This window comes from Coenobita brevimanus, chromosome 63 (assembly GCF_032717465.1).
Source record: "Coenobita brevimanus isolate Jiangsu-jjx chromosome 63, ASM3271746v2, whole genome shotgun sequence".
Classification (NCBI taxonomy): Eukaryota; Metazoa; Arthropoda; class Malacostraca; order Decapoda; family Coenobitidae; genus Coenobita; species Coenobita brevimanus.
The window spans coordinates 180,001-232,500 of NC_137016.1; the positions used below are offsets into that span (position 1 = coordinate 180,001).

At 42.5% G+C, this 52,500-nt stretch overlaps 2 protein-coding genes across 2 annotated transcripts; one reads left to right on the plus strand and one right to left on the minus strand.

The window, feature by feature from the left end:
- Nucleotides 1-14,322: 14,322 nt before the first annotated feature.
- Nucleotides 14,323-34,702, plus strand: LOC145404259 (uncharacterized). Its single transcript, XM_080275780.1, has 14 exons — nucleotides 14,323-14,375; nucleotides 15,256-15,909; nucleotides 18,060-18,167; nucleotides 20,202-20,288; nucleotides 22,035-22,180; nucleotides 24,168-24,277; nucleotides 25,080-25,213; nucleotides 27,522-27,619; nucleotides 28,445-28,592; nucleotides 29,293-29,384; nucleotides 29,809-29,942; nucleotides 30,842-31,048; nucleotides 32,587-32,754; nucleotides 34,625-34,702. Exons 1-14 carry the CDS (start codon nucleotides 14,373-14,375, stop codon nucleotides 34,681-34,683), a joined length of 2,148 nt encoding a protein of 715 aa, XP_080131906.1. The 5' UTR covers nucleotides 14,323-14,372; the 3' UTR covers nucleotides 34,684-34,702.
- Nucleotides 34,703-38,968: 4,266 nt separating this feature from the next.
- On the minus strand, nucleotides 38,969-48,830 carry LOC145404260 (uncharacterized). Its single transcript, XM_080275781.1, has 8 exons — nucleotides 48,751-48,830; nucleotides 47,768-47,900; nucleotides 45,615-45,918; nucleotides 43,910-44,127; nucleotides 42,462-42,642; nucleotides 41,333-41,432; nucleotides 40,096-40,225; nucleotides 38,969-39,064 (listed from the first exon to the last, which is right to left on the minus strand). Exons 1-8 carry the CDS (start codon nucleotides 48,828-48,830, stop codon nucleotides 38,969-38,971), a joined length of 1,242 nt encoding a protein of 413 aa, XP_080131907.1.
- Nucleotides 48,831-52,500: the final 3,670 nt, after the last annotated feature.

The following is a 52,500-nucleotide window of genomic DNA, read 5'->3' on the forward strand; positions in this document are numbered from 1 at the left end:
AGGGATTAAGCTTAGGGGAGGCGTGTGTGTGTGTGTGTGTGTGTGTGTGTGTGTGTGTGTGTGTGTGTGTGTGTGTGTGTGTGTGTGTGTGTGTGTGTGTGTGTGTGTGTGTGTGAGAGAGAGAGAGAGAGTTACCACAGGGCAATAATCTTAAATATCTCTGACTCTCGCACCACAAACTAACAATATAAAGTACTGCATGACGCTGCTGTTTACTGCTGTCACCGCTGTTGCTCACTGCTGTCACTGCTGTTTAATTTAGTGCTGAATGCTTTGCCAACCTTTTGACTCACCGCCTAGACAGCAAAAAGACAGGGCAGTGCGTACAAGATATATCACTATACTCCTTTCACTCTTACTTGGCCTAAAATTGCCACCCCTCCGTCTTGAACGCTAAGTTATAACAGGAGATCAACGCTACAACACGGTGCCTGTCACGAAGAAGTGCTATGTAAAGGGCAGCAAGAACAGGGCAGTGCATACAAGATATATCACTATACTCTTTTCACTCTAACCTGGCCTAAAATTGCCATCTCTCCATCCTGAACGCTGAGTTGTAACAGGACATTAACACCACAATCCGGTGCCTGTCACGAAGAAGTGCTGTGTAATGGATGTAGAGCCGTGCAGTACCGCCGACTTCTTCCATCACAAACTTCGTGAAATAAACCACTAAAGGACAAGAATCTGGGCCAAGTTAGAGTAAAAAGAGTACATGAGTTAGAACTAGCTCTATATGTATAAGGTTTGGGGGAACTTTACGCTACCAGTTCTCTCTCTCTCTCTCTCTCTCTCTTTATTTTTCCAGAGCATCTTCACCAATTCACGGCATATATAACTCTCCATGCACAAGTGATCTCCCTAATACCTGTTCCTTGGCGATTTATTGTTGGATACGGCTGGCTAATATCCTTTTTCACGCTATGTATGCAGAGGTGGCAATATTAAAATGACTTACGCAACACAGGAAAGGACAGTAAGGTGTTGTTAGCAAAATAAGTCGCTTAGGAAAAGGTGTTAGGGAGCTTCCTTAACCGGCGGGAAAACGGGCCCATGACTATCACAAACCATTTTATTTTAGTACCTTAAATTGCAAGTTCCGTGCTACAAAGAAGTTGAAAATATCTGTCTATCTATCTATTGCCAGACGCCTTAAACCCGTAAGGGGTGGCCACAAACAAATCGCCTCCATGTCGCCCTGTCCTCCGACATTTCACTGCCCTGCTCCCAGCTCACATCCCCCTCTCCTATATATATATATATATATATATACCTCTCCACTCCATCCCTCCATCTCATCCTTGGCCTCCCCCTCCCTCTGCCCCCCTGCACCTCACTCACATACACTCTCCTCGTTAGTCTCTCGCTCTCCATCCTCTCCACACAGCAAAACCACCTCAGTGTATTTCTCCTAACGCTTCCTATCACACTCACAGGCACACCACAACGCTCCTTCACTTCCTCATTTGTCTATCTGTCTCTCCACGTGACTCCACATGCTCCTCTCAAATAACTCATTTCCACTGCACTCACTCATGACTTGTGTGCTTCCAACAAGGCCCAAGTACTTGCTAAACAGTATTAGGCTTTATGATGGAGAGATGGCAATGTATGGCCAAGTTAGAGGGGAGAAAAGAGGAGAGAGAGAGAGAGAGAGAGAGAGAGAGAGAAAGAGAGAGAGGGTATTATCGAATTAGCAGTAGTAGCTGAGACAATCCCAGGCTCATCTGAATGTGAACTCAGTGGCCTGCAGGCTGAAGTTGTCCTAATCCTGCAGTTGATCACCCTCCTTTAGGGGGAATAGGAAGGAAGCTGCGGGACGTTTGTATAGCCAGGCAGCTCCACCACCTTGTCATAACCGAGCAGTGGAGCAGCAGGGTTATATCAGTGCCACCACGTGAAGGCAGTGTAGCAGCAGGGTTATATCAGTGCCGCCACGTGAAGGCAGTGGGGCAGCAGGGGGTTATACCAGTGCCACCACGTGAAGGCAGTGGAGCAGCAGGGTTATATCAGTGCCACCACGTGAAGGCAGTGGGGCAGCAGGGTTATATCAGTGCCACCACGTGAAGGCAGTGGGGCAGCAGGGTTATATCAGTGCCACCACGTGAAGGCAGTGGGGCAGCAGGGTTATATCAGTGCCACCACGTGAAGGCAGTGGGGCAGCAGGGTTATACCAGTGCCACCACGTGAAGACAGTGAGGCAGCAGGGTTATACCAGTGCCACCACGTGAAGGCAGTGGGGCAGCAGGAGTTATACCAGTGCCACCACGTGAAGGCAGTGGGGCAGCAGGGGGTTGTATCAGTGCCACCACGTGAAGGCGTCCCTCACCAGCAGCACCACAACAAAAATAAATCAATAAAACAGCGTCACGGGTTTAAAGGGATTAAAAACCTACCCAGTTAAACCCGCCAGCCCTTCACTACAGCTTTACCAGATCACCGAGGCACACCGCGCTTTACTATACCTTTTTCACCTTAACCTGGCCCAAATTTTCGTCCTTTTGGGGCTTATTTCATGTACCTGAATGACACAAAAAGAAAATGCTACAGCTCAACACCCCCAGTATAGCACATCTTCGTGACTAGCATCATATATTCTAGTGTTAAGCTATCATTAAACTCAGGATTCAAAACAGAGCCATAGGAATTTTTGGCCAAGTTAGAGTAAAAAGAGTATAGATCTGTTTGGGAAAGAGGACTGAAAGGATTAACTCATTGGTCATCTTAATCCGCATACTGTGGTTTTATATCCATTCCACACACTTCTTCGTGACTAGCATCGTGTTCTGGTGCTATTTCTGGTGTTGACTATACTATACTCTTTTTACTCCAACTTGGCCTAAAATCGCAGGCTTCCCATTTTGAATACTGATCCGTAACAAGAGAACAGCACCAGAACACGATGCTAGTCACGAAGAAGTGTATGGAATGGATGTAGAACCACAGTATTGTCTTATTCTGCCACTGAGCTACGTGAAATAAGCTACCAAAGGACGAAGATTTGGACCAGCTTTACGTGAAAAGAGTATAGTTTAGCTGACATGCTATGGAAAGGATGTAGAGCCATAGCATTGTCTTTTCTCCCAAAGCTACGTGAAATGAACTGTAAAAAGGACGAAATTGGGGGTCACGTTAACATAGCATTGTCTTTTTCTGCCACTGAGCTACGTGAAATGAACTGAAAAAGGGACGAAATTCTGGGTCACGTTAAAGGATGTAGAGCCATAGGATTGTCTTTTTCTGCCACTGAGCTACGTGAAATGAACCGAAAAAAATGAAAGGATGTGGAGCCACAGCATTGTCTTTTTCTGCCACTGAGCTACGTGAAATAAGGTGCAAAAGGACGAGGCGCTGGGCCAAGTAAAGGTGAAGGGCGTATAGCTTATCTATGCATCACCAGTCACCCAAGGAAGGGCAGGAAGGTCACTGCGTACGACTGCCTTCTCATTCTAGGTCTTGGGCTTCCACATTTTCTAGGTATTAGGCTTCCACATTGTTTTTCAAGGCTTCCACATTTTTTTGCAAGGCTTCCACATTGTTTTTCAAGGCTTCCACATTTTTTTGCAAGGCTTCCACATTTTTTTGCAAGGCTTCCACATTGTTTTTCAAGGCTTCCACATTGTTTTCAAGGCTTCCACATTGTTTTTCAAGGCTTCCACATTGTTTTTCAAGGCTTCCACATTGTTTTCAAGGCTTCCACATTTTTTTGCAAGGCTTCCACATTTTTTTTCAAGGCTTCCACATTGTTTTCAAGGCTTCCACATTTATTTTCAAGGCTTCCACATTGTTTTTCAAGGCTTCCACATTGTTTTTCAAGGCTTCCACATTGTTTTCAAGGCTTCCACATTGTTTTGCAAGGCTTCCACATTTTTCTTCTAGGTCTTAGGCTTCCACATTCTTTATTTTTTACGTCTTGGGCTTCCACATTTACACACACACACACACACACACACACACACACACACACACACACACACACACACCAGACTACAGGCATCTTCCATTAAGAAAAAATCTGTACCAGGTAGACATCAAACCTAATCAAATTTTAGCTTACAATCTACCATCTATCTATCTGTCTATCTACCTATCTACAGTATTTATCTATCTATCTATCTATTGCCAGACGCCTTAATCCCGTACGGGGTGGCCACAAAGAAATCGCCTCCAAGTCACCCTGGCCTCTGCCATTTCGCTGCCCTCCCCCCATCTTACACCCCCCTCTCTCATATATCTCCATCCTTGCATCTCATCCTCGGTCTCCCTCCCCCTCTCTCCACCTCATTCACATACACTCTCCTAGTTAGTCTCACTTGCCATCTCAACTTTGAACTACGTACCCCACACCTCCACATACCACCACTTGGGCGCTTGCATCTACGTACCGTCCATACTGAATACAGGACTGGTGTATTGGTATTAGCGGGGGTATTTTCACAGGTCGACTGGTCTTATGCTATATTTGTAAGGTTTTTTTTAACCAAATTACAGAGGGGAGTGTGAGCTGCGGGGAGGGCGGTGAAATGGCGGGGGACAGGGCGACATGGAGGCGATTTGTTTGTGACCACTCCTTGCGGATCAAGGCGTCTGGCAATAAATACACAGATGGATATATGGAATACTTAATCAAACTGTTTATTTCTTCATTCGGACAGCAGACCATGCCTTTACCACTCAGCCACTTTATTTTCACACAGTCTTTATTTTCACACACCTGAGTTTTGCAGCACCGGAAGTATGGCCAAGTGACTGTACAATGGCCGAGAGAGAGAGAGAGAGAGAGAGAGAGAGAGAGAGAGAGAGAGAGAGAGACAGACAGACAGACAGACAGACAGACACATACAGAGTGTGTGTGAGAGAGAGAGAGAGAGAGAGAGAGAGAGAGAGACAGACAGACAGACAGACAGAGACAGAGACAGGCACACACACACATACAGAGAGAGAGAGAGAGAGAGAGAGAGAGAGAGACAAACAGACAGACAGACAGACAGACAGAGACAGAGACAGAGACAGACAGACACACACACATACAGAGTGAGAGAGAGAGAGAGAGAGAGAGAGAGAGAGAGAGAGAGAGAGAGAGAGAGAGAGAGAGAGAGAGAGAGAGAGAGAGAGAGAGAGAGAGAAGGGGGGGGATGGTGCGTGAAGGCAAACGAACGGGGGGATAGTCACCTCTTACCTCCATTTCCGCTAGTCACGAAGAAGTGCTGAAGCGTGGATTTTTCGTCCACTTTGCAACTTAGTTCACGTAGCTCGGTGGCAGAAAAAGACAATGCTACAGCTCTACATCCCTTGCACTTCTTCGTGATTAGCACCATATGCAAGTGATGTTAAGTTTAGTATTTCAGATGGAGAGATGATATATTTAGACACACACACACACACACACACACACACACATACACACACACACAGTATAGTGCCCCGCAGACAAAACACAGCTACAGAGGAAGGGCAGTGCAGCCAACCTTGAGCATAATGTGATGTAAATATTAGGAATACGGTATAACACCAGTATTAATACACCCGCGCTCGCGAAGCAGAAGCGGGTGTTGTATTTCGATCGCAACATTTTCAAAGCACTCCATTCAGTAGTTTTGGCTGCGGAGAAGAGCAAAAACTGAAAAAAAAAATATATATGGGGGGCGCTAGTGCTAGGAAACAAATTTTTATGCTGAAAGAGACCTACAACCATGATCCATCGCTCCTGAAAATGTCACGTCTCTATCTCGAAGCCTTGGAATGGCAGCCTTCTAGATCTCCCCACAGAAAGAAATAATATCTACAATATCAAGGTGAACTCCAAAGACTGTGGAATTCTTAATAATAACAATAATAATAATAATAATAATAATAATAAAATAATAGTAATAATAATAATAATAATAATAATAATAATAATAATAACATCGCTCTTATAAACTCTAACCCTCCATCCCAAGACATCGCCTTTAAGCGGAATATGATAGCCAGCCAGCAAGGAAAATTAAAAAAAAAAAAAAAAGAAACAAAGGCCTGGGGGAGGGTAGGCTAACTAGACAGATTATATTATACAGAGGAATTTGCAGGGAATTTTGAAGGGCAAACACCAACAGTCTTCTCACTTTAACTTGGCCCAGATTTTCGTCCTTTTGCCGTTTATCCGTCCTTTCCATACCGGTAGCACTTCCTCGTGACTAGCATCATATTCTAGTTTTAGTCTATCGTTACAAGGCTCGTATTCTCGTGGGTTAAGGAAGCTCCCTAACACCTCTTCCTTAGCGATTTATTTTTTTTCGGATATGGGTTGTTAATATCTTTTTGTACGTTATTTATGCTGAGTATGGCGATGTTTGAAGGACATGACACAGTTGAGGATGCTAGTGTGGTAAAATAAATCGCTTAGGAAATGGTGTTTGGGAGCTTCTTCAACATGTAGTGTTCTTACGTCTCTCAGGCAAGGTGGTTCTCTCTCTCTCTCTCTCTCTCTCTCTCTCTCTCTCTCTTATATTCACTATCCTAATCACACACACACACACACACACGAGAGAGAGAGAGAGAGAGAGAGAGAGAGAGAGATAGAGATAGATAGATAGATAGAGAGAGAGAGAGAGAGAGAGAGAGAGAGAGAGTGGGAGACACACACACACACACACACACACACACGAGAGAGAGAGAGAGAGAGAGAGAGAGAGAGAGAGAGGGGGAGGGGTTCACCTTAATTGCAATGCAGGTACAGGCTCAGACACACCACCTGAACGCGTTACCAAATTGACCTACCCTACTGCAGGCTGGGATTTCCCTCTCTCTCTCTCTCTCTCTGTTTTGTTTATGTGTGTGTGTGTGTGTGTGTGTGTGTGTGTGTGTGTTTCTGTGTGTGAAATTTCTCTCTCTCTCTCTCTCTCTCTCTCTCTCTCTCTCTCTCTCTCTCTCTGTTTTGTGTGTGTGTGTGTGTGTGTGTGTGTGTGTGTGTAAGTATGCGTGCTTTTCTGTGTGTGTGTGTGTGTGTGTGTGTGTGTGTGTGTGTGTGTGTGTGTGTGTGTGCGTGCGTGCGTGTGTTTCCTATGCACTCTCACTTTAAAACACCTCCCTTAAGCTCAGTACAATTGCCTAATGGCAGAAAAAAAACATAAAGTCAACAGGTCGGATTCACATATTCACATAGATTCACATATTCACATAGATTCACATACTCACACTGATTCACATATTCACATTGATTCACATATTCACACTGATTCACATATGCACATAGATTCACATTTTCACATAGAATTACATTTTCACATGGATTCACATACTCACATTGATTCCCATATTCATATAGATTCACATATTCACATTGATTCACATACTCACTGATTCACACTGACTCACATAGATTCACATATTCACATTGATTCACATATACAGCTTCACATAATTATTCACATAGATTATGAAGTCACATATCCACATAAATTCACTATCTATCTATCTACCTATTGCCAGACGCCATAATCCCGTAAGGGGTGGCCGTTTGACTTTGAGTTATTTGTTTCACGGGGAGGGGCACTAACCCTCCACCAACCCACTTGTTGACACATAGGGAGCACGTATGGATTGGTTATATGGTTACCACCCAGCGTTGTAAATGGTTTCTTGGCTTACAGGAAACCATTTGGCTTATCACTCAATGTAAAGCCACCTGTAAAGGAAAGAAAAGCAATAAGAAGTGACAGGAAAGATGGGAGAAATAGGAAGAGAAGAGGGCAGACACAGAAAAAGAATGATAAAGGCTAAGGAAGAAGTAGGCAGCACTACATCAAGTGAGTGGATGATGGTCGCCACCACCTACCATAAATTCACACAGTCACATATTCCCAGAGCCACAGTCACATATTCATATTCACATAAATTCACATATTCAAGTACACTGACATTCAAAATCACATATTCACACATCCACACAGCATCACATAAATCCACATAGGGTATTCACATAGATTCACATATTCACACATCCACACAGCATCACATAAATCCACATAGGGTATTCACATAGATTCACATATTCACACATCCACATAGCATCACATAAATCCACATAGGGTATTCACACAGATTCACATATTCACAGACAGTTGTACTATTCCTGAAAAATTAAGTCTACGGATATACACACCAAATTTAGCTGACAAGGCCAATATACAACTTTAGCTACAGGTATCCATCTATCTATCTATCTATCTATGTCTATCTATCTATCTATTGCCAGACGTCTGTCTATCTATCTATGTTTATTTATCTATTGCCAGGCGTCTTAATTCCGTAAGGAGTGGCCACAAACAAAACGCCTCCATGTCGCCCTGTCCTCTGCCATTTGACTGCCCTCCCTCCAACTCACACCCTTCTCTGTCATATATCTCTAATCTCCATCCCCTCATCTCATCCTCGGTCTAACCCCCCCGTCCCCTTACTTCACTACGGTATACACACTTCTAGTCAGTCTCTTATATATTCACTCCATCCTTCCATCTCCTTGGTTACTAGACGCCTTTCAATTTAAATTGGCTCAAATTTTTGTCGTTTTGCAGTTTCTTACACGTGGCTAAGTTGCTGAAAGACAATGGTACGGCTCTACATCCTTTCCACAGCACTTCTTCGTGACTAGCACCATATTCTAGTGTTCATCTGATCTTACAGCTCGGCATTCAGGATGAAGAGATGGTAATTTAGGCCAAGCTGAAAAGAATAGAGTATACGGTAGTCCAATCCACCTTCCACTCTGACTACACCTGGCCATCACCTGAGCTGAGAGGCGTTACGGAGCTTTGCAGGGTGTAATTACGGATTATACGGTAGTGCTGCCAGTGGGATTTTCCGAACCGCCGGATTTAACGGATTCAGCATTTCGGAATGTTACATAGGAGAGGCGTTAGTTTAAGTTGGATTAGGGTGGGTTATTTTAGGATTAAACCGGAAGTAGGCTTGATGAAAAAAGCCTGTACTTTACACAGGAAAAATCATCCAATATATTACCATTATGCCGGGAATCGAACCCGTGACTCTTAGGTGAGAGCCAGGCAGCAATCCACTATGCCACGACCTTACTGCCCTCTTCCGTGTTATATAAATCGCTCTAATATCGCCATACTCTGCATAAATAACGTAATTACAAAATGATAATCGACTGAAGATGCTCCGTAACACCTTTTCCTAAGCGATTTATTTTGTTCATTACACCTTACTGCTCTCTTCTGCTACATAAATATTCCAATATCGCCATACTCTGCATAAATAACCTACATAAGGACATTACCCAGCCATATCCCAAAATAAATCGCTAAGGAAGAGGTGTTAGGGAACTTTTTAAACCAACAGCTATACAAGCCTACTTTTTTTTATACTCTGTTCACTTAAATTTGGCAAAACACTGGCATCACTCCCTCTTGAATGCTGAGCTGTAACAAGAGAATGACAATAGAATGTGGTGCTAGTCACGAAGAAGTGCTGTGGGATGCAGAGACGTTGTAGTGTAATATTCTGCCACTGACTACACGAACTGGGCTGGAAATGGTCGAAAATCTTTGCCAAGTCAGAGTGAATGGAGTATAGTAATAAAAAGGTCAAATAATAATAATAATAATAATAGTAATAATAATAATAATAATAATAATAATAATAATAACAATAAATGACTAACAACATGAACAAGAACAGTAAAAAGAAGAAAACCAAATAATAATAATAATAATAATAAAATCGAGCCTAATTATCGGCAGACACTGAAATCCTTAAATCTCTAGGGTTGCACTTCAACTGGATTTTGAGATTTCTTAATAACTCTTCCTTAGCGATTTATTCTGCATATTAAACAGCTACACCTCATTATGCATTTGTGGGTTTATGATTCAAGCTATGTTGCCAATAGCAGTGGTTGTAGTAGTAGTTAGTGGTAGTAGTAGTTGTGGTAGTAGTAGCGGTGGTGGTGGTAATAATAATAATAATAATAGTAGCAGTAGTAGTAGTAGTGGTGATGGTGGTGGTGGTAGTGGTGGTGGTGGTAATGTAGTAGTAGTAGTAGTAGTAGTAGTAGTAGTAGTAGCAGTAGTAGTAGTAGTGGTGGTGGTGGTGGTGGTAGTGTAGTAGTAGTAGTAGTAGCAGTAGTAGTAGCAGTAGTAGTAGTAGTAGTGGTGGTGGTAGTGGTCCCAGGTTCATCTGAAACGTGAACCCGGTGGACTTCAGGCTGAAGCTGTCCTTTTTCGGCATCATCCTATCAAGGGATATGAAACTGCAGGACGTTTGTACAACTGGGCAAGCGAGCTGCCATTCAACATCGGTGCCACCGCAGGAAGGCGTCCCCTTCCACCACCATATCAATACTAAAGCATTATAAATAGCATCCAAGCGGTGCATTAGGCCAGATAAATCGCTTTGGAACGCGTGTTACGAAGCCTCCTAAGCCACCTGAAATACGACTCTATGTAATGTAAGCCAACCTCGTCATGCAAACCCTACCAGCCATGTATACTGGCCAAGCACTGTCTCTCAAGCAACTTTACCTCGATTGCGTCACTGCCACGGTGCTCCATACACTTGACCAGGCTTTGATGCTGGGTACACATTATCTCAAGATGATGTATCTTACAGTTTCACTTATTGCGCCTGAAACACACTTCTTTTGTCAGATATTACACCCATTGACCGTCCAGATTCGTAGCTTTACGCGGATGTGTCACGTACAGATTCCTCCACATTTTGGCACCACCTCACCTTGCTACTGTCCGAGCCTGACTGTCTAGCACTCGTGTTTAGGGTTGCCAAATCCAAAGTTACAAATGCTGCCAAATTTTCCCCTTAATAATTCGCTAGAATACTGCTAAAGGCAAAAAAAAAAAAAAAGGACTTCAGAAAATCGTTAAAAAAGTACTATACCTCAAGAATGTTGCAAGTTTTTTTAATAATCATTTTGTTTCTAGGCAAATATCGTGTAGTTAGGAGCTAAGATATGTTGCTAAATATAAGCGAAAAATCTCTAGTGATCGCGCTAAAAAGCGCTTAGTTGGCAACACTACTCGCGTTGCCGCCGGCTCTTTAAACGGAAAAAGTTTGTACTCTTACCAGACGTACGAATAATATCAGCGTAATATAATTAATTACTGTACATAATACATGACGTTTATTTATCGTAATTCTTTGAAGAAAGAGGTCATTGTCAAAGCCACGTGATAATGAATAACTGTTTCCAGCATGTGAGCATACGGTCCTTTCTATGAATGATTTCGTTTATTTCGGTGAATGCAGTGCCATTACACAGCATGTCTTACTTGCTGTCATGCAACATGTGTGCCCTCATTTCAGTAAAAAATATAAAAAGGCATGTACAGTCCATCAATCATCTAATCCTGCATATTTAAGGGTAGAAATGGTAAAGAAGGCACAAACAAACAGTGGTTGAATGCAATGAAGGGTTGTAGGCTTTTGGAATCCGGGCACTTCAGTCTGGTTTGGGATGGGAGAAGTTGTGGAGGAGGAGTTCGAAAATTTCACGTGGTCTGGGGTATGGGGTGGTTTAGGACACTGTGGTCAAGTTTAATTCGAGATGAGAGGTACTGTGGAGGTGTCAAATTTCCTCTTATTGTGAAGGGCGGGGCCGGGTGGTGCATGTCGCCGAACTTGCGGTATGAATCGAAGCGTTGGTGTCATCGATCCAGGGTACGAGATGATTAAGGTGATTTTATCATGAATCACAGCAGCTACTGGACGCTAGAGTCGGTGTTCTCATCTGATGGAACTGTGCCACTCCCATAACCTGAATATACAGCCGTGATTGCGTGAAATTCAAGAAATTTTAGTTGGTAGGCATGAGTCTCCATGGTATAGCCTATCTCTAAAAGTCCCAGTGAGTCTCCATGGTATAGCCTATCTCTAAAAGTTCCAGTCTGACTGCACTTGGCCAGATACTGAGTTATAAGGAGCTTTAGTGAGCTTTTTCAGTTTAGAACACAATATGCAAGTGTGTTTAAGAGCGTTGCAACACTTGGGTCATGATCAACGTGTTTGTAAGCTGAACATCTTCCATAATTCTAACAAACAGCGAGAAGTAAACATCAATACATTACGCTCTTCTTTATACCACTGTTCCGCGAAGGTCCTGGATTGCATTGCAGGCTTCGTAGCATATCTTCCTCTGCTATTCATTTGCATATTAAACCTTTTTCTCCTCTTATACCTTACTCATGAAACTGTCAACACTAAAAATATAAAAGGAAAATGTCAAGAAGTAACATGCATAATAAATCGCTAAGATAAGGGTGCTAGGAAGCTTACCCCCTGCTTCCTGCCTCTTCCGTTTTTTAACACCTCTTTCCTAGCGATTTATTTTGCAGATTACGCTTTAAAGAGAGGACTCCTGGGCCTCTAACCCTTCAGGGGCCCCAGAAGAGTGAATATTGATCTTAGAAATGTCATGCCACAGGTTAAGGAATACACACACACACACACACACACACACACACACACACACACACTACCCCTAATCTTTTGGCCCGTATGTCCGTCAGTTCCCTAACACCTCTTCCTAAGCGATTTATTTTGCTTATTACACGACTCTGTTACAAAAATCATGCTAATATCGCCATGATCTACATAAATAACATCTATCTGTCCATCTGTCTGTCTGTTTATCTATCTATCTATCTATCCACCTATAGCCAGACGCCTTCATCCCGTAAGGGGTGGCCACAAACAAATCGCATCCAGGTCGCCCTCATGTTCCCTGCCATTTCGCTGCCCTCCTCCAAACACTCTCCCTCTCTCGTATACCTCTCGACTCCATCCCTCCATCTCATCCTCGGTCTCCCCCTCCCTCAGCCTCCACCTTCACCTCACTCATATACACTCTCCTAGCCGTATTAAAAAATAAATCACTTAGGAAAAGGTGTTAGGGAACTTCTTATAGGTCACTGATAAAGCCTACACAAATTACTGACAGGAATATTAATGTTTAGAGAGAGAAAAGACAGGATTCCCAGTTTCGTTTGAAGATAATTGACAACGGATGAAGTACAGTGAAAACCCTATCTCTACCAGTGTGTGTTTCAGATAGCTTCGATTTTTCCCCTATGTATTGATCAAACTTTGGGGAAATGCTTGTGTGACTACACTATGCAAAATTCTCTCTCTCTCTCTCTCTCTCTCTCTCTCTCTCTCTCTCTCTCTCTCTCTCTCTCTCTCTCTCTCTTCAATAAGCAAAATGTATGGCTGTGCAAGAGGTACAGTTGGCATCAAAATACCTGTCGCCCCTCTCTCTCTCTCTCTCTCTCTCTCTCTCTCTCTCTCTCTCTGTCAATGGATGAGGAATGGGAAAGTGAAAGGAAGGAATGAGGAGTGTAGCATCTTGCACAATTTCTATCTGATTCAAACCAAACTTGGTGGAAGGGTTGAAGACAAGGCAGGAATAAAACGACACGATTTAGAAAACAGTCAAAGGTGAAGGTCAGAGGATGACGTCAAAGCCAAGGCTACAAGGCAGGTTGGGTCAAATGGTTCTGATATACTTGAACCAAATTAGCTGGTGGAAATGTCAATGGCCAAGCAAGAACAATCACTCAAAGATAAAGGCTACAAGGTATGGTAAAAGTTTCGCGTGTGAAAACACTTGTGGTCTGATTTGGACTAAATTTTGTGGATGTGTTAAGGATCACGGGACTGACATACTGCTTTCTATAACATCAGAGCAAGGGTTAAGTGTAAGACAGGGTATGGACTTATAACTAGAGCAGGTAATGGGAAAGGCCTATTCCTCTACCACACAAGTATCATCTAGCCAGAAGGGGATGAACATCACTAATTACTCGTAAAGTATGACATTCAGCATTGTTCCAGGATGCAATGGAAGAGATCCAGAGGCCACTAAAATGACTGGCCCAGATGGTGGAGCAGCGAAGAACTTCAACTTCACCCACAGATACCCCCCCAAGTGGGTCCAGCAACCTAACACAGAAGCTGCACAAGCCCTCCCTGAGGGAAAATAAGAATATAAGAAAAGAGCTCGCTTAGCCCATGCTAGGCAGCTCTTGTAAGAACGTTGCTAGATAATCAGAATATGACAAAGATAGTAAAGAAAGCTTTCCCTCTCAACAAAACCTCCAGCGGAAACTAGCAAGAAGGTGGGTTGAAAAACACCAAGCAGTATGGAAAAATGAAAGAATAATTCTTTCCGTATAGGAGCTCCGAAAAATCATGGACCTTTTACTCGTAAGAAGATAGTTTGGAATGTATGAAATCCTTGCAATGTTTTGAGTGCAGAGATATAAGCGCCCTATTGTGGCTTTGGTTTGTGTTTATTTACCAAGATTACGGCCATCGCTTGTGAAATGGAAGGATATTTGTAGTAATTACACAGTTAGATGGTAAGGAAATGTCAGATGCAGCGTAAATGAGCTATGTGTCATAAGAAGTCAATTGGGTCCATCGTTGTGGTGACTGAAAAAGTAAATAATTACAGAGGAAAGTACCCAAAGTGTTTTACGATGTGTTTTACATAATTTGTTCATCCTTATAGACTCACGTATTTTTGCAGTGAGGATATTATTGCGCATTCAGACAACACCTCCAGTTTCTTTAGGTAAGGTTAGGTTTAGGTTAGATAATTTTCAGTCTTCTAAAACACTACGAAGACCGTCAGAAAAATATAACTTTGTCTTCCTGAAAGGTGTTGTCTGAAACGGCAGATTTATCACATTAAGATTGCTTAGGTATATAACGCTCTCACCTCATTTCAGGAACATTGCTGCGTTTAGGTAGAAATTTCGGTTGCATTCATGGTTATGTTAGTTTAGTTACCCCTTAGGCTTGGTTTGGTTGTGAAGTTGGTGAGGTTTTATTGTTAATAATTTCAAAATTAAGTATTTCCCACAATTTTTAAAGCTTAACTTTATCAGGTTCGTATCGTTTAGTTTATAAAGACTCCAACGTGCTTGCATGCGTCAACCTTGATCACCTAATGGCAGCTCTTCATGCTACTCAGTCCTTCCCTTCCTCAAATGTCTGTCTCTCCATGTAACTCCACATGCTCCTCTCGGAGGACTCATTGTGTCTGTTCACTCTTTAGGCGCGATGGATAAGTGGAATGGAAATTATGTTTTTTTAATGTATTGATTAGTTGATTGATTAGATGTTTTATTTTTTTTTTTACAGAGAGAAGTCAGTTGAGGACAAAGACAAGCAAGGTGGTTGAAGTAGAATGAGAATTATTATATATTTTTTAATGTTTTTTCTTTTCCTGCAGAGGGAAGTCACGTGAGGACACCGAGAAACAAGATGGATGACGTAGAGTGGGAAGATATCGATGAAAGTGCCATAGAGGAGTGCATGGTGCTGGCCACACAACTCTACTCTCACCCAGTGCTAGAGGAGAGTAAGCTAACCACAGCATCAAAGCTTAAGAATGGCCCTACAACGTCAGCAGCAAAGAATTGGCACAATAATAATGACAATAATGAAGGATATTTTGAAGGTCCTGGTGTGAGTGGTGTCAGCAATCAAGAATGTTTAGAAGGACCCGGTGGAAATAGGGTAACAAACGGTGTTGCTGACAGTGAGTACCTGGGCAGCAACCTCACAGGAAAAAAGCACACTTTAAAACCAGAAAAACGTAATGGGCCAGTCTCCTTTGGGAAACAGAGATTTCATGATTTGTATGTGTCAAACAGCAGTTTTGGAAAATCGTTAGTGCGAGGGAAATCCAGTCAGAGCCAGAGCAAGATGTACGGACCTCTCACCATGAACGCAGCGGCTGATCAAAACACCACACATATGCCGAGCACATCACACTCTCACCAACAACTGTTCAAGAAAGATGAACAGGAACAAGAGGGATTATTAAAAAAAGCTGAACAAGAACAAACATTGCTTAATGAAAGGATCCAAATAATGCAAGGGGAGGTAAGAATTCCAGTGTAAAAATAGTAACAGCCAATTCCATATACAGTAATCCTTCTGAGATGTTGAGTCTGTAAAGAATTTTCATGATGGTTGTGAATCATTTGTAAGAGTAGGTGGATATCTAAGTGGTTCAGTATCACTATTGGAATGAGACAAGGGTGTGTGATGTCTCCATAGTTGTTTAGGACAGCTACTGTGTAGAGTATCAATATGTGAATGGTGTTATTAGAGTTGAAATTTTAAGTTGTGGAGAGGGGGATGGGAATGAATGGCGAAGAACAGATTACCATTAGGTATCTCAGAACTGATTTACTGAGCTATTGGCTAAAGTATCAATATGTGAATGGTGTTATGGTGAAATCTTAAGTTGTGGAGAGGGGGATTTGAATGAATGGTGAGGTGTATAGAAGCATTGGGTACCATATCTCAAATCTGATGTACTGTTTTGTAGATGATGCTGTGTTCCTTGCTACTAGTGAGTAGGAGCTGTAAAGATTATTGTTCTGAAGAGTTTTGTGGATATAGCCTATGTGGGAATGCCTAGTACTGTAAATAAATAAAGATAGCTACCTGCAAATTGATATTTGCTGAGACAGCCAGTAAATTTCAGTGTAATTAAATTGAGAGACTTGAACTAAAGAGGAAGTTTAAGCACCTAGGTGCAGTAACGGAAGAGAAATATAAGCAGATAAAGAAAGTGGGAAGTAGAATGATCAGGGCAGGAAGATGGCAACAAGTCAGCTCTGGAACTGTCTCCCTCTGTCTGTATTTCCTACTGCCTATGATCTCCAGTCATTCAAACGTAGTGTGTCTAGGCATCTCGAAATGAACAGTTCTTGAATTTGGCTCACTTATCAGATTTTTGTTTTATTTTTTCTTGGAGGGAACAGTTTACAGGCTCCTGGCCTTTGGTTCCTTCTTCCTTGTATTAAAAAAAAAAAAAATAGTAATAATAATGGTAGTAGGCATTCTCTCGGCTTTCAGTTCTGGGGGGGGGTGCGTTTGTGTGATTTTTGGCGATTTACTCAAAAATATTGGTTGTATGGAAACTTCTGAAAACACCATGAGAAAACTCTTGAAATTCTGCATCTAGATATATGCTTAGCCCTTGCATGGTGCAGGCAAAATTTTGCACTAGGATGCTGGAAAGTTATTTTTTCTCTTACACAAGTTTATTCTCTCTGCATTTCGGTACTTTTACTCATCAGTATTGTGTGTTGTTATTGGCTTAACTTATAGTATCAGTATCAACAAAGATGATAGTGTACAATCTTGATCACCATAACCAAATTCCGAGGCAAATAACGTTTTCCTTTGTGCCCGAGTCCAGGCTGCCCTTGTGTCATTTTCTCTGATCATGTCCCACAGACTTATAGAAAACTAATGGTGCACGAGGGGGTTAATGAACACTCTTTCTTTCGTTAATTTCTTGTGGACATGCCATACTGTAATAACAAAAAAGTTAGTAGGAAGAAAAGTACATATAGTGAGGACTGAGTTACTGTGTTGGTGTGCAAGTAGAGTAGTGTGTGCTGAATGCTTTAAACTCATCTTATATATAATTAATCTCTGATGCCTTGCTCCTCATGGGAACCCACAGACAGGAGATGGCTATGACAGAACTGCCCAAGGCTAATTAGCCTTACATACCTCTCTTATTCTCTCAGTCACTCTTACTCCTTCTCTTTCACCAATATTCAGTTCTATGCTCTTTCACACCACATAAGGTCTGTATCTATCAACATTACCTTCAGTCTCACTTTCACAGACTTTTTTTTTAGAACCCTGTCTGTGCATTCATTGTAGCTACTGGTATACTGTAGCTAGGTCCATACCTTCTCAGTGACTCCATTTACCATCATTAGGGTGCTGGAGGGGGATGCCTTCCCATGATGGCACTGATATACCATAACTGGTTGGCTCTGCTGCCTGATTGTACAAGTATCTCCCAGCTCCCACCACTCCCTCCTTCTCCCTTGAAAGGAGGATAGTGAACTATGGGTAAAGCCAACCTCAGTTTAAAGTCCATTGGGTTCATGTCCACATGAACCAGGGGCTAGAACAATAATAACAACAACAACAACAGCTGTACTGCACTGTATTTATGTTCAAGCAGAATGGTTCATAATGACTGCTTTTATCACCATCAGATATCACTGCTGCGGGCAGAACTGAAGCGGAAGGACACAGCCCTGGAAGGTGAGCGTCTGGACCGCTTTGAAGCCATACAAGCAGCAGAGAAAAGGGGCAGGGAAAAGGTACAGTGGTGTTGTTAGTTTGACTCTCCTGCTGTAGAGGAAAGGGGCAGGGAAAAGGTACAGTGGATTATAGCAGGTTCTGTATTCCAGGTGGCAAAGCAGACTTCACAGCACCTCCTCTGGTACTCTTCAAGGAGACAAAGGACTACCTCATAACATTAACAAAAATATACACCTATCTTTGAAGTGATTTACTGACTTTGTAAAGGTGTACAGAAGTGCATTTTTGAATATGAAGAGGATCCATCCATAAACAAGGAAAATATCATATGATTGTTTAAGGGAAAGTTAAGGTTAGGTTAGCATAAAATAGGTTAGGTTATGATAAATTAGGTTGGGCTAAGTTATGAAAATTTAGTTTTGGTTACAGTATATCAGCACAGATGAGGGTAATTTCATGCCAAAAATAACATGCTAAGATGACATCCATCAATCTTTGGTGCTCCACAAGATGGCATCCGTCTGTTTTTGGTGCCATTGGAGATTGTAAACAAAGACCTCTTTTTTAATTGCTTCTCACCACTTTTAAAAGAAATAAGAAAACATCAGAACTTGATAATGCACGCAGAAAATACCTACAGAATCCCATAAAGGGCTTTGGTAAGAAAGAACAGAAGAAAACTAGCAGATAAGGTAGTCTCAGGTGTCCTTGAAGATTACCCCTCATCCTTAGTGATTTATTTTGTGTATTACAACTTAACCCATACCCGCCAGGTGTCAGTCAGGACCGACGCAAAATAGGTTGAGAGACGCTTCTGGGTGTTGGTCGGAACTGCAATTGTTTTCGATCCACAGTTTGAAGTGGTCCCCACTTGATCTCATCACCAGAGGGTCGGGATAAACTCCCGCCACCCAAGGCATGCATACCTCAGTCGTCTCTGTGACTTTGCCAGGTGTAGGGCGATGTTTTCTTACACCTCTCTTCCAATTCCGTTCCAACCTCATGTGGACCTCTTGCCTCATTCACCCCTGCCAAGCCTCTTTCCAAGGATACTAGGAAAGAGCTTATTGATACTGCCATAGGGTGTGCCTTGGATGCAGCTGTGATGTATCTCATAATGGAGAAGTTAACACATTGAGAGTGAATCCAAAGTCCTGGCCACATGCATACGTATGAAGACATCCTGCCTCAAGCGCCGTAATTTAATAATCTTCTCTACATTGTTACTCATCGACGTGACCACCTACAGACCAGGGGATGCTTTTATTCACAAGAAGAAGAGTTGATGAGTAATATGGTCTTTAAATTGTTTTCCTAACTGCTATACTTTCCAAGATACAGTATTATGGTTTGAAATATGGCTAATCTGGGAAATATTTCCGTACTGAGAGAGCAGCAGCGCATAAAGAATGGCGACTAAGATACTCTCTTGTGGTATATATATCATTTTAATATGACATAGTTTGCATTAGTAACATAATAAAAGATGAATTGAGGTGTACTGTGCAGAATAACTCACTAAGAGAGAGGTGTTATGAAATCTACAGAGTTACTTAGAATGCAGCTCTTATTATGATCACTAATCAGCCATACCAGCATCAGAGAAAAGGGACCAGGGACAACGTAGACTGAAGTACAAGTGTTCCTCTACCTGCACATTTAATTTGTTCTGAGAGCTGGTTTGTAAATTTAGAAGGCTGTATAGTATAGTATGTCAAAAGTCACTAATCCCTGAGCCAAATACTGTATGTCTGTGTTTTGTAAGCTGCTTAAGTAGTGATTTGTGTCTCAGAGGCACTGCCAGTAAGTAGTTTTGTAGGGGAGGAGAAATATGGTAGTAAGTAGTAAGTACTGTACTATTTGTAGTGATTCATAGATTTCATTGAAAAGTCAGTTCCATAAAATGCTTTTCAAAAAAGTTTCTATCTCTGAACATTCATAACTTCAGGGATTGTCAGTAGGAGGTCAGCTGTGTTGGTATCAGATTGCCTTCCCATTGTATGCATAGCAACACATTCAGTCCATAGTCTGCAGGGTAAATTCATCTTTACATAAAATTTACATTACATTCAATGTTTTTGTTTGGCCCACAGGCAGAAAAGTTAGTTTTGGAAACTGAGGCAAAAGCAAAGGAGAGTAAGATGTTGGTGGATAAACTACAAGGAGAGCTTCATTTTAAGGTAAGATGCATTTCAGGTTAGCTTATGAAAGCAGACATTCATTTTAAGGTAAACTGCGTGTTAAGGAAAACCTCATTTTAAGATGAAGTAGTAGATGGGAGGCCACCATGGCAGGGCCTGGGGAGCTAGGTTTACGATTGGAGAGTTGAGAGGAAGAACAGAACTGGAATGTATTGGTGTTGTGATGAGGAGTGGTAGATTGAGATGGTTTTGGCATATGAAGAGCATGGAGGATGACAATTGAGGGCAGAAAGTGAGACGTGTGAATGTTGGGGATAGGGTCGTGAGAGGCTGACGGAAAAAAACCTGGGACGGGATCATAGAGTGTGACCTCGAGGATAAGAGACTGAAAAGGGAGGCTGCCAGAGGTCCAGCAGTGTGGAAAGCCATCATTAGGTGACCAAGGTTTATGCATGCAAGCATGTTGAAGCCTGTATAAATGAAAATTAAAACAAAAACATATCTGTAATGCAGTATTCTTCAGTGGGGTCATTTAAGAAACAGCTCAAAGTTGTTCTTTTTTTAGAAACTTATGATCATGTTGATGCTATATACAGTAATGGATGATATAGGATTTAAGTAGGGGCCATTGTTCTGATGCAGTACTACTTATGAATTGAAACCATTTTGTTATTTTGAGGTTTTATATGCTAGTGAATTTTTTGCAGAGCAGGCACTTTCAACAAACAAAAGAGTAACCATCATTATTATTATTATTATAATTGGTAACAACCTGAGGACCGTACACTTTGAAGGGGTCAACGCACTGTGACTTCTTTGACTCTCTTACCACTGAATAAAATCATCTGGTGTTAGCTGGAATGAAATACAGTGTTAGAGTTGCCCTGACCACAAGAACATTAATGGTGACTTTATTAAAACCCTCAGGCTCCAGGACTTACTGTCAGTTGCATAGAATTGTGTGGCATCAGATTGAATATAGAATTGTCCTAGCAATGTGAGGGCTAATATGGCAGTGGCTCATACTGTATTTTACTGAATTGTTAACCACTTCAGTACAATGATGCATTTTCTATTCTCCTGCTCTCTCCAAGTGATTTTAGTCACCCTTTGATAGATATACATTTGGTCTGCATCTTACAGATTTAATTGGTTCCAACAGTTTATTCATAACTCAGGTAGCTCATAAGTCAGAATTCACCAGTACTCAAGGCCAAATATGTAGTCAGTCAAAAAGTACGGTATAGCACAAGTGGGGTTCAATAAGATCAGTCTGTTACCATGTGGAGCTGCATATAATAACAGTACCCAGTACTGATTAGACAGTGTCACAAACAAGAGATATATTGTACAGCATGTCGTTCACATGAAAGCAGGATTACCATTGAAAGTTAAAGTAATTGAGGATTTTCCTTTAGCCATCATCTGTGGTATCAGATTGCTTTGGGCAAAGTGTGCACCATTATATTTTAATCAACTTTATAAATCATTGATGAACACAGGTAGAAGCTGAGAACATAAAAGAATGCCAATAAAGGTGACTATTAGCCTGGACTGGCTGTCTTGGTGGCAGAGAGGATCATCATAATGTGGTGGCACAGATACAACTGGCCAGCTCTGCTGCTCAGTTACAGAAACATCCTTCAGTTTTCTGTCCCTCATAAGATGGTGAACTGCAGGAGAAGGGCAGCTTTAGCCTGCAGTCCACCAGGTACACATCCAAATGAACCAGGGGTCCCAACAGCATCCATAACTGTACTTGTTTATTCTCACGCTTGGTCACAGCGAAGAGAAACAGAAGAGCTGCTCAATCGGTGCCGACAGCTGGAACATAAAAATGATCGGATAAGCACATCTAAAAAGAGAGCCAGAAGTGAGGCTTCTTCACCCACGAAATCACCCAACACTGCACGCACCAAACTGGTATCAAGGTTGGTCTAACTCTTTCGATGTTAAAATACTGGGTCACTCCCTCAACTTTAATACTAAGTTGTCTATCTATCTACCTATAGCCCGACGCCCTAATCCCGCAAAGGGTGGCTGCATACAAAACGCCTCCAAGTCACTCTGTCTCCCACCATTTGACTACTCTGTGGTAGAGTGCGCGTTTCATACACGGGTGAGCCAGGGTTCGCGCCCCGCCAGGGTAATAAATTTTGGGAGTGTTCACCCGACCACATACTGCATTGGCTGACACAAGGGGTGCTGTGGTTGAACCAGTGTCACTTACTATAAAGAATGCTTGCACCCAGTCGGATTGCGCAGGCCAATTATATCCACCCTGGGGGTAGGGGGGTTTCCAAGAATACTCCCCCAGTATCCCTGCTTGTCGTACGAGGCGACTAAAAGGGTTGGTGGTGAGTTAGTGCCCCACCCCGTAAAAAGAACTAACTAAAAAAGCAAATAAAGTGCCTCGGACCCGGACGGACTATACGTTGACGACTAAGAAACGGACCTACTAAGTTGTGGTTGCTTGAAATTTCAGTGATTCTTAGTCATGAGGTGGGAATGAGCCTCCTTGGTTACTAATCAAATCAGCTCTCCAATCTTAGTGCATTTGGCCATCAACTGACCTGAAAATTGTTATACAAGATTTTTATCATATTGGAATAATCACACAGAAGTCCATGCAGTTCTTATGATGTGTCAGGGATTTGTTTGAAAATATTACTGCTGTTTTATTGGAACTTATGCTGTACAGTCGTGCCATTAAGTGATGTCACAAACTGCATTGAAAATCAGTGGAATGTGTGTTATCATCTCTTAACGTGACCATACATTTGGAGAAATTGGTAAATAAGCATTCTAGCTAATGCACACCAAATTTTCATCAAAGTCAGTGTTATAGTCATTTTTGCAACACTGTAATTGGCAGTGATGTCAGTACCATGTTGTATGGCAGGCTGCTGATGTAAGTATAGTTGCTCCCCTACTTACGACCTTTCCTTAGTTGCTCCCCTACTTATGACCTTTCCTTATCCCCTGAATGGAGGGTGGTGAACTGCAGAAATAGGTAGGTTCAACCTGCAATCCTCTGGCTTCACTTTAAGATAAACCTATTGCCACAACAGTAACAAAAATCCATCTGTTTATCTATCTGTCTGTCTGTAGTCAGACACCATGATCTTGTAAGGGATGGCCATTTGTCATTGAGTTAGTTGTTTTATTGGGAGGGACACTAACCCTCCACCAACCCTCTTGCTGACATAGGAAACACGTATGGGTTTGTAATATGGCTACCACCCAGCATTGTAAATGGGTTTCTGGCTTACAGGAATCCTTTAGGCTTGTCATTCAATGTAAAGCCACCTGAAAAAGGAAGAAGAGTAATAAAACGTGACAGAAGAGATGGGAGAAGTAGGAAGAGAGGAGGGCGGACACAGAAAAAGAATAATAAAGATGAAGCAAGAAGTAGACAGCACTACCTCAGGTGGGTGGACTATGGTTGCCACCACCAACAAAAACTTTTCATATTTGGTCATTATACTTCCGTTTGAACAGTTCATAGCACTGTGATGTCAGGACACTATCTGTCTGTCTATTGCTAGATGCCATAACCCTGGATGGAGTGGACACAAATTTCCTCCATGTCACCCTGTCCTCCATCATCAGGCTACCCTCCCTCCAACTCATGCCACTCTCTTTCAAATACCTCTCCACCTCATCTTTGATCTATCCCTCACCATCTTCCTGTCAACCACACGCACACTTTCTTAGTCAGCCTTTCGCCCAGCAATTTTTTCTACTTGGCAAAATCATCTTAAGGTACTTCTGGTAATACTATACAGCACATCCACATGAACACCACAGTGCACCTCAGCTTCCTATTTTGTCTATATGTGTGTCTGTCCAGCTAATTGCACTATACATGAGTACATGCACCTGTCATATAACTCATCTCTGCCATAATATTTGCAGATTTGATTTTGGCAGTGGACCGTCAAAGGTAGTAAATGTTGAAGTTCAAACTGAATCACCTGTAGCACAAACTAGCAGACGAAGCAGACTTCCTGTTGCCGTGTCGAGAGGTTGGTTCAGTTGAAGTATTTTCTTCATTTGCATGTCATTAATTTCTTTATAACATAGGCTATACAGCAACTTACAGTATCATGTATCATGGAGAGCGACACCGTTCTGTGGTAGCACCAGTGTCTTGGCCAAGTAGCCCACCCCCTGATGCCTACACTCCAGATGGGGCAGTTAACGCTGGGATGATAGATGGATGGTAAGATTGATGTTGTTATTGTGGCCTCAGGCTCATCTGAATTTGAACCTGGTGGACTGCAGGCTGAAGTCACCCTTCCTTTGTAGTCCACAATCATCCTTTCAGGGGATAGGAAGGGAGCCGAGGGACATTGGTATAACAGGGCAGATATCCATGCCATGTCATGGAGATGTCCCTCTCCAGCAGCAGGTCAACTCTGGAACTGTCTTCCTCAGTTTTCCATCTGCCTATTATGCTCAGTCTTTTAATCACAGTGTGGCCAAGCATCTTGAATGTATGAGGGATCTGAGTCACTTTTGTTAGTTTTTCATGGAGAGAACAACTTTTATGTGAGCTTGTTATAGTCATCTAATTGACTCAGGCTGATAGATAATGGTAAACATATACAGTACAGTATTTGTGGAAAGTTATGCCTCTGAAGTGGAGTCAGGATTCTGGGGACACGAATGGTGAGTGAATGAACATGTGGTCCATTTACCGGAATGGTCAGGTTTATCTTGCTCATCCTGGAGTGGGAAAAAAGAAGCCAGGATGATGATGTTGTTCATGATGGTGATGATAACGAAAGAGAGAAAGAGGGAGAGAGCATCCCATGTTTCTTTCAGGTCGTGGATGTGGCATGCGACGTACAGCGTTACTTCTGTCCTCTGATCCGGCCGCTACCATGAAATCATCTGAGGGTACCGGTGTCCACTTACCCAGTGAATGGTCACACATTATCTCACAGACTCTTGTGGAGGTTGGTGATGGTGTGGTTGTTGATGGTATGTTCTAACCTGACAAAGATCTTTAACCTTTTCAGCTTAATGGTCAGTTGTTGTCAGATTAAAGGGTTGATTTTACTAGTAACCAAGGAGACTTCTTTCCTATCGCATAACCAAAGGCAAAATATATAGTGGAAGCAGATGCCAAGAGACTCTTAGCCAGAGTGTTCATCTCCATGACTTAGGCCTTTGAACTCATTGTCCTGAGATGCAAGGCCACAGCATCATCCAGGTTGCAGCATTTGTCTCCACAAGATGTTATGTGAAGTGCATAGTTGCAGTGCTTACTGATAATTTTATAACTTAGGCCATTGAGCCTGTAGCAGATAATTCATCCATTATCCTGGGAGACATATCCACTGTGGTATCCAGATTATCATAGTTACTTCCCCTTGGTGTTACACTGCAGTCAGTTTATTTTCATCTGATGGAACTGGGCCACTTCTGTGATTTGAACATTGTCCTGATAATGTGAAGGCATAAAATTCAGTACACCAGAATTCCATCCTTGCCTCTAACAGTCTGCTCATTTCCTTATTTAATCCATGGTAGGAAATAGTGACACTTCTGTGTCCTCTTATTTAGCTTCAGATTTGAAAAGAGTTATTGGAATGTAAAGGAAATAAGTATAGTATTAGTTGGTTGCAAAAGTGGCAGTGTAGAGGAAGGATGCCATTACCAGTGATCAGCTGGCAAGCGTTTATGTGTTAGGTCTCATTGCAAGTATAGATCCTTTTACTTTTTTTTTTTTCTTTCTTTCTTTCTTTTTTTCATTCTCGCAACCTCCAGAGGTGGGTTGGTGGAGGGTTAGTGCCCCTCCCTGTAAAACAAATAACTCAGAGTCAAGTGGCCACCCCTTGCGGGATTGTGGCGTCTGGCAATAGATAGATAGATAGACAAAAGACGGGTTAGCCTTTTTAGGGACCCATTGGTTAAGGTAGTTGTTTACGCCAAAGTGGGCCAACTGCGCTCACCTGGCCATGCATCACTTATTAATATTTGCTTCTTTTTTTTTCTTTTTTAACAGTATTAAGCATTAAGAATAATGACTAACAGTAACATCATCAGCACAGGCATCAGAATAACAGCATAATGATAAACATATCCGTGTCCAATGAAACTTGACATGCTGAGGCTTTTGGGGAGGCCATATATTGTCCCACACAATTCTGGTGTACTCAGGGAGACCGGGAAGAAAATGTTGCATATATCAAGACCCCAGCCACAAAAATTGAGTGAAAATTCAGTGTGTCCAGGCATCTCGAAATGAATGGATCTTGAATTTGGCTCTCTGTTGTATTTTGTTTTTCTCTTGGAAGGAACAGTTTTGCGGGCTCATTGCCTTTGGTTCCTTCTTCCTCACGTTAAAAAAAAAAAAAAAAGAATGTAACTTGAATGACAAAATCATTATCAGTCTCCTCCCAACAGGAGATTTTTGGATGACGAAAATATTGTTATCAGCCTGCCAAAGTATCAGTGAAGGGTAACATCTGTCCAGCCTCTCCAGTACTGAAAGTCTGTCCTAAACTTAATAAATTCATCTGGAGTCAGCCTCTGAAACTCATCTCTCCTCCCTCACACAAAGTTCATTTACACTGTCATGAGAGTTCACGTCAATAATAGTGTTTATAAATGTGTTATTACGCTTTTATTCTTTTAAGGCCAGTTTAGGGAGGATAGGGTAGGCTCTGGGTGGTTATTAGGGGGAAATTAGGACCAGATTCCTTTTTTCCCATTGGCTGCCTTGTTTTTATGTAGTGAAATTTCCTCAGTACAGCACCTAGTGGGGACCAAAATGCTGAATTATAGCAAACATACTGCATGTACGTATGATAACATGGAGAGGCAAAAACATGACAACTATTTTTTTCTTTTAGGTTGAAAGTAAAGGAGTGCAACTAGCTTAAAATCTCAGTGTTGCTGAGTGTAAATGGGAGTGTAGCTTTGTCTAAGTGTTTAACAGACTGCAGGAGAAGGACACATTAGCTTGCAGTTCACACATTCAGTTGAGCCTGGAACCACAGTAACAACAAGAACAGCATCGTGGTGATGTTTCTAATGCCAAAATAATGTAAGTGGATGGAGGACAGAGAATCATCGATTAGTTGGTGGAAGTAGCTCCTGAGAATGATGATGATGATGATGATGATGATGAGGAGGAGGAGGATGGTATTCTTAACAGTTATGTCAACAGAGTGAGGACAGAGGACCATGGACTCAGCTTATAGAGGTAGCTGGTGAGAATGATGATGATGGTATTTGTATCACTTATACTGTCAACAGAGTGAGGGTAGAGGACCATGGACTCAGCTGGTAGAGGCAGCTACTGAGAGACTGCAACATATTCATTCAGTGGTCACGGCATCAGCTGAGGCCAACAGGTATTTGTAAACCGCATTGCAGTCTTGTACAGGATGACCCAAGTAATGTGTGACAAACGTCAGGAGGCAGTTCTCGTGCTAATTTTGAGGAAACTATTCTGTATCAAGAAAGGTACAGTTCTGATCTGTTACATAGTTACAGTTTCTGATAAAACATGTATGGGTGAATTATGAGGGAGATTATTTTGTCCATAATGTGGCTCCATCATGCCTGAAAACTGGACCTATGTTGATATAGCATTTGTACTTAAAAATTAACCCAGGAATAGCCTTCTGAATTTTCTCATTTCCCAGGACACCCTATGTGTACAGTTGCTTCCTGCCTACAGACTCAGTTGGTTCTGAGAGCTGGTTTGTAACACAAAAAGTTTGTACACCAGATCCTTGTTTGACGATGAACCGGTATGCAATGAATCATTTATACGATGACTACCATTAAAGTTATTGCAGTATATGATTGCATTTTTCCCTATATGATCATTATGTTCCCATACAGAGCCTCTGTGTACAGGGCTGCGTCAGACACTGTGTTAAAGAAGAGGTACAGCAGATTGATAACACCGCAGTCAAGATGGATCAAAAACCAGATAATATATACTGTACTGTATTATGAGTTTGTTGGCAGGGACAGGAAGTTAGTTAGGGATATGAAGGTTATACCATACCTGGTGAGGATTGTGTTTCACAGCACATACTGGTACTGTTGATCCGGGGCTTCATGTTTTATGTAAGAGTCATAAATGCACAACCATAAATATTAGTGATATAAGTGTGTGCAGCTGTACCATTTACAAATTGTCATCTACTTTGACGTTCTTATTGCAGATGTGACGGGATACCTGGTGATGCGATGGAGTGGTATGAGAAGAGCATATCTGGTGCGGTAAGAGTGTTGGATGTTGGAAGAGATGTGTGCAAACCAGAGCAAGTACTCCCACTCCTTACTTCTCACCTAACACCACATTGCATCACGGTCAGCATCTCTTACTGTGCTGTCATGGACTTAGGCTCATCTGAATATAAACCTGGTGAACTGTTGACTGAAAATGTACCATGTTATTTAAAATCATTCGTGAGAAACGGATGGTCAGGGCTGCTCCCAGAAATGCTTCCACATCTTAAAGCATCCTTGGGCCAAAGAAGAAGAGACTGTGGAAAACAGATTTGGTATGCAGTATCTGTGGTCTTGATACTGGCATATAGATATTTTTTAAATCATAATCTTTTGACAGTTTTATTCAGGTTTTGCATTAGCCTTTCACTCTGGAGATGTTATTTAGTTTTCAGTAATCCCTAAATACCTGTTGGCTCTCCTAACGTCAGGAAATCATCTAACAACAGCTAGGATAAAATTAGAATAGTAAGTTGCTGTATGGAAGGAGTTATTGTTTTCATGTTGGCATCTGTGTATAGCCAGATGCATTTTTCCCAGAAACGATGGACATAAACAAATTGCCTTCATGTTTCTTGTGTCTGCTGTCAGCCTGACTTTCCTCAAGCTCTCACCACTGTTATTTGTGTACCTCTTCAACCAGTCCCTATACCTCATCCTCCATCTTCCTCTCCTCCTCTTCCCCTGTACCTCATCTGTACACTCCCTCTCTCCCTCCACCTCGCTCACATACACTTACATATATACCTTCAAAGAAGCTGACTGAGCTTTAATCTTTCAGGATTGTGTACTAAATAAAAGAATACGTTGTGAAATTTTGCAAGCAGCAGAAAGAGTGGCGCTAAGGATATCGCACCCCATCGACAAGCAAATGTAAGTAGTCACCGGTAGGGGTGGCAGCCAGTTCCATGTTACTCATTTGAGGGGGTAGGAGGCCGAGGCTTTATCGACACTGAGATCGTATTTAGATTGTGAGAGTGACCCAGTTCCATCAGATGAAGACAGTCTGACTTAGTGTAATTCTTCCACAGGTGTAATGACATGATAGCAACAGTGAGACACTATTCAGGTTGCGAGAGTGGCACAGTTCTGCCAGGTGAAAACAGCCTCTCTTGGAGTTTAATTCTTCCATGGATGTGATCACTTAATATCAACACTTGAGATATTTTTCAAGTTGTGAGAGTTGGCCACCCCATTCGGGATTAAGGCATCTGGCAATAGACAGGTAGATAGATAGAGAGTGGTCCAGTTCCGTGAAGTGATAAAAAGACCATCTATTAGTTTAATCCATCCACAGGTGTGATCACTTGATATCAACACTGAGAGGGTTCTGTGAGTGTATGGAGGGCAGTGAGGAGGTTAAGGCGGTGCTCCGAGTCCTGGCAGTGTTGAGCCATAGTGCACCATTCATAAACCAGCTTTGTTCCTCAGGTAATGACCTTTATTTTAAGGGTTATACCTCTCATTGGCCAAGGATGTTCCATAACATCATCCTTACCAGTATATTTACATCATTCATCAGTCCTTTTTTTTCCACTGATAATTCTTGTATTCATAGAGTCATATTCCCACTGGCAAAACTTCTTAACAATTCCTCCTTACCATTGTGTTTTACTGTCTGTCGGTCAGCTTTGTTCCTCTGGTATTGTCATGCATTCTAGGGGTTTTATTTTCTTTGGCCAAGGAAACTGCCTGAAACTTCACCTTTACCAGTTTATTTTATACATATGGCACATTATTGAGGTCCTGCTATAGTGCTTTTACTCTAACTTGACAGAGATCCCTAAAATCTTTCAGCTCAGTTGATGGCCAAGTGTATTCAGATTGGAGGGTTGATTTGACCAGTAGCCAAGGAGACTCATACATACCTCATAACTAAGTCTTACTAAATCTCATACAACCATGACTTATTATTCTTGTTGTAGGAGCAGTTCAGTTCAGTCAGATGAAAACAGGTCGACTATAGGAGCTGTGATGATTGAAGTATTTTGGAACTCATCACCAAGCAAATCTTAGTATGCATCTGAGTTTTCTTTCTTCTCAACAGTTTCCAGCAGTTTTTAGGAAGCAGATGTTTTATTCTGTTTTCTTTTTTTTTCCTTTAATAACAGAACAGAGGAAGGAAAAAAAAATAAATAAATAAAAAATAAGTAAATAATCCATACACCAGATCACAGGTGTATTTGGCACATGGTTTAACCTCAAGTCCATGGAAGGCATGAGGTGTACCATGGCTGACCTCAGTACAGGGATTCCGTTAAGAAGAGGCATGGTATCACTAACTTTAATGACCATCAATATATAATGAGAGCTTTTGTATATTTCTCCAGGTTCATGCTTAGTTGGAGTGGTGTGCCGGCAGATGAGAGGTGTGGGAGAAGGAGACATGGAGATGGCATTGGTCCTGCTAGCACTGGTGATGAATGTGGTTAGACAGTTTCCACCTTGGCTCCATGGCTCCTGTAACTGCCCCACACTTATGCTGAGCACAGTGATCACCTGCTCACACCAGCTGCTTTCTTCTCGCTGTCAAAAAGGTCAGATTCATTACATTTAAGCCTCTCATTTAGGTGACATTAGTTGTATTTCATTCTGGCTGGTAGCAGATAATGTTATTAGGTTTACAAAAATCTCATTTACTGATGGTTAATGAAAGCCAGATCTAACCCCTCCAGTTGAAAGGTCTCTTCTAAGCTAATCAAGTCATCATCAGGTAACACTGATGAAATGCAAAATGTCATTGAACTGAAAAGGTTAAATCTGTCAGCCGTAGGATGTAATTTTCATTTATGGTAATTTACTGTACCGGTACTTGGTGGTAATATTTGTTACATATAAATTCATATTTTAGGTGACTTTGTAAAGTTTGTAACAATTCATAACATCTCTTCCTTTAGTCTCACTCTCATAAAGATCAGACTTACTACATGGAGGATTTTATTTCAAGCTGCTTTGGAAATTTCCTGACATGTAATCCATAGCAGTATGCTGTATTTTGCATATCCCAGTATGCTGAATATATCATTTGATGCTGACATGGCGCTGGAGAGGGAAACCTTCGCGTGGTGGCACTGATGTGACCAAGTAGTGAAGCTGCCTGGGTGTCCACACATCTCTCAGTCTCCTTTCTGTCACTCAAAAGGATGGTAAACTGTGGGAGTGGGGCAGTGTTAACCTACATTCCACAGAGTTCACATTCAGATGAGTCCTGGGATTGCTGTCACTGCTACTACAGGTAGTTTGAATGGACAATGTACAAGAGGAGATTGACAGGTGATGTGCAGGATAAATCACTGAGGAAGAACAGGTTACCAAACCTCCAGAGCCACATGGAATACCACCATTAACCCAGTCAGGTTTTTTTTTTTTTTTTTTTCCAGATGATTGTATTCCTACTGAAGAAAGATTTTTTTTTTTTTGTGAAGGGTGTTATGAAGGTTGTATCCAACCTCTTCATTGTGATAAGTGTTCCGAGTTGAATGGAATCTCGTAGTGGTACAAGAAGAGAATAGGTAATGTCAGTGGGTTATTGGGGTTAAGAGCTTGTCTATATATAACAGTATGCCAGGTGGAGAATGGTAGTGGAATGTGATGGAAGGACTTAAGTCAGGAAAGGAGTTTACGTGTTAGTACTCCATATTTAATCTCAAAGAGGCATACAACTATTGGTATATACGTGGTACAGAGAGACAGGAAAAAAGCAAAAAATAATTTATATGTAATCACAAAAGAAGCACACAAGTATATGTGGCAAAGAGAGACTGGAGATTCTGAAAGGGTCATGATTGATTAGATGCTTGTAGACTGTTGTTGATGTGAGTGTGAGGAGAGGATGATGCAGGTGATCAGTTGCAGATGCCAGATGGTGGGACTTGAGTGGCTTGTGTGGCTCATTCCCCTGTGCTCTGCCATCTGGCTGCCCTCCCTTTAGCTCATTCCACCCATATTTATGTACAGACCTCTGTGTCCTATCTCTCCACCTTACCCTTAGTCTCCCTCTTCCCTTATCACCTTCTGGTTCAGTCTCATATACAGTTCTTGACTATTTATTTGGTGATGGTATGAATATTCTTAGGCTGCAATGGACCAAGGAAGTTAGTGGTGGTGTTGGTGCGAGTTCTACATGCATGGTCGGTTGTGGACCCTGGCTGGTGGGACCGAGTGGCCACTTTGCCACATTACCCGGTGTTTATGTCCCGTATCCCCTCTGCCGTGCCTTTCTCAACACTGGATAGACACACAGGTATGTGTACTCCATTACAAATAAGAATTGTTGCTGGAGTGAGATGCCTTCACGTGGTGACACTGATATACCCAGGTGGCTCCACTGCCCAGTTATACCGTCATCCCAGTGTACAAAATTATCTTTTAAAATCAACCCATTTCCCCTCAGACCCAACAGTCCTGCTATTTATCACACACATTCACATGTCACACCTTTAACACTAATACCCAGTGTCCATATTGAATACAGGTTAGAGCTGTCTCATTTAAGACTGGTATGTTGGTGTTAGCAGGGATGTTTTTATGTCGTGTTGGTAAGTCTTGTGGAGGGATCTTCTTTTAAAATGAAATTCACTTTATCAGGCTTGTTTCCTGCCTCAGCCTGAGACCAGACACATGTTTCAGAAGGCAAACCACTTCTCATACCATTTCACTGTCTGTTGCAGTAAAAGAAAATTGTGGTTTATTGCACTACATTGCACTTCACATACCTTAGCTAGCACATTTTTCAGACCTGATGAAGCTCCTTAATGCCATTTAGCCCAGTTAATGGTTGTTTAACCAGATTGGAGGGTCAGAGTGACTAGTAACCGGAGTGACATATTCCTGCCACATAGCTGAAGCTCATAGACTATCAGGCAGCCAGAAATCAGTGTTGTTATTCAAGTTGTTGGAGTGGCCTAGTTCCACTGCAGGTAAAAATAAGCAGACTATATCATGGTCATTGGTCACTTAATGTGCCAGAAACATATGCATTGACCCCTTTGATAGTGACATTTTTTGTTTCCTCCCATAAATCAACTAAGAAAAGAACTTAAGTAGTGAAAAGGGGGTTAATAAAGGCTGTTTTTAACCCCTTCTGTGTTTAAAAATTGTCTTACCCTGAATTAGATCACTTAGAGGTAGCAAGGATAAAATGTATAAATTGTATCATTTTGAAAGGGTTATTGTACTGCATGTTATGAGAGTTTCCCGTTTAATAGATATTCATTTTCTGGTAGATAATTGGCTGCCCTTGATCATGGGAGGCACTACCATGAGAGTGAAATGTGGCTACGAGCTTGGTAACTAGACACATAGGCCTGTATTCTCATTAGGTGAGGAGGCTCCCGAACACCTCTACCCTTGCTGTTTATTTTCCAAAACTAGCCATTAACATCCCCTGGTTTGCTTCTTATGTCTTTTCAGTATCGACATAGATTGCTTGAATAACGCAAGAATGTAGTAATGGAGCAGAATCAGTCAGTAAGGAAGAGGTGTTAGTAAGCTTCCTAGCCATACTAGAATGCTGCTCATAGTTATTCTTAGGCAGGAAACTCAGCCACAAGTAAGGAGAGCCAAAGGCCAAACTGAGATTCTCAAGTTGGTATGGATGTTAATACCCATCATACTTTCATTCCCCCAAACACTTCCCAGTAATTGTCAGAAGCAATTAGTTGGTTTAAGCACTTATTCTCACATTGTTAACAGATATTATTACTGGTACTTGTACTGACTAAGCGGGTGCATGTAGGTGAGGTGGAGGGAGGGAGAGGGAGGGGTAGACCGAGGATGAGGTGGAGGGATGGAGTTGAGAGGTATATGAGGGAGGGGGGGGGTGAGTTGGGGGGAGGGGAGTCAAATGGTGGGTGACAGAGTGACTTGGAGGTGTTTTGTCTGCGGCCACCCTTTGCGGGATTAGGGCGTCGGGCTATAGATAGATAGATAGACTTGTACTTTTATTCCTCCAAACACTTCCCAGCAGCTCAAGGGAAATGATATGTTGGTTTTAGCACTTTGTTTAGCATCCAGTCCCTAGAGAACAGCCTAAAGAGGAAGCATGAGTTTATTTTTACTCGTACACAACATTTATGTATGTAATGTGGTATTATTATGTTTCTCTTTTTCAGCTGACCAGCTCTGCGAGTTGTATGAGTTTGACGAAGGACATATGGCAACTGATTCATAACATTTTGATAAATTCTTCTGGTGCTGATTCTTCTTCATATTCATGTTTGAGAGTGATTTTATAAAGATCAGGGGTTTTATTTATAAATGATCTGAACAGATTTATTGGTTATGTCTCCACAACAATCAGCTTTTTTATTTTTATATTTTTAAACTGAAATATTCAATTTGCTCTGATTGTGAAATATGTGGTGGCTGTTTGAGTGAAAATTACACAATACCTGGTGCTAGAGGGATGCCTTCACATGGTGGCACTGGTATAACTGGGTGGCTTGGCTGCCTGGTTATATAAACGTCCCTCAGTTCACTCCCTATCCACCAAAAGGAGGATGGTTGGTTGCAGGAGTAAGGTAGCTTCAGCCTGCAGTCCACTGGGTTCAAGTTCAGATTAGCTTGGGGTTGCAGCGACATCTGCTACTACTGTTGTGCATTCCAGTACACAATTTAAGTCTAGAAGCGTTTGTAAATGTGACCCCAAAGCTTAGAAGAGTTTGTAAATGTGACCCCGGATCATTAATTCATTGACCTCTGCATTCCAGTTATGTATATTTTTATTTTATTTTTTCTACTGGTGCTGGAGAGGGTTGCCTTCGTGTGGTGGCACTGGTGTAACTAGGTGGCTCCACTACCCAGGTATACAAAAGTCCCTGAGTTCCCTCCCTCTCCCCAGAAAGGAGGATGGTGGACTGTAGAAGGACAGCTACAGCCTGCAGTCCACCGAGTTCACATTTCAATGAACCTGGGCCTACAAATACTACTGGTTCATCCATTCTTGCTGTTACCAGTCAGTTTTAACCAGCTTAGAGTGTCATAAGAGTATAGCCTTTATTAAACCTTTGTAGTTTCTTAAAGTTTCTCCTGGGCTGGATAAAATTGTTGGGTAGTAAAAGGAATGTGATGAATTGTATGTCACTGTAGTGGAGTTGATGCGAGTGGTTGTTAGTAAAGCACTATGTAAGTTTTCAAGGCCAACAGATGAGTTAATTACGCATGTCCTATCAGTATTCAGATGGAAGAATTATGGACTCACTTGGAAGATGAGAGAGAGGGAGAGAAAGAGAGAGAGAGGGAGAGAGACTATCTTTACTCAGTTTTAACCTAGCTTACCCAGGCCAGAATGATGTGGACGCTCTTCACAGCCGAGAGTCTAAGTTATGCCAAAATTGTTGTATCATCCAAATCAACAGTTTTTGCAGGTGTGGATATACAGTAATTTTTCCATTTGAGCAACTTATGGCACTGTGATATCAAGGTCCATATTCTCATAGGGTAAGGCTGCCCCCTAACACCTTTTCCTAGGTGATTTATTTTGCTTATTACACCTGCATAAGTAGTGTACAGAAGGATATTAACCAGCCATATCCAAAAATAAATTGCCGAGGAAGAGGTGCTAGGGAGCCTTCTACACCAGCAAGAATACGGTCCCTTCACTGTTGTTCCTGTGTGCCTGTTATGTGCTATTTTACCACTGTACTGTGTTGTACAGTACCTTCAGGTGCCACAAAGGAATGCCCTCATGTGGCAGCACCAATGTCACTGGATGTGTCCACTGCCTGGGTATGCAAATATCCCTCAGGTCCCTCCCTATCCCTTAAAAGGAAGATAGTGGACTGTAGGAAAAGTGTATCAGCCTTCAGTCCACTACACACATGTCCTGATGAGCCTAGTGCAATAACAACAACAATGACAGTACTATATCTTCAAGTTTTTTTTAAGTTTTATGCACTGTGGGAGATTTAAATTTTCTCTAGAATTATTATTGTACAGTATGTACTCATAACCAGATGTGTATTAGGGGACCACTGTATATGAATACTTAAAATGCTATTTTTTTTAACTGCGTAAATGGCATTACAAGTTATATGATGTTACCAGATGAAAATTATTGCCGTGACAGAAAGATGGGTTTCCTTTCATCCTCCCCGCACCCCATCCTCCTTTCCAAAGACCTACTTTGACTGCATTTTGGAAGATTATGAATATGCTAATAGGGATACATGTAGCTCTCACTGTAGCAACCTCTTTTTGACATCCTGCAGTAGACCTTTCTTATAATGAACCCTGGTATAGTGGATATCAGATTAAACAGATGCCATGAAGCCCACTGAACTTTCATTAACTTTAACAGTGTTCATTATATGGGGTGCAGTACATGTATTTTCTACCATTTTTATTCCAGCTTGGCCTCAAATTGTCCTCTCTCTATCATGATGGCTGAGTTGTAATAACAGGCTATGGTAATACTGTACTAGGCATGAATAAGTGCTATGGCAAGGATGTCCAGCAAGCAGCCAAAGGGTGAAACTATGGGCCAAGGTATTGTAAAATGGGTATAGTTTACATGTTTGGTGCTAGAACGTGTTATTGTACTCATTATTTTCAAATGTGCTTGAAATCCCATCTCGGCTGGGACCCTCAGATATGAGGAACTATCAGCTTTGACAGACATCGTTTTCCCTCAGTTACTGTTGGCTGGTGTTTAGGTACAAAGAGCTATGGACTTTCATGGATCTGGCTTTCCCCCAGTTAGTCCATTATAGCCAAAGTCTACTGTATTTTGCTGCGAAGTCATCAGTGAAAGAAAAATTACCTGCTACAATATAGTTCCTTTCTACCTCTGGAGTTGATGTGCCAGTTCTTCACCACTTACATTAGCAGTTGTATTCTCTTTCATGTCATCAGATACTAAGATACTAACATGCATCTGAACATTCTTGCTTTCACTGATTGACTATATAATGTATTGGTATTATGGAAGTAAGGGACCGAGTTGTAGGTAGGAAACTGTGGTTCATGCTACCCAGATTTCACTTTTTTTTATATGCGACCAAGAGTTTATCAGCATGTATCGTTCTGGCCTGCACTATTTTTTACATACCGAATACTGTACATATATTTAATATCGACATAGTTTACCTCAGTAATGTTGAAGTGTAGTCTGCAGAATAAATAATTAAGGAAGAGGTGTGTGTTAGGAAAAAAGTAGAGACAAGGTGACATCACAGTCTTACCAATTTATGCAGTTTATTACACTATTAGCTACAGTAGTCTGGTTATATACTAGTCTTATAATGTTTGACAGTTTGGTTCAGCATAAAACCATACATGAAATAAGAATTGGTCATGCTTTGTGTGTTCTGATTGTGGCTTAATAGTGACAAATTGGTGCCATACTCTCAAGAGCTGCTACAATACCAGTGACTGCTTTGCCACTCACAGTAAAACCTCACTGTCCTAAACTTTCCTTTTCATCTGACACTTTGAACTTTCCAAACTAATTGATGTCACACACTGGTATAGCTGAAAATAGTGCAAAATTACATATGATGAAGTAAGTTAAGCTTCTTTAATACGTATACCTATCTTTCTTAATATATACTGTATTACTATTTCCAGCATCATTTTAGTATACATGCTTTCCTCTCTAGTCCCAGGCTTGTGTGGCTGTACTAGATTTTCCTGTATATCATGTACATCCAGGGAAACTACAGTGTTATTAAGCTTGCTAGTATTGCACTTCTTCTTTCAGACTGGTTTCTCCCCTGTTACTGTGATGTAATGAGGGTTTACTGTGTGGTGGTGTGAGGAGAGCTAGAGATTGGCTTTAAACTCTCACTCTGCCCCCTCATATTACATAAGATACAGATCCATCAAGTTGTTAGTTGTGGAAATCCGGTGACTTTCATAATGAGCATTACATCTTCAACACACAAAGTGCAGTTGTGGCAATTGTTTAAATCTGGATAGTGCCAAAGTATTTTTATTCAGGTAAATGAATCATCCTACCTTTAAAAAATTAACAGGTGTGTGTGTCATTAGAAATACCTGAATGTGCTGGTAATTCCTAGATGATAATTCTGTATGCATATATTCAGTATATATAAGCAGTTAATTTCAGCCCCTGTTCTTTACCCAAGTAACAATTCATACTACAAAGAACACAATATATTTTAGAAATGGGCCATAGATTTTTACCTCTAACTAGATTTATAGCTACTTGCATGCATTTATGTGACATGGTCAGGAAATACTGATCCCTTGTGTCCTTGCACCCACACCACCACTGCATCAACATTGCCACCTTGTGTTGCACAACTCTACTGCATAGAGGCAGATAACAGCTTAAAAAGCTGACACTCTAGTCCGTGAACCTAATAATGTTACTTCTTTAGCCAACCACCTGGTCTTCTCATCGGATTATGCAATGGGTGGAAGAGATAGACCCAGGGCAAAAAAAACGCTGGCTTTGTCAGTGAAAAGTCCTCTTGAAGTCACAAGCCTGAATTTTAGAGGAGAGGACTCATCAGCCCAGCCTGAACCTTGGTTATATCTCCTGTATAGGGCTCAGGCTTGCCAGTAACTTGAGGTGTGACCTGTATCACCTGTATAAGATTCTAGGCCCTTGAGGGATATTAATAAACACAGGCGAAGGTGCTCATGAGGACGTAAGCTGAAATTAAATCTGACTCATATCGATGCCAGACGCTGTGCTGAGACAAAAAGCTGTTTTCTTGGTCATAGTAACAGCCATGAGCATCATGGTTGTGACTGGTATCATTTGGTTTCATGGTTGTGACTGGTGTCCTTGGGTACCATGGTGGATCTCAGCGTGCGGTGTTGTGTCCGAGGGTAAGGCAGGTGAGGGAAGCAGTGATCAGTTCCAGACAGAAGACTAGTGAGGCTGCCAGTAACCCAACCCCCAACACTGCCGCCATACCCTGTATAATGTGAGGAAAGGATTGCACTCTCCCAATATGTGTGTGTCCTTACCTGCACACACACACACACACACACACACACACACACACACACACACACACACACACACACACACACACACACACACACACACACACACACACACACACAGTTACTTGTCCATTTAATCAAAAGGGTATCTTCAAGCAAGTGATCGATTGTTTAACAAAGCGATATTGCAGTTCACTTTTTCTTTCCCGTAAGGTAAATATTTATGAACAGTCAGTGCACTTAAAATGTTGTATAAAGTTACTTCTTCATCAAGTAATAATAAAAATCAAGAGGCCAACACATTCATGAAAATTTACAGGCGGATATTTTCAAACCTTTCATCCACTATTTCAGAATGTTACGACAGGGAAGCTTCAGATATCTTGTTTAAGCGACTGCACACACTTAACCCCACCCCCACCCCACCCCCAAAAAAAATCAGGATCCTTTTTTAAGTGACTGACAAAAATATGTTACTCATTTCTGACATTTTGAGTAAGTAGATACTTTTTGAGCGACTGTAGGTAACCAAAAAACAGTATTAACGAGATTATGGCGTCTGGCAATAGATAGATAGATAGATAGACCCATTTCAGATACGCTTTTGAGGACTAGACTCTCTCTCTCTCTCTCTCTCTCTCTGTCTGTCTTACAAAATACTTACCCATATGTTGTTGATGGCGAGGGACGAAGTGACGGTGAGGGTGGATGGGGAGTGGTGACAGGAAGTATAGTTCTGGACTTGGGATGCCAGCCAGTGGTCATACAGTCCTGCCTCCACCACCCGTGTCACCCTGGAGAGAGTTTAACTGAATCTTTGAATAACAATTTGGCGCTGCAGCATCTATATTATTATCAAGGACTTGGGTCATATGGAACAGAAAAAAAAAATCCTACTAGAACGAGAGAAGAGGATAATAAGGTGTTTGTTATTACCGTTTTTTTCCCCTATCTACCTGCCTACCTACCTATTTATCTGTTTATAAGGAGTGGCCACAAACATAATTCATTGTCTCCATGTCGCCCTCTCCTCTGCCATTTGGCTGCCCTTCCTCCGTCTCACACACCACCACACACCCCTCTCATATACTGTACTCGTATCTTCATTCCATCCCTCCATCCCATCCTCGGTCCTTCCCTCCTCTCCCCCTTTACCACCCTGTATCATTATTATTTATCGTTTATCTTTTCTGTTTTCTTTAGAGATGCGGTACTGTAACGGGGACACCTTCATGTGGTGGCACCAATATAACCGGGCGGGTCTTATGCCTAGACAAATGTCCCATACCTCCTTTCCTACCCTGAAAGAAGGATGGTGGACTGCTGGAAGAGGGCAAATTCAGCCTGCAGTCCACCGGGTTCACGTTTCAGATGAACCACGGCCACGGCTACTATACAATTTTTACTCAAACTTGACCTAAAATTGCCGCCTCTCTATCTTTAACCCTGATTTTTCTCACTAGATTAACACTAGAATATGATGATAGTTGCGAAGATGTGCTAGGGAAAGGATTTGGGGCCGCAGCATTGTCTTTTCTGCCACTGAGCTATGTGAAATAAGATGCACAAGAACAAAAATCAGGGCCAAGTTAATGAGACAAGAGTATACTACTACTGCTACTACTACTACTACTACTACCACCACCATTACTACTACTACTACATGAAATAGGCTGCAAAAGGACGAAAATCAAAACCAAGGTGAACATATACTGCTGCTACAACTACGATACTACTACTACTACTACTGCTGCTGCTGCTGCTACTACTGCTACTGCTACTACTACTACTACTACTACTACATGAAATAGCCCACAAAATGACGAAAATCAAAGCCAAGTTAAGGTGAATATATGCTACTACCACTACCATATTACTACTACTACCATAACTGCTCTTACGTATGAGTGATGAGGTGTATCATGGGGCTGTGCTTCTGGCCAACCATGCTGTGTGTACTGGGAAGGATCCGTTGGCGGGACTTGTAGAAATCACACTCCCCTGCCACACAAACACTCGATTCACATGTGTACCGGAGTCAGAGTGTAAGTGTAGATTTTTTTAACGTTATTTTTAGATGCTGAGTTCACTAGTTACAGAAAAATTGTTATAGTTCTGTTTTCGTCATCATTATTATTATCATCACCATCAGCAGCGTCATCATCATTATTGATATCATCATCATTGTAGGATGGATGAATGGATGGATGGGGTGGATGGATAATAAGGAGGGTGGGTGAATGGATGGATGGAATGGGGTGGATGGATAATAAGGAGGGTGGATGGATGGATAGGTAGACAGATAGATGGATGGCTAATAAGGAGGACGGATGAGTGGATGGATGGATAGCAAGGAGAGTGGATGAGTGGATGGATGGACGGAGGTGCATATATTGTCTTGAACTTGATCTAAAATTGCCATCTCTCTATCTTGAAATACTGACTTTTAACAATAGATTAGCCCAAAAATATGGCGCTAGTCACGAAGAAGTGCTATGGAAGAATGTAGAACCCTTGTATTGTCTTCTTGTGCCATTGAGCTACGTGAAATAAGCTGCAAAAGGACGAAAATCTAGGCCAAGTTAAGGTGAAAGACGAGAGAGAGAGACACTAAATTGAATGAAATCGTCCGTTGGCAGCTTAAATAAAATCGAAATGACGTCATGGGATTCAAAAAGTCAAATTGAAAGAACTGTTATGATTAAACGTTTCTTCATGAATGTTTGGGCCAAATTAAAGTGAAAACATAAAGAGATCAAACCTTTCTCTGTGAATCCCAGTGTCATAGGCTACTTAGTTGCAAGAGGTCAAGCCTTCCTTCTAGTGATTAAAATTTCCCCTAGAATGCCTGAAGGGGAAAGATGATCCTTCATGACAAATGAAGATGTTGGGTGGGAGAGAGACAGGGTATAGCTTGATTTCTTTATTTTCTTTAACGTTTCGGGAAGATGGGTTCTGCGTAGCACGAAACGTTATAGAGAAAAAGGAATTCAAACTCTAACCTGTGTGAAAGAACAAGATTAATCCCACCTTTCTCCGTGAACGCTTGCGCTATGAGTTGGTCTATCACCAGAGAGCTTCCGAGGATGACGTGGTCGCCGCGGCCCACCAGCGTCTGTAGCACCTCAGGAAAAGACTCGACGGGATGGTAAGTAATTCGCCCCTCTGCCTCCAGACCCTGCACCTCAAACAGCTCCCCAGACGTGCTCCTCTGGGGGTGGAAAAGGGGAGAGGAGTCAGCTAATCTTAGGCCTCAAGTAAATGCACAACCAAGAGTTAAGCCTTGACAATCCTATCTCAAGAACGTGTCCTGCCTTCCATAAGCTACATTCCTCCCCAAACGACAGAGTATCCTTCCTTTTGGTACCCTTTGGCTCTGTGCTTCATTTTGCTATCACCTAAGAATAATTCACATAACACCTTCCATCGCTACAGCCGGCAGAGCATTGGTGAATTTTCGTCCATGGCTGTACTTTACTCTTGGTTAAATTAGATCCACCATCACGCCTAAGATATTCACATGATTTTCGAGACTTGCTCCTCTTGCAGTGGAAAGGGGCAGAGAGGTCAGCTAATCTCAGGCCTCAAAATTAAGTAGACCTAATCTACTTCTATTAAATTTCATCCATCAATAGTCTTGGTACAGCACAGTGACTATGGAAAATAAATTCTTGGTGTTTGAAAATAAGGCACTTAGAAGAATATTAGGAGTTAAATGGTGGGAAAGGATACCAAATAGTAGAATTAGAGAAATAACGGGAGTGCAGCCGATCGATGAATATGTTAGATTCTCACGATGGAAGTGGCTAGGACATGTGTATAGGAGACAGGGAATAGTACGAGGTACACCAGGGTGGGTGGCACTTGGTAGGAGAGGTAGAGGAAGGCCAAAAGAGACGTGGGTGAGGACAATGAGACGGGAAGCTGGAGATGAGTGTTGGGGAGATCTTGAGGAGTTAGCACAAGATAGGATGTGGTGGTGTGAGTTCATCGAGGCCCTATGCATCCCCGAGGGTGCCACAGGAAATGATTGATTGATTGATAGTTAATCTCAGGCCTCGGAGATTCAAACAGTTCCCGTGCCTTAGGCCTGCTCCTCTTGGTGTGGAAAGGGGAGCTGGGATTAGCTTATCTCGTTTTCGATCATCGATCGTTTAGTATATGAAGACTCCAACATGCTTGTATGAGTCGGCCTTGATCACCTAATAGCGGCCCTCCATGCTGCTCGATCTCTAGCAGTCTCACTGTTCAGTCCTTTATCCTTGAGGTCACATTGTATAATCTTGTCCCAAGTCTTTTTCGGTCTTCCTCTCGCAGTTCTACCTTCAGCGTTCACACCTCTCACCCTCCGCACCTACCTGCCATCCTCCATCCTCTTCAAATGCCCAAACCATCTCATCCTACCCCTTCCCATCACTACACTAGAACCTTTACTAGCAGTCCTACTACGTGGCCAACAACTATGGCTTTGTACTCACAGCGATGGCAGCGGTGATCATGGTGCTGGGTGTAAGGATGAGCGTCAGGCGAGGGTTGTCTATGAGGTCCCGCAGTGTGTGTATGGGCTGTGAGATCCGCCGCACAGCCAGCAGGGAGGTGAGGTGGCTGTTGTAACTGAGGCCAATAACCAGACTCACCAACACCCATCCACACAACACCGTACGCTCCCACGCACTAACACCGCCCCAACTCACAGCTGAAACACAATGCTACGTGATGTAACACAGCACACAACTGCAACATGATCCAACATAACACTTAAGCTGCAACACAGTACACAGCTGCAAAGTAGTGCAACATGAGAACACACAGCTGCAACGCAATACAAACAGCTGCAACACAGTACAACATAGCACAACACGACACAACTGCAAAGCAATAAAACACAGTTGCAACAAAGCATACAGTGCAAGTTACAAGACGGTGCAACACAGCAGAGTGCAATTGCACATAACACACAATACATCATCTAATGGAACAAAGCACAACACATCACAGCACAATACAACACAACACAGCACAGCACAGTGCAACACAACACAGCACAGCACAATACAACGCAGCATAAAACAACACAGTACAACCCAACTCTTGTCAGCGGCGAATCCTTTTGTACTGCACAGTGCTGGTTTACACAAGAGCCACGTGTCACCACAACCATAAGCATTATCATTAAACTCATTTTCTTCCCCCCATGAGGAAGAAGTGAAGTTTTAGCCTATCAATTTTCAGCTTTTCAGAAAATTCAGTCATTCTTCACATTTAAAAGGAAAAAATATATTACTAGCCTAAAGTGTATATGTATTTTTATGACATGAAAATACTTCAAAATAACATTCATAGCGTATATGTAGAGAGACTCTGGGTATGCGGCAGGTTCATGGAAGATGGACGCCCCTGCCCTGTAGTCCCGGGTCGCCCTCGGGCAAGGTCTAGCACCCGTTAGACCACCAAAAGGTAGTAGGTGGATGATTACCATCGTCCCGGGGCGTACTACCACGGCAGCGATATGGGGCCAAGGCCCCGTAGTTGGCACAATACTCCCAGGCGAGGAACCTAGCCACATTTACGAACTAAAGTCCAGGCTGACACCATCACTCATACATATCTCCTATACACAGCTCATCCTCTTGGGGGCTGTGCCTCCTACATTTTCCCTGCACCTCGCCATGTGGAAGGACCCTGTTCCCACCTTGGCCAGGCGCTGTCAGCCACACGAAGGCGGCTGTTCGCTTGTGGTCGATGGGTCTGCTCTGCTAGACAGACCCTAGTAGTGCAAAAACAACAACACGGAGAGACTGTGTAGTTGTTGTTGTTGCTCCATGCTAATCTGGACATGAACCCAGTGGACTGCAGGCTAAAGTTGCCCATCTCCTGCAGTCCACCACCCTCCTTTTGGAGGAATAAAATAGGAGTTGAGGGACATTCATATCACTGTGTAGCAGAGCTTCGCTGTTATATCGGTGCCACCGCATGAAGGTGTCCCTCTCCAGCACAATTTAGAGACCAATGACCACGCCACAACCCAATGACCAGGCTGCCAAGCATTATTAGGATGGCGGGAACGGGTCCTGGGGAGGAGGAAGGAAAAGGTAGGATATTTCTGACATTCACTCAGGTAGTAGATGATGATGATGATGATAATGATGATGCCAAAGTTACACTGAATCTTGCAACCTTAACCTTGGTAGAGCAGAGTGGCCAGCTGCCTGAAGAGGGTGGTGGCAGCGAGGGGGCCGAGTGGCAGACGGCGATGACGGGAGGGCAGTGCCAGCAGGAGTACGGCTGCCAACACTGCCACCATCGCCGCCGCCAGTGACACCCACACGGAGGGCGCCAACACCAGCAGGAAGCTCCAGGGGTCCACCTCCTTGGGCCCCTTCCGCGACACTAGGCAGCGGTCGTCGGAGAAGATGGATGACGTGAAATCCACCACCCCGGCTCTGGCCACCGTCTGGGCGAAGGGACCCAACCCAACGTCTGCCTCCTGGAAAAGATTGGTTGACAGGCAAGCATTTTATTTTTCTATTTCCTTCTCTCTGTCTCTGTCTCTGTCTGTCTCTCTTTCTGTCTGTCTGCCTGTCTGTCTCTCTGGATCCAACCCCACGTCTGCCTCCTAGAAAAAATTGCTAAGTTTACAGGCTCGCAATTTTTTACTCTCTCTCTCTCTCTCTAGCCAGCCCTAAGTTTAATTCCTATTGTGTAGTAAGGAAGGTTAGTCTCTCTCTCTCTCTCTAGCCAGCTCTAAGTTTAATTCCTGTTGTGTAGTAAGGAAGGTTAGTCTCTCTCTCTCTCTCTCTCTCTCTCTCTCTCTCTCTCTCTCTCTCTCCACTTATCACCTCGTTAATTATAAATTCACTACGCACTTTAGTTAATAGGAAGTGTAAGTGAGGTGGAGGGGGAGAGGAGGAGGAGGAGACCGAGGAGGAGGTGGAGGGATGGGGTAGAGAGATATTTGAATGAAGGGGGTGTGAGCTGGAGGGAGGGTAGCTTGATGGCTGAGGACAGGGTGACATGGAGACGATTTGTTTGTGGCCACCCCTACCGGGATCAAGGCTTCTGACTGTCGATAGCAAGATTGACAGATAGACATAATGATATTTTAATAGATAGATAGATAGATAGATAAACAGACTGATTGAGTGACTGATTGATAGACGGGTAGACGGTTTTGGTGTTGTGTGTGTGTGTGTGTGTGTGAGAGAGAGAGAGAGAGAGAGAGAGGGGGGGAGGGGGGTATAAAGCTCCCAAACATGGTCCTTAACTGCTTACTGTAAATTGAAGTGGCATTATATTGTCATGCATCCCGGAGTTTACCCTGCATTATTTACAACCTCTCAACACCACTACCACCTCTCCCACTACCACTACTGCCCATCATCATCACCATCATCATCATCATTATCATCATCATCATCACCATCATCATCATCATCATCACCATCATCATCACCATCATCATCACCATCATCATCACCATCATCATCATCATCACCAACATCATCACCATCATCATCATTATCATTATTATCATCATCATCATCATCATCATTATCATCATCATCATCATTATCACCATCATCATCATCATCATCACCATCATCATCATCATCATCATCACCATCATCATCATCACCATCATCATCATTATCATTATCATCATCATCATCATCATCATCATCATCATCATCATCATCACCATCACATATCCTAACCTCACATAACCCCGCATGACCTGACCCCACATGACCCCACATGACCTGACCTTCCTCATGACCTGTCCAATCATGCCGGTCCAGGTCCCGTTGTCCATCCGGTTGCCCCATGACCTGTCCGCCGGCTGGATGACCTTGTATCTGGTGGAGAGAGAGAGAGAGAGAGAGGATGTTCCTTTCAGTCCGATGATGTGTTTCTCTGTTTCTGTCTGTCTGTCTGTCTGTCTGTCTCTCTCTCTCTCTCTCTCTCTCTCTCTCTCTCACACACACACACACACACACACACACACACACACACACACGGGCATACATATTCTTTCCATCACCCTCTCTCTCTCTCTCTCTCTCTCACACACACACACACACACACGGGCATACATATTCTTTCCATCACCCTCTCTCTCTCTCTCTCTCTCTCTCTCTCTCACACACACATACACACACACAAACACTTTCGCGCGCACACACATTCTTTCCACCACCTTCTCTCTCTCTCTCTCTCTCTCTCTCTCTCTCTCAACTGATGATGTTAGACTATACTCTTTTCACTTTTTACTCTCTCTCTCTCTCTCTCTCTCACGTAAAATTGTGCCTGTGAGCGAGGATGGACAGCAGACTAGCCATTGGGCCGTGTACGATGGCTGATCCCGGCTCCATCCTTCCCCCGTCCCGTCCATCCCCGCTAGCGTCGAGGAAGAAGTTGTGAGGAGGCCAGTGAGTTGCCGTGACCGTGAGGGAGGCGCCCTGGGGGAACCTGGAGGGGGAGAGGGGAAGGGTGAGTGGACAGAAAGAGGGGAAAAGGGAGAGGGGGGAGAGAAAGGATGAGGGAAGATAGAGAGGGGAGAAAAAGAGAGAGAAGAGGTTGGGTAGAGAGGAAGGATGAGAAGACAGAGGAAGATTGAAGGAAGTGGACGGAGAGGAGAGAGAGAGAGAGAGAGAGAGAGAGAGAGAGAGAGAGAGAGAGAGAGAGAGAGGATGACAGGAAAGAGAAAGTGCTTGAGGAGAGAGAGAAAAGGAGAGAAAGCGAAAGAGTTGGGAGAGATGGGAGACGTGAGGGAAAACTGGAAGACAGAGAAATAAGTTGTGGTTAAATCTGTACAGTGGATGAGGTGAATGTGGAAAAACGGTGCCACATAGTTTCATCATTCATTCATAGCCAGACGCCATGTATCCCAGACAGGGTGGCCAAGGGCTTAGAGTTAATTGTTTTACAGGGAGGGGCACTAATCCTCCACCAACCCCACTTGACGTAGGGATGCCAACAGCATCTGATGTTCCCAGGCGGTCACCCGTCCAAGTACTAACCAGACACATAGTTAAATCTATAAATAAAGTCAGCTCAGTAAAGACAGCACAGTAGTAAGGAATGCAGTAAAAACAACGTGCCTAACTTCAGCCAAACCCATACAGTAGTGGTCGCTAAATTTAATCCTATATGGTGTTAACAATACGCTTAGGCTAAAAAATGTGTACAAAATCGCTAAGAAATACGGAATATTTCGTATGATACTAGTATAATTCAGCCAATATCCCAAACAAAGTATGCTACCTAATATTCATCTCAGATCTATCAACAAAGCCGTAAAATCGCCACCTTAACTGACCTGAAAGAGTCTGGGTTGTTGTGCATGTCGCGTAGAATGACGGGATCCTTTAAAACCTTTCGTAGTGGACTTCGCGGCATTATACCACACCACATCACGCCACGTCACACCACCTGTCAGAGAGCATACCGAAGGATTTGCGTTAAGCTTTAAGCTGTGGCCACACGGGGCATTTTCGGGCAATTCCTGCTTCCAGACTTGCCGTTTTTCTCAATATAAGGACATAAGAAAGTTTCCGGAACAATTACAGAATTCCGGAAAGATTTGCAGACAAGCGTGTCCGTCTCGCCGAAAGACTTTCAAAATGAATCTGTGTCATATCAGTGTTAATATTATAATCAATTACATAAACACTATCGGTAATTTTTTATATTTGATTTTTATGTGATGCACTGATATCATTAAGGATGAAATATTTAAGCAACACCGAAGATACTGTTTTGACCACGCTTTTGTTTACATCCCAACTCGCCGCAGTCCAGGAGAAGTCAGCAGGGAGAAAGCGTGAATCCATTACCATAGCAGAAAAACAACAGCCTGGTCCCTCTTTCCCTTCACTGCTGCTGTAGTGGTCGACTGTGATGGTAAGCAAAGAGTAGAACAGTGCGGGAAGACTATCATTCGTCATCACTCTTATGCCAATGTTCATTTTCCTCCTTGCCGCAACAGTACGACTCGTGTGACCAACTTTGATAAGCTTTCTTTGCCCATGCTCTTGCCCATGTCTTTGCTCTCGCTCGGTAATGTCTCCCTGTGGTCACGGCTTTAACGTTAGAAAAACTAGAGTGATAAGGTGGATGCCTTTGTGATCGGTAGACGATGTGTAAATCAGTTTGCATTAGAAGTAGCAGATGTGGTGATGGTGGTGGCAGTTGCATCCCCAGGCTCATCTGAAACGTGAACCCCATGAGAAGCGAAGGAGCCCGGGGCTAGGCAAGTTGGTCCTGACACTGAAGATGAGTGACCAGCCTCATTCATCCCTGAGTGGCATTACGTAAGCAATAAACCCCAACCACTCCTTGGGTATAACCCTACACAGGCTCAGTCCGATTGGAGCGCCGTAATTACCCACTAAACCACCAGGCGCCATAATTTGGCTATATGGTTACCACCCAGCGTTGTAAATGGTTTCCTGGTGTATAGGAAACCATTTGGCTTGCCACTCAGTGTAGAGTCACCCATAGGCAGAAGGAACAGGAAAAAAATGAAGGAAAACAAAAAAGACAAGAGGGAGTGTAAAGTCACCCGCAGGCAGAAGGAAGGGGAAAGAATGAAGTAAAGACATAAGAGGAAGGAAGGGAGGAAATGGCAGACACTCAAAGCAGCACTACATCGAGTGAGTGGATGGTGACGGCCCCCACCTACCATCAAACGCCTCCACCAATTAACCCCATATCATTAACTTTTTTTTTTTTTCAACATAAAGTGGGCTATAGGATCCACCGAGCTAAAGTTACCGCTATTACCCCTCTCATCGTCACCACAACTCAAGAAGCTGAAGTGTAGCCATTTTGATTTAACAGGAAGCCAGACACACTCCTTTCACCTTAACCTGGCCAAGATTTTCGTCCTTTTGTGACTTGCTTCGTGCAGCACCCGTCTGCCTGCACATTCTCATCCCCCTTTCCTGTCCAGTTCTCTCTTGCAAAAGTTAACCGTTATTCCCAGTCCTTCATGTATGCAACTGGTCAACTCTGGAACTGTCTTTTTATTTCCCTCTGCCTATGACCTCCAATTTAGGTAGGTAGGTTGGTAGGTAGGTCAGTTGGTGGGAAGGTAGGTAGGTAGTTAGGTAGGTAAGTTAGTTGGTGAATAGATAGGTAGCTAGGTAGGTAGGCAGGAAGTAAGTTAACCAATACCCCCAGTCCTTCATGTATGCAACAGGTCAACTCTGGAACTGTCTTTCTCTGTTTGTATTTCTCTCTGCCTATGACCTCCAGTCTTTTCAACGCAATGTGTCCAGGCATCTCGAAATGAACGGATCTAGAATTTGGCTCTCTGTTATTTTGTTATTATTGTTAGTGTTAGTATTAGTAATATTGTATTATTACTCTTATTATTGTTATTATTATTATTATTATTATTATTATTATTATTATTATCATTATCATTATTATCATCGTCATCATCATCATCATCATCATCATTATTATCATCATTTTTAAGGGAGCAATATTGTGAACTTCTGGCCTTGGGTTCTTTCTTCCTGAAAAAAATAATCCCATTGGCTCTCCATCACATACAGTACTATACACTATAATATTAATGTGCTTTGGGTATGAATGAATCGGTCAAGGAAAGGTGTTAAGTAGTCCTGAATGCAAGAGTGCAAATATTAACGCTCAGGATGCTCTGATTTGCGCTCTCATGGATGAAAGTTTTTGGCATTAGGTGGAAGGGATTCGTAGAATTGTGCCGACCGTGAAAGGTGATACGGTGTGAACTTGAGGGGAAAAAATGGTGATAATAATAATAATAATAATAATCTATCTATCTGTCTATCTATCTATCTATTGCCAGAGGCCTCAATCCCGTTCGGGGTGGCCACAAACAAATCGCCTCCACGTCGCCCTGTCCCCCGCCATTTCACTGCCCCGCTCCCAACTCACACCCCCCTCTCATATACCTCTCCACCCCGTCCCTCCATCTCATAATAATAATAATAATAATAATAATAATAACAGTAATAATAGTAATGATAACTAGAAGACTAACTGTCATAGGCAGTAAATGACCTTCACCTATGAGAATAAGATCACAAAATGCACTCGTTGACCCCAATAATGAGGTCAGGGGTTAAATTTGACACTTTTGTGGTAGACCGGGTACATGTGTGGGATTACTGTACTATTCTATGACCTAAAATGAGCTGTTCTGGGTGAAAATGCTACTTAGGTCAATTTTTAGGCCGGCACAACTTAGTTTTTTCGTAATAACTCAAAGACCAAGAAGGGGGTCATTTATATATGGGGGTTTTCCTGTACGCATGATTTCCTGTACGCATGATTTTCAGTTTTTTTTTTTTTCCAGTACAAATGTTTGGAAAATAATTTTACATGGGATTTCCTTATGCATTCTTGTATCTATAATAGTTTTGGAGTGAACTGGAGTTGAAAATGAGTGATTTTTGGACATTTCAAAGCACTCCAACTATGGTAATACTCGTAGATGGAGATCAGTAAGTCCAGGAAGTGCATTGGCCACCATTCACTCACTCGATGTAGTCCTACCTGCATGTGACGTTTCCTGTAACTCAGCAGACCATTGGCTGCAGTACGTTGGGTGGTAACCATTGCACCGGGATATGGATGCCTGGTGGTGACGTGGGTTCAGAAGGGTTTAAGTGATGTCTGAAATTGAATGTTATAAACGCCACTGAGGAAGGTGGGTTTAAACTTAAGGAATGGTTAAATGCGACTCAGGGAAGAGCGACTGGTATTTCTTGCCTTTAATGAGACTGAACAGCCAATTCCTGGGCGGTAGTAGTAATAGTTTTAGTAGTAGTAGTAGTGGTGGTGGTGGTGGTGGTAGTACTGGTGGTAGTAGTAGTAGTAGTAGTAGTAGTAGCAGCAGCAGGGACTGGGATGGTGGTGTGACCTCTGTGAAGCTCCGGCAAGAAGTGAATGTTGTCAGGCTCTCTCTCTCTCTCTCTCTCTCTCTCTCTCTCTCTCTCTCTCTCTCTCTCTCTCTCTCTCTCGAGGAAATGGTATGAAGGTGCAAGCAAGGAGGGCTAATCATGACACAACCAAA

Coding starts and splice junctions, on each gene's coding strand:
- LOC145404259 (XM_080275780.1), top strand. Junction 22,181..24,167: donor CGCACCAAACTGGTATCAAG/GTTGGTCTAACT, acceptor TAATATTTGCAG/ATTTGATTTTGGCAGTGGAC. Junction 29,385..29,808: donor CACCCCATCGACAAGCAAAT/GTAAGTAGTCAC, acceptor ATCCATCCACAG/GTGTGATCACTTGATATCAA.
- LOC145404260 (XM_080275781.1), bottom strand. CDS start 48,830: ATGCCGCGAAGTCCACTACGAAAGGTTTTAAAGGATCCCGTCATTCTA. Junction 42,643..43,909: donor TGATCACCGCTGCCATCGCT/GTGAGTACAAAG, acceptor TTCCACCCCCAG/AGGAGCACGTCTGGGGAGCT. Junction 40,226..41,332: donor ATACACCTCATCACTCATAC/GTAAGAGCAGTT, acceptor AACTCTCTCCAG/GGTGACACGGGTGGTGGAGG.